The sequence below is a fragment of the Pongo pygmaeus genome, chromosome 12 (assembly GCF_028885625.2).
Source record: "Pongo pygmaeus isolate AG05252 chromosome 12, NHGRI_mPonPyg2-v2.0_pri, whole genome shotgun sequence".
In the NCBI taxonomy this organism is placed as follows: domain Eukaryota; kingdom Metazoa; phylum Chordata; class Mammalia; order Primates; family Hominidae; genus Pongo; species Pongo pygmaeus.
In genome coordinates, this window is record NC_072385.2 from 78,000,868 (window position 1) to 78,061,815 (window position 60,948).

Here is a 60,948-nt window from a genome sequence, read left to right on the forward strand (position 1 = left end):
TTTAGAGTAATATTGTGACACTACATTAAGAATGTTTGGGCTCGGCACAGTATCCTAGCACTGTGGGAGGCCAAGGCAGGAGGATCGCTTGAGCCCAGGAGTCGAAGACCAGTCTGGGCAACAACGTGAGACCCCATCTCTATAAAAAGTATTAAAAAATTAGCTGGGTGTGGTGGCACACACCTGTGGTCCCAGCTACTCAAGAGTCTGAGGCAGGAGAATGGTTTGAGCCTGAGAGGTGGAGGCTTCAGTGAGCCATGATCTTGCCACTGCACTCCAGCCTGAACAAGAGAATGAGACCCTGCTCAAAAAAGAATATTTGCCATAGAGTTGTATTGTTTGGGTTCAAACCTTCGCTCTGCCTCTTTCTAGCTGAATCACCTTGTATAAGTTATTTAATCTCTCTGGGCCTTAAGCTCCCTGCCTTCCTGCTCCGTTGTTGTTGTTGTTGTTACAGAGTCTCAGTCTCACCCAGCCTGGAGTACAGTGGTGTGATCACAGCTCACTGCCTCCCCCACCTCCTGGGCTCAACTGATCCTCCCACCTCAGCCTCCCGAGTAGCTGGGAATGCAGGCACATACCACTATGCCTGGCTAATTTTTGTATTTTTGGTAGAGATGGGTTTCTGCCATGTTGCCCAGGCTGGTCTCAGACTGCTGGGCTCAAGCAGTCCTCCTCAGCCTCCCACAGTGTTAGGATTAACAGGTGTTAGCCATCATGCCTGGCCGACTTTCTTGTTTTAAAAAGGGGTAAGATAGTACCTACTTTATAAGCTTGTTGGGAAGGTTAAATTATTTAACAAATGTAAAATGCTAAGAACACTGCTTGACACCTTCTCAATATATATTAGCTTTTCTTTTTTTTTTTTTAATCAAAGTAATACATGCACTTACTTTCAAAAGTCAAATATTACCAAAAGGCAAGTTTATATTAGAAAAAAATCAGTCCCTCTCTTCCCATCCACAAAGATACCTTTGAACTCTTTTAGCAGTGTCTTCTATTTCTAATAATATGTCAATACTGCATACCTTTTCTATCCTACTTTTATATCCTACTATTCATTTTGTTTTCCTGTTATATTTTCTATTATATTTCCTTGAGTTTTTATTATCCTTCCAGATAATTTACTTATGAATGAGCAAAATTAAATGCAAGCACCAACACCTTTTTCACTCTTCTTGACAGTAACAGATTACAGAATACATCTGTTATACATCCTTTTTAGAGATGGGGATAAAAACAATGTTCTTGGGAAACAGTTGCTCAATCACTGTAGACACAGGATATTGAAATTAAGCAAGATAGGAGTTGACAGAAGTTAAGCACCACTTTAATTTGCTCTCAACCTTCTTAACAAACCATGCCCACATTCCTAAGTGGTGACAGATTCTTTATCACCAATTGCCCTTTGGTTTAGCCAGTTTCACCAACAGTGTTAATTGCTGTAGTTGAAGGCTGGCTAGACATTAGCTACTAATGAATTTAAACAAAACATTTGTTTTTATGATATAAATGTCATAAAGACACAAAATACTTCTTTAGTTGTATAACTGTAAAACATGCATATTTTTACGAGGAAAAATATAAAATCAGAATGAGAAGCCATTTGTGGATACTGAAATAAACACGTCACAGATTCACAGTAGATGAAACCTGTTATTTTGCTTTTTTGTGTAGCAGATTTATCTTGGTGAGCTCTTCATATCAGGACATTAGAGATTTCCTGCATAGAACTTAAAAGTGTGGATATACCTTAATTTATAATTAGCCCCTATCAATGCGATGGGCATTAAAGTTGTTGGCAGCTTTTTGTAGTTATAATCATTGCTGTAATATGTGACCACTTACATATATCGTTTCATATACATGTGTTATTTCTTTATAGAATGTGCATTTATTATAATGTTCTAGGATTACAGGTGTGCGACATCATGGCTGGCTAATTTTTGTATTTTCAGTAGAGATGGGGTTTCACCATGTTGGCCAGGCTCATCAGGAACTCCTGACCTTAAGTGATTCACCCACCTCGGCCTCCCAAAGGGCTTTTTCATAGGTTATTGTTGTCATTTATTTTGATCCTTTCTTTCATATTGGAAACTTTACACAAGTGATGATCTTAGGATTTCCTTTCATAAAAAAAAATAAGGCAGATTTTAGTAAGAGTGCCAAAACAATTTGATGGGGGAAAGAATACTCTCTTTCTTTTTTCTTTTTTCGTTTTTTTTTTTTTTTTTTTTAGACGGAGTCTCGTTCTGTCGCCCAGGCTGGAGTGCAGTGGTGCAATCTTGGCTCACTGCAAGCTCCACCTCCCAGGTTCACACCATTGTCCTACTTCAGCCTCCTGAGTAGCTGGGACTACAGGCGCCCACCACCACACCTGGCTAATTTTTTGTATTTTTAGTAGTGATGGGATTTCACCGTGTTAGCCAGGATGGTCTGGATCTCCTGACCTTATGATCTGCCTGCCTCGGCCTCCCAAAGTGTTGGTATTACAGGCGTGAGCCACCACGCCCGGCCAGAATACCCTTTTCAATAAATGTTACAACTGGATAGCCACATGCAGAAGAATGAAGTTAGATCCCTATCTTACATCATATACAAAACTCCTCTCAAGATGGATGAAAAGATCCAAATGTAAAAGTTAAAAGTCTAAAACTCTTTTTTAAAAAAAGGCATAAATATCTATGACCTTGGATTTAGGCAGTGATTTCTTAGATATGACACAAATAGCTCAAATGACAAAAGAAAAATAATAAATTGGACTCATTCAAAATTCAAAAATTTTGTACTCCAAAGGATACTACCATAAATTGAAAAGACAATCCACAAAATGGGAGGAAATATTTGTAAATGATATATCTAGTAAGTAACTGGTATCCAGAATATATAAAGAACCCTTACACCTCAGCATGACAACCCAGTTTTAAAATGGGCAAAGGATTTTAATAGACATTTCTGCAAAAAAGATACACAAGTGGCCCATATTAGCATGTGGAAAGATGTTTAGCATCATTAGTAAGGGAAATGCAAATCAAAATCACAATATGATAGCATTTCACATCCTCTAGGATAGCTATAATAAAAAAGATGCACAAAAACAAGTGTTGGCAAGAATGTAAATTGTGACATCCATTGCTAGTGAGAATATAAAATAGCACAACAGGCCCGGTGCATAGGCTCATGCCTGTAATCCCAGCACTTTGGGAGGCCGAGGCAGGAGGATCGCTTGAGCCCAGGAGCTCAAGACTAGCCTAGGCAACATGGCAAAAGCCCGTCTACAAAAATTAGCTGGACATGGTGGCACATGCTTGTGGTCCCAGCTATTCGGGAGGCTGAGGTGGGAGGATCACTTGAGCCCAGCAGGCAGAGGTTGCAATGAGCCGAGATCACACCACTGCACTCCATCCTGGGCAACAGAGTCTCTGATACCATGTCTCAAAAAATAAATAAAAATAAATAAAATGGTATAGCAGCTTTGGAGTACAGTCTGGCGGTTCCCCAAAAAGTCACAGTACCATATGACCCAGAGTTACCATATGACCCAGCTACCTCATTTCCTAGGTATATATTTTAAGAAAATTGAAAACATGTGTCCACTGTAAAACTTGTATATGAATGTTAGTAGCGGTATTGTTCATAACAGCCAAAAAGTAAGAATAACGCAAATGTCTCTCAGCTGATGAATGGATACACAAAATGTAGCATATTCATACAGTGGATATTATTTGGCCATAAAAAAGAATGAAGTCTTGATATGCTAAGCATAGATTAACTTTGAAAACATTGTGGTAATTGAAGTAAACCAGTCACACAAGACCACATATTGTATGATTCCATTTATATGAACTGTCCAGAATAAGCAAATCCACGGAAACAAAGTAGGTTAGTGGTTGCCAAGAGCTGGGTGGTGTGGGGTGTGGTGGGGGAATGAGGACTGTTTATGGGGACTTTTTTGGTGGGTGAAATGATGGAAATGTTCTGGAATTAGTGGTGATTACATAACTTGTGAATATACTAAAACCACTGAATTATATGCTCTAAAAGGGTGAGTTTATGGTGTGTGAAAATTATACGCTTTAAAAAGTTGACTTTATGGTGTGGACTTAGAGAGTAGTGCCCTGCTTTTTTTGGGAGGTGTTAGTTGTTTGTAGTTCCCCCTACTCCTTCTGTGAAGCCATCTAATTTTTACATACAAAGCTCGTCTCTTACACCTTGTAAGCATAAGCGTGGTTGTTAGTGTTCTGAGAGCCTACATAGCAAAGCTTGTTGTGGGGTAGGCGTGTCTGCTCAGTATACAAAATTTAAATTTATTCTTTCGTTTTCAGCCTGGCCTTACCCATGCCCTTTACTTTGCCTAAAGTCATGACGTATATGGTCCTTTGCTCTGTAAAGTTCATTACATTCTCTATAGAGTTTATTCTTTATAGAGTCATTTTCTCTGTAGAATTCTCTATAGTTGGTGATGGTGGAGGAACAGAAATCTCCTGGCTGTCAGAGGTGTAGAATCAATGACCCAGTTGTCTGTTTTACAATAATTAAACTGTTTTCCCTGCTTTCCCCAATATTTTGGTGCCTTTACTGCCTAGCTTCTTTCTGGGGTTCTCTTAAGACAAATCAGTTTCTCGTTTCTGTATCCCTCTGCAAATACTTAGTTCTTGGCTTCTTCCTGTTGTATGAGTTGCCTTGCCTCTGATTTCTCTTTTCCAAAAATGCCTTGGCAACTCTAAACTGCTGTTTTCTGTTCTCCTGTTTTCTTTGCTGGTATTTACTTTTTAAATTTCTTACCTAAATACCCTGCAAAAACAACCCAAATGTCCAACCAGAAATTCAGGAATTAAAGTATATGATGAAGCCGAGCATGGTGGCTCATACTTGTAATCCCAACACTTTGGGAGTCTGAGGTGGGCAGATCACTTGAGGCCAGGAGTTCAAGGCCAGCCTGGCCAACATGGTGAAACCCCATCTCTACTAAAAATACAAAAGTTAGCCAGGCATGGTGGTGCGTGCATGTAGTCCAAGTTACTTGGGTGGCTGAGGCACAGGAATCTCTTGCACCCTGGAGACAGAGGTTGCAGTGAACCAAGATTGCACAACTGTACTCTAGCTCAGGCGACAGAGCAAGACTCTTAAAAAAAAAAAAAATATATATATATATATTCATACCATGGAATGCAAGGGTTTAAAACAATGAAATGGAACTTTATGTACTGACATCAAAAGCTTTTTTTATAGGAACGTGATTGTAAAAGAGTAAGTATAATTTCAATCTGCTATTTTAAAACAGTACATTTCTAGAAACATTAAAAGTATGGAATCAGCTTCACAAAGTGCATCTCTAGATTACAGGCCTTTTTACTTCCAACATTTCATATTTTGCATTTTTATTATGTTTATTGTAAACATGTTTTAAATGTATGTTAGTTTGCAGAGATAATATAAGTAAAACTCAAATTGTATAACTGAGTTTTTCAGACAATTTATTAATCTTGGGCAGAAACAATTAAGTGTTAACCATTTGGAATACAAATGTTTGTACGTTATGATATGTAATACTAAGCATAATTAAAACTTTGTAACTTTGCTGTCATCTTTTTGATTATCAGATTGGTGCCTTTTTATACCAGAATTATTTCTTGTTTTTCCTCTCTTCCAATTTGTTTGGCTTAGAAACAAAATAATAGAAAAATGATAGTAGTAATAGCAGCTAATAGCACTTATTGAACACTAACTACATACGAAGCACTGTGCTGAAGTGCTTTAGATGTTTTGTTATCAATTTACTTATTTATTTATTTTTGAGACAGAGTCTTGCTCTTGTTGCCCAGGCTGGAGTGCAGTGGTGCAATCTTGGCTCACTGCAGCCTCCACCTCCCGGGTTCAAGCAATTCTCCTGTCTCAGCCTCTGAAGCAGCTGGGATTACAGGCATGCGCCACCACTCCTGGCTAATTTTTGAATTTGTAGTAGAGACAGGGTTTCACCATGTTGGTCAGGCTGGACTCGAACTCCTGACCTCAGGTGATCCACCCACCTTGGCCTCCCAAAATGCTAGGATTACAGGCATGAGCTGCTGCGCCTGGCCATCAATTTAAATTTCAAAATAGTTCACTGAGGCCTAAATACTACTATACCAATTTTACAGACAAACTGAGGCAGAGATATTAAACCACTTGCCCAAGGTTTTGTGTTTTGTTTTTGTTTTTGTTTTTGTTTTGAGATGGAGTCTTGCTCTGTTGCCCAGGCTGGAGTGCAGTGGTGCAATCTCCACCTCCTGGGTTCAAGAGATTCTCGTCCCTCAGCCTCCCAAGTAGCTGGGACTACAGGTGCCTGCCACCATGCCAGGCTAATTTTTGTATTTTTAGTAGAGATAGGGTTTTGCTATGTTGGCCAGGCTGGTTTTGAACTTATTATCTTTCAGGTGACCCATCCGCCTCGATCTCCCAAAGTGCTGGGATTACAGGCATAAGCCCGGCCCCAAAGTTTTTTGTTGTTTTTTTTGTTGTTGTTGTTGTTTGTTTTTTTACATAAAACGTGGTGTCATTAGAATTTGACATCAGACCTACAGTTAGCCTATTTTTAACAATTTAGCCATATTGCTTCTTGCATATCCAGACTTAAGATGTGTGTGTGATTAAGTTGAGAAACAGATTCTCAGACAGGTATATAAGTCTTTCTGATAACCGTTTCTAGCTGCCCAGAGGCCTTTTTTTGGTTGGTTAATATTATACTGATTTGGTTACATTCTGGTAAACCCCGATACCTCAGTACTTTAGGTATGAAGTATGAGTTACTTCAGTTGTATTTGTTTATCTCCTAGAGGTCTGAAGGGTTTGAACTAAATACAGTGTTTACAGTAGTCTTCTTAACCTATAGAACATAAGTTTTCATGGGATTGGCTCAAAATGAATGAAACCCTGTGGGTGTGTAATTTTCTTGCGAGTACCCAGAGTTTTTCTAGGATTTTCACAGAGGTCTGTTACTCGTCAAAGGCCAAGACCACGAATTACCTCATCCTTACTGTTCTTTTGGTCAGCAAGCTAGCCCTAAATGTTTTACTTTATTATTTTATAGGAATCATTTCATGTGTTTATCTCCAGCCATTTAAGCTGTACTTCAAAAGCACAATGAAAACGATGTGTACTTAGTGATGAAATATACACAAGATGAACAAAGACTACAAGGGGCTTTCTTGTGGTAATGAAATTAGAGAAATGTACCAGTTCATCTCCAAATGTTATTGTTATCCCTACTGTTTGGAAAAGTAGTCATTTTCCCACAGTAAAATTTTGCGGAATTGAGTTTTGAAGTATCATTAATAATCCAAGAACCAGATAGAAAAGTTAAGGGTTACTGCAAGTGCTACCAATTAGTACTCAAACGTTCATAATTTCAAGCAGTTCCTTTATCAAATTCAAATGTTAATTTCTGATACGATTTAGAAAAACGATTTCTGATATTTTTACAAGTGATTGTATTTGTACTAAAAGCTCTTTTTTGTTATATATGTTTAAAGAAAAAATTTTTAAATTCTTCAATAGGGAAGTTTGGTTGGCTTAGTGGATTATCCAGATGATGAAGAGGAAGATGAAGAAGAAGAAACGTCCCCCAGGAAAAGACCTCGTCTTGGCTCATAAAATATTTATTAGGGGACCCTCGACATGTGGTCTTACAATGCTGCAACTGTTCAGTGAGCTGAAAATCTGAATCAGAAAGCTTTCTCAATTGAACTTATAAAATATACAAGGAGTAGCAAAAGACAGTATATCAGCTAAGAGAGTTTAGTTCTAATAAAAATCAGGCTTCCCAGGAACTTGATTGCTTGCTAGTAATTAAGGGGTTTGCCTTTTAGGCTGTCGAAACAAATGTTAGTAACCAGAACCTGGGAGACAGCTTCTCAGCAAGGAAAAGTCACAGGTTTGGGGACAGTTTAGGGGAGGGGAAGAGGTTGATATAATAATGCAGGGTTGCTCCTCGGGGTGTCGATCTAGAAACAATTTTACAGAACTTCAGTTGTAAACTCAATAACATTACTTGTATAATGGTGCTGGCCATGTTGTTGTTTTAATCAGTTGCCTCTTTTTAAAAGAAATTTTTATGGAAAACACATTCAACTATCATTAAAAAAATGAAGTTAAGCTGTTGGGACCATTTCTTTAAGATTTAACAAAAGTTCAGCCTTTTAGGTAGTTGAAGGGAAGTACACCCCGTATTCAGCACATGTTGAGTTTTCTACACCAGGAATTTTCAATATGTATATTGATGAAAACAAGCTCAATTCAAACTGGACAGTTTTAAGATAATGTTAAAATCAGCACGTTTAGAGACAACGAAGGCCAAGAATCAGTACAGTAGTATTCCAAAATGATTTTCTCTAGAAATTTGAAAGTGGATGGAACAGAATGTTTTCAACCGCCTACCAGTACAATCTTTTGTGGAAGATACTTTGAAATCACTTTCTACTTTGTTAGTAAAGTTCTCTCTTTCCAGAGCTGCAAGTTTTAAAGTGTTACTTATACAGACCAACAAAGAATAGTGCTGAATTAAGTGGCATTTAGTATCTAGAAGCCATTTTGATCCAAGAAGCTACTTAAGTGTCAAAGTCAGCATGCAGCACATGTAGCTTTTCTGTAAACAAGGGTGTGATATGAAAGCTGCTTTTTAAAGAAGCGTAAAAGCACATTCCATGTACGTAAGTGAATTTTAAAAATAAATTGAGGCAAACAGTTAAGAAGTTTTATTTTTAGAGCAACAAGTTAACTGTAAATATTTTAATGTTAGTTTGCTCATCGATGATCTGAGATCATGCCGAAGTGAGAAAAATGTCCCCAAAATACAATTTAATGCATTGGGAAAAAAAAAATTTTAACAGTAATTCCAGCCACAATCTTTAGATCACCCTTATAATGTGTTACGGGTCCATTTTTCCTGGAATAGTTTAATCTGAAGCAGTTTCCCCTGTTTTGGAGATTTTGTAGTTAATTTTGATTTTGGCTATTGTTTGGAAAAGATGAGCTGTGTAGATATGAAGTATAGTTTTTCCATAAAACAGATGTTTATTTTGTATTAAAAATACCACTGTACTTGTTTTACACCATTTGTATACATGTGGTGATATTAATGCTAAACTGTAAAATTCAGGAATTAAAATGTGACCCTGTAATTCCATAATTGATGTTTGTGTTTGGTTTGTTGTAAATATAAATTAAGTCCATTCTGAGATTTGTCAATTTTACAGTATCTTTTAAAAGCCAATAAAATTATCCATAAATATTTATTATAAACTGCTAGGTCATACCCCAATTTTAATGAAATAATTCTAAACAAATGCGGGTCAATGGCACTTTATCAGTGACTACTTATAGAAGGTAAGCCTTGGGGAAATCATAGCATCACAGTATGGAGCTTTTCTCACCTCTTCAATTAAAGGTGTAAATATAATAAGAAAGAAAGACCTTCCACCTCATAAGGCAGCTGACTCAGGATATTTTAAACTAAGATCAGTAAAGTTCCCATCCACTTTCTTTGAATCAGCAAGTTTTATCGAGACCCATCTCTCAGCTTTTAGTAAATTTATTCTTATAATAAGCCCACATGTAAAACACTTTCCTAGTTACTTTTTGTTTGTTTGTTTGAGTCTCGCTGTGTTGCCCAGGCTGGAGCGTAGTTGCACGATTTTGGCTTATTGCAACCTCTGCCACCTGGGTTCAAGCAATTCTCTGCCTCAGCCTCCTGAGTAGCTGGGATTACAGGTGCCCGTCACCATGCCAGGCTAATTTTTATATTTTCAGTAGAGACGGGGTTTCACCATCTTGGCCAGGCTGGTCTTAAACTCCTGACCTCACGATCCACCCGCCTCAGCCTCCCTATCTCTGTATCTTATGAAGACTTCCTTTTTCTTTCTGAAGAGCTGCCATAAGTCTTAAACATTTAAATCATCAGAACCTTTTCTTATAGCAGAAATGTGAATGTTTTCTTGAAGTACAGGTTACGGTTCTCATGGTACAAGTGCTTACCTACGACGATAAGAGAACAAGGCTTCAAATATCCCTTAAAAGAACAATTGTGAGAATTCCACGTTAGCAGCTGTCTTTAAATGACTACCCTCAGACAGATCTGGGTTTTTATATCTTTATCTTCATTCAGTGAAGCAAGCCAAGAGCCCACATTTGTATGCCTTAGGTCCTCTTAAAATGGTATCTGTAAACATGTGTCCAATATAAAAACTATTTTTAATAAAAAGTTACATGAAACAGATTTCTGTGTTTTAATCACTAGCATTTCCTCTTACCATCTAGTGATGAAAATATAACAAATGTAAATACGGGTTTTCCTGCAGGGGAAAGTTTGGAATTGTGTAACTGAAATGAGTAAATCTTGTTACACTAATTTTGGTATCCTTTTTTAAAAGTTTATAATGGTAGACTTAAGGAGATAAAATGTGATTATAAGTTAAATCTCAGGAGTATCCTGTACTTAGAAAAGGGTGGACGTGGGATATTACAAGAATGGAAGTTTTTTGTTTGTTTGTTTGTTTTTTGGAGATGGAGCCTTGCTCTGTTGTTGCCCAGGCTGGAGTGCAGTGGCATGATCTCGCTCACTGCAACTTCCACCTCCCAGGTTCAAGCGAGTCTCCTGCCTCAGCCTCCTGAGTAGCTGGCATTACAGGCATGCTCCACCACGCCCAGCTAATTTTTGTATTTTAGTAGAGATGGAGTTTCACCATGTTAGTTAGGCTGGTCTTGAAGTCCTGACCTCAAGTGATCTGCACCCCCTCAGCCTCCCAAAATGTTGGGATTACAGGCATGAGCCACCATGCCTGGCCTTTTTTTTTTTTTAAATGGAGTCTTGCTCTGTCACCCAGGCTGGAGTGCAGTGGCATGAGCTCGGGTTCAATGCAACCCCTGCCTCCCGGGTTCAAGCGATTCTCCTGCTGCAGCCTTCCAAGTAGCTGGGATTACAGTTACCCGCCACTACACCTGGCTAATTTTTGTATTTTTAGTAGAGACGGAGTTTCACCATGTTGGCCAGGCTGGTCTCCTGACCTCAAGTGATCCTCCTGCGTTGGCCTCCGAAAGTGCTGGGATTACAGGCATGAGCCACCACACCCGGCCTGCAAGTTTCTGAAAGAAAGGTCTCCTATTATTGTGGTTTACCTTTAAACAAACTACAGAAAACTATCTTACGGTCACTTCTCTTAAACACCAACACCCAGTGGTGGCATCGCCTTCAACAGGCTCAATCGATTATTTCCTTTGCCTGTGTTTTAGTAATAGTTTGTCTAGAAAGAGTGAGTAATTGAGTATTTTTTACATCCCGCACATCTATTTTCCAAGTCCTATTTGCTCCTGCCTTGTATAAGTGTAAATGATAAATGTAAAATCTACCTTACCACTGCCCAAGGTATCTCTACCCTTGATTGGACTGTCTCATACATGGTACACCCACAACTACTCTACCTTATGCACTAGTTGCCATACAGCAATAAAAATGAAAAATTTGATCATTTAACTTCCCTGCTTTAATTTTTTTTTTTTTTTTTTTTTTTTTTTTTTTGAGACAGGGTCTCACTGTGTCATCCAGGCTGGAGTGGAGTGCTGTGATCATAGCTCACTGCAGCCTTGACCTCCAGGGCTCTGGTGATCCTACCACCTCAGCCTCCCAGGTAACTGGGACTACAGGTGTATGCCACCATGCCTAGCTAATTTTTTGTATTTTTAGTAGAGATGGGGTTTTGCCATGTTGCCCAGGCTGGTCTCAAACTCCTGGGCTCAAGCAATCTGTCCACCTCGGCCTTCCAAAGTGCTGGGATTACAGTGTCTGTCAGCCACCGTGCCTGGCCCCTGCGTTACAATTTTTCAATGACTTGACACTGCTGGTATTACAAAATTTAAAATCCAGAGCTGGGATTGTGCAACTGCACTCCAGCCTGGGCAGCAGAGCAAGATCCTGTCTCTCTCTAAAATAAAAAAAAAATTAAATCCTCACATTCCCTATAAGACTGCACTGTCAGTACCCTACCTGTCTCCAATTTCATATGCTAACCCTCTCCACTCATATATATACTCCAGTTTTTCAGTATATGCTTTATTTCCTGCTGCAGAACCTGAACTGTTCTTACCTATTCTTTGTGTAATTAACCTTCCATTCAGCTTAAAGAGGCTTAGCCAGCCCTGCTCATAGGACACTACACTTTGCCTTTCTAACAGTTTCGTCTTTGGGCCTTCTCCACTAGCCCCATGAAGGCAGTGACCCTGTCAATCTAGTTGACTCCTGTATCCTTAGTGCTTAGCACAATGCCTGGCACAAACAGTAGGTAACCGAGTTTGAATGAATGAACATACTACCAACTAGTTTCTTTCTATACCCTCTTTCCAAAAGGAAAACATCCAGGAATTTGTATTAAACTAATCAGTATGAGTAGCTGCCTTCCCTACTGTCCTTTACCTAAAGTGTTTAAAATAAGATATTTGGATTTACAAAAGTGTTCGAAACTAAAAGGCTCAGTGTAAGGACTAAATAATTTATTTTTAAGACAATTTGAACTTCCATTTTGTTAAATTGTTCTTAATTATTACTTATTAATAACTTCTTCTTTGAGTTTCTCTGCAAGCAATCTCCTCTTTAGTAATGTTTGCTTCTCCTCTGCTGTCATTTCTGGTTTCTCTGTCATTTCCTGAAAAAAAAAGAAAAAATTGGCTACAGTATGAAATAGGGTCATTTGTCTAAAATTCCCAACATACTGCCTCAAATGAACAAAAATCAGGGGCACTTTCTTGTGGGGCGGAGGGAGAGACAGACATAGACTAGGTTTCCTAAATCTCTTCTTCATAAAGTCTCTTCTTGGAGAAGCCCTCTTGGAAGTGGTGGCTGGGGTACTGATGCTGCTCTATGATAAAACATTTCAGAATGCTCAGGTGAAACAGACCACTGACCCCCTGACATACTCAGAGAAGAGCAAGTAAAGAAACAGCATAAGAAAAAAATGTATAATGACACCGCTATATTCTGCCTCAAAAAATCCTTATCACAACAATTTCACTTCCTAGAAAAGACTTAGCAGCTACTGCACTAGGAGGTGATTAATAATGAATGGGTCTGCAAGCAAAATTTATTAGAGGCTTTCTTGCACATATTCTGATTTTGAGAGTTCCACCACCAGATTTGTAAATCTTGACATATTAAGGCTAGCCATACCTCCACCTCCCCAGTGGGTTTTCCTTTCTGCTCCATATTTTGTATCTGTTTAGTCGTCATATCCTTTCTCATGGACATCAACTTATCTCTCTTCTGCTTGAGATAGTGTTCTCGTTGGCGAAGTTCTTCTGTTCCAAGTACTGATAAATTCTGGGTCAAGTAAGAAAAGGAGCTATCTAAATTCAAGTCCATTTAGTAAGTAGCACAGATGCCCACTGAGTGATTCAATTCAAAGTTTGATTTCCCAGTACCTTGTCATTTTGCTTATAGTTCTTAAAAGTGATGTCTTTTACTTACTGCTATTGGTCCTTCAATGCTCGCGTGCTCTAAGCCAGGAATCTTCAGGCCTTTTTGTGGGAGGGAGGAAGTTTCAGATTTTTCCACTTTTCTTCCCAAAGGTTCTATTGACTGATTAGCAAAATGCACTTTAACTTCTGGCAATAAGTAGACAATAAGACCAATTAGAATATTATGAGAAATATTAAGTATTAGGCTAGGTTTGCCAAAATGAGCTAATGTTAATAATACTTGTTTTTCCTCATAGTCATTCAGTCAACATATATTCAGTGCCTATACTGTGCCAGCCACTGGGTAAGAACAGTAAACATCATGTCTCTATCCTTAAGGAGCTTGGAACTACAGTTTCTCACCTACTTCTCAACAAGTACCACGCTTCTGCTGTTTGTACAGTACTATAGCTACAAAAAGGTAAAATCCTTGTCTAAAGATTAGAACTACACTATAATATAATACAAGATTGCCACGTAATCCAAATAAACAGTATACTAATCCCTTACTACAATGTAATTGGTTTCCAAACTTGCTTGCATGTAAAAAGTCACCCTATATTTTCAGAACAATTAATGTAAAAGTATAATTTTTTGTATTGCAAGAGTGCATGCCAGTAATGTCAATAATTTTTGTATATAATTATGTATTGAAGATAACTATAAACCTGCCAGTGCATTATGAAAATGTAAAGATTTCTAAAGCAAGCAGAACTTGGAAGCACATATAAACATGAGCACTAAATACTTTCCAGCCATTTGGTGACTGTGCCAACCAAGAGAGAGAGTTAACATTCTAATTGCTCCTCTGAGCCATTTTTTATTATAAGGTGATTGTTTTTAAAAAGATAAAACATTTTCAGTGTAAATACATGGGCTATGAAAGAAAGCACACTGAGACAAGCAAAGACATTAAAATGATGCTAAGATCTAAAAGCATGATGGGAAAACATGGCACACATGTCTCTAAATGATTAAAATTTTTGCCACACCTGGTTGATCCTGCCAGTTAAAAAATAATAATAATACCTTGCCAGCATACATACTAAAACAGAAAACAGAATTTTGTCTGTGCAAGAAACTTGACAACAGACCACTCCTCTAGCAGTGACCAGACTGACTACAGTGCCAGAGAGGGTGAAGGAGGAAAAGCTCTCCAGACCCTTGGACAATAAGGGAAATCTCCATGGAAGAGAGAAGCTGGAACCAGCACTCCAAACCAACCTAGACAGGGAGCTACATAACTAACAGAAATAAAGATAGAGGTAAAACACCGCTGTTGTTACTGAGTGACGTTAGCAGAGGTAGGCTTAGCCCTCAGTGGACTCACAGAACTGGAGAAGGAACAGTTCAAATAATTCCTGAGGAGCGGGGAACCCATACATATAAGCATTTATATTCCACTCATGTTCTTTCTCTGAATAGTTCTTGCCTTGGGTTTGTTAATTAAGTACATATGTATATTCTCAGGCCTAGAAAGGAAAGTACTTGAAGCCAAATACTTAGCTTCTCTAATTTCTAGGAAGGGAAGATCAGAAAGCCAGAAAACCTAAAGACAGATCATCTCATCTCTGGCAAATCTGCATCAATCTGAGAAAAGATACTATCCATTGCTGGCAGGAATGAGGGAAAGACAGGCAAAAGGACAAAACAGAAGCTCAAACAACTTCATGATTCTTCCAAACTCAGGTCTTCATACTGGGCTTCCATCACTTTGTATGAAGTGATTCTCTGAAATATCAGATATGTGCATTTGAAAAAAATAATTTTAAAAATTGAAATCATTACTTTTGAAATCTACCATTTATGCTGTACCATTAATGTGTACAACTGAATTATATGTGGTTTGAGATCAAGTTTTCTATAGCTTCACTTAGATAAGAAAGCAGACAAAGCAAATTTATTCAATTTATGTTAGACACAAGATTTAAATAGTATATGTACTTAGGTGTATATAAAACAAAGTTAATTTGGGTCAGCAAACTAGAGCACAGACAAACCTAAAGCAGGAGCTTTCATATATATCATTAAAATGAGGCTATTTCTACTTACAATCTGTAGCATATATATAAAAAAGAAATGGTTTGACTTGGTACTAAGAAAGAAGCAAGGTAACTTCACAAATCTGCTTCTGGTTCAATATACTCCTGTTCTTTTCTCAAATAAGAATCTAACTCCTTAAAATTAATGGGTGCTCTCAGTAAACTAGGAATAGAGAGGAACTTCCTCAACTTCATAAAGAGTGTCTACGAAAAACTCTAAAACTTAACACAATACTTAATGGTGAGAAATTAGAAGGTTTCTCACTAAGATCAGAAACAAGGCAAAAATGTCCCCTCTCACCTTTCTGATTCAACATCATACTAGAAGTCCTACCTAATCCACTAGGACAAGAAAAGGAAATAAAAGGTACACTGATTGGGAAGGAATAAATAAAAATGTCTTTATTTGCAGAACACATGATCATCTATGTAGAAAATGCAAAAGAATTGACAGAAAAACTGAAATGAATAATTATATAGCAAGGTTACAGGATACAAATTAATAACAGTTTATCACTTTCCTTTATACCAGTAATGAATAAATGGAATTTAAAATTTAAAATACCATTTACATTAGCACAGCGCCCCTAAAAATGAAATACTTAGATATAAAATAAAATATACACAAGATCTATATGAGGAAAACTACAAAATTCTAATGAAAGGAATCAAAGAACTCAATAAATGGAGAAATATTCCATGGTTTTTATTTTATTTTATTTTGAGATGAAGTTTCGCTCTTGTTGCCCCAGCTGGAGTGCAATGGCACGATCTTGGCTCACTGCAACCTCTTCCTCCCGGGTTCAAGCGATTCTCCTGCCTCAGCTCCTGAGTCGCTAGCATTACAGGAACTTGCCACGATGCCCAGCTAATTTTTTGTATTTTTTGTAGAGATGGAGTTTCACCATGTTGGCCAGGCTGGTCGCAAACTCCTGACCTCAAGTGATCCACCAACTCGGCCTCCCAAATTGCTGGGATTACAGATGTGAGCCACTACTCCTGGCCTTTTTTAAATTTTTTTATTTTTTTATTTTTTTTTCTTTGAGACAGGGTCTCACTCTGTCACCTAGGCTGGAGTGCAATGATGCAATCTCAACTCACTGCAACATCCACCTCCTGGGCTCAAGCAATTCTCCTGCCTCAGCCTCCCTAGAAGCTGGGACTACAGGCGTGCACCACCATGCCTGGCTAATTTTTGTATTTTTTTTGTAGAGACAGGGTTTCGCCAAATTGCCCAGGCTGGTTTTGAACTCCTGAGTCAAACAGTTTTCCCGCCTTGGCCTCCCAAAATGCTAGGATTACAGGCATGAGCCACCATGCCCGCCTATTCCATGTTTATGGACAGGAAAACTCAATGTCAAGATGTCAGTTCTTCCCAACATGATCTACAGATTCAATACAATATCAATCAAAATTTCAGCAAGTTATTTTGTGGATACTGACAAACAGATTCTAACATTTATATGGAGAGGCAAAACACCCAGAATAGCCAACACAATATTGAAGAACAAAATTGGAGGACTGACACTACCCAACTTGAAGACTTCAAACTACAGTAATCAAGACAGTGTGGTATTTGCAAAAGAATGGAGAAATAGATCAACAGAACATAATAGAGAGCCCAGAAATAAACTCACATAAATATGATCAATTTATCTTTGACAAAGGAGCAAAGGCAATACAATGAGGAAAGGAAAATGGACATCTGAAAGAAAAATATGAATCTAGACACAAATTTTACACCCTTCACAAAAAATAATTCAAAATAGATCACAGACCTAAATGTAAAATGTAAAACTATAAAAATCCTAGAAGATAACATAGGAGGAAATTTAGGTGACCTTGGGTATGGTGATGACTTTTTTGATACAACACCAAAGGCACACCCTATGAAAGACATAATTAGTAAGCTGAACTTCATTAAAATTTCTGCTACGTAAAAGACAGTATCAAGAGGATGAGAAGACAAGCCACAGACTGGAAGAAAATATTTTCAGAAGACACATCTGATAAAGGACTATTATTCAAAATATACAAAGATCACTTAAAATTCAACAATAAGAAAATGAACCCAATTAACAAAAAGAAAACAAACAACCCAACAAATATAATGGGTCAAAGACCTTAACAGACTCATCACCAAAGAAGATACATAGATGACAAGCATATGAAAAGATGCTCCACATCATGTCATCAGGGAAATGCAAATAAAACAACAATGAGATCACTACACACCTACTAGAATAGTCCAAATCCAGAACACTGACAACACCAAATGCTGGCAAGGATGCAACAAGTACGCTCATTCACTGCTGTAGAAATGCAAAATGGTATAGCCGCTTTAGAAGACAGTTTGGCACTTTCTTACAAAACTAAACATACTCTTACTGTAAGATATAACAATCATGCTCATTGGTATTTACCCAAAGGAGCTGAAAGCTATGTCCAAACAAAAACCTGCACATGGATGTTTATAGCAGCTTTATTCATAATTGTCAAAACTTGGAAGCAACCAAGATTTTCTTCAGCAGATAAATGAATAAACAAACCGTGGCATATCCAGACAATGGAATATTATTCAACACTAAAAAGAAATGAGCTACGAAGCCATGACAAGACATGGAGAAATCTTAAATGGATTATTACTAAGTGAAAGAAGCCAATCTGAAAAGGCTACGTACTACTGTATGATTTCAACTATATGACATTCTAGAAAAGGCGAAACTGTGGAAACAGTAAAAGATCAGTGGTTGCCATGGGTTAGGAGGTGGGAAGGATGAACAGGCAGAGCACAAAGAATTTTTAGGGCAGTGAAACTGTATACTACATGATACTATAATGGTGAATGCATGTCATCATACGTTTGTCAAAATCCACAGAATATACAATACCAAGAGTGAACCCTAATGTAAACTATGCTCTTTGGTTGGTAATGTTGTGTCAAGGAAGGTTCACCAACGTAACAAATGTACTACTTTTGAGGGGGTCGATAATGGGAGAGGCTAGGCATTTACTAGGGCAGGGACTATATGGGGGAAATCTCTGTACCTTCTGCTCAATTTTACTGTGAACCTAAAACAGCTTAAATTAGGCATATTAAAGAAAGTTGTTCTCCAACTTACATTAAAAAATTAATGGGTAAACATCACACTAATCTCAATTATAGAAGTTCTTCTAAACTAAGGTTTAGAATATTTAGTGTCAGAAGACCAAGGTAAGTCATAATTTCACCATTGAAGAGTTCGGTGATCTTGGACAAGTCGCTCAGCTTCCTTGAATTTCTTTAAAAAAAAAAAAAAAACGGATGGGTACAGTGGCTCATGCCTATAATCCCAGTGCTTTGGGAGGCTGAGGCAGGAGGATCACTTGAGGCCAGGAGTTTGAGACCCAGCCTGGGCAACACAGCAACACCCGACTCAACAAAAATAATTTTTTTAAAAAAGATAAGAGTAGCCAGGCACAGTGGCTCATGCCTGTAATCCCAGCACTTTGGGAGGCCAAGGCAAGCAGATCACCTAAGGTTGGGAGTTCGAGACCAGCCTGACCAACATGTAGAAACCCCATCTCTACTAAAAATATATAATTAGCTGGGCGTGGTGGTGCCTGCCTGTAATCCCAGCTACTCAGGAGGCTAAGGCAGGAGAATCACTTAAACCCGGGAAGTGGAGGTTGTGGTGAGCCGAGATCACACCATTGCACTCTAGCCTGGGCAACAACAGCAAAACTCTGACTCAAAACAAAAACAAAGATAAAAGAAAAACAAGGATTATAATATCTACCTCACAGAGTATATTTTTTTAATTGAGAAAAGGACATTTATTTAAAACCACAGGAATCCATAATAAAATGAACTGAATTCATGACCCTAATTTCTGTTTCAGAATTACTTGTTTCTTTATATAGAAAATCAGTTCATATTGAGAATAGATTTGCCACATGTTGAAAAGGTCATCCACTAGCATTTCCTACAAGGATTCCTATGAATTTTGATTTCAAAGATATGATTTCTGACCAAATATCTGGACAAAATGGCTACCTCTTATTTTCTAGCTGTACTTAATTCATTGGAAAAGAAATTTAATATTATCTTTCCAAGTTCAGCTTCTCACTCACAAATACCATACAACTGTAAGCATGGAAGAGAATACCAAATGTTATGTGAACCTCTCTTGTAAGCTGCAGCCGTGCACAAAGGCTAGTTACTCCCTCAAGGAGTTTTGCTCTCTACTGTGGGTTCCAGGCTTTACATAGAAACTTGAGGACTATACGCTCTCTTTCAGGTCAGTATCTCGTCTGCAACCTCTTTAACCAAATTCACAAAGAACGTTAAATACCAAAGACATTCAATACTCCCTCCCAGGGCTTTTGAAGTTAAATAAGTGTGAGAAAGTGGCACATTCTATATGGTGTTTGTGTATTCATATTATTAGAGACAGTTCAGTACACCTCAATCTTACCTGAGGGTGGGTGTGCAAAATGTTCACCATCCCCTTGGGAATTATTCATTATTGCAGCTTCACTGGAATGCACTGTGGGCTCTTCTGTTTTAGCCTCTGATAACTTCAGGATTCCATAATACAGTTTTTAAAAAAACACACAATTTAGATTCATTTTAACTAATTCACCACCTAAAGGATCCAAAGGTATTATAGTTTTCTTTTTTTTTTCTTTTGAGCCAGAGTCTCACTCTGTCACCCAGACTGGAGTGCAGTAGTGCGATCTTGGCTCACTGCAACCTCCGGCTCCTGAATTTAAACAGTTCTCATGCCTGAGCCACCTGAGTAGCTGGGATTACAGGTGTGCACTACCACGCTCAGCTAATTGTTGTATTTTTAGTAGAGATGGGGTTTTGCCATGTTGCTGATCTCAAATTCCTGGCCTCAAGTGATCCACCCACCTCGGCCTCTCAAAGTGCTGGGATTACAGGAGTGAGCCACCATGTCTGGCCTCTTTAAAAGAAAGTATAAAGTATACACTCTTATAAAAAGGTATATACTTTTGGCCGGGCACAGTGGCTCATGTCTGTAATCCCAACATTTTGGGAGGCCAAGGCCAGCAGATCACCTGAGGTCAGGAGTTCGAGACTGGCCTGGCCAACATGGTGAAATCCTGTCTCTACTAAAAGTACAAAAATTAGCCAGGAGTGGTGGCAGGCACCTATAATCCCAGCTACTGGGGAGGCTGAGGCACGAGAATCGCTTGAGCCTGGGAGGCAGAGGTTGCAGTGAGCCAAGATCACGCCACTGCACTCTAGCCTGGGCAATACAACAAGACTCAGTCTCAAAAAAAAAAAAAAAAAAAAAAAAAAAAGCATATACTTTCTATATTAAGAAGTATAAAAAGTTGGCCAGGCACAGTGGCTCACGCCTATAGTCCCAGCACTTTGGGAGGCTGAGGCAGGTGGATCACATGAGGTCAGGAATTCAAGAGCAGCTTGGCCAACATCCTGAAACCCTGTCTACTGAAAATACAAAAAATTAGCTGGGCGTGGTGGTACACGCCTGTAATCCCACCTACTTGGGAGGCTGAGGCAGGAGAATCACTTGAACCTGGGAGGCAGAGTTTGCGGTGAGCTGAGATTGCGCCACTGCACTCCAGCCCAGGTGACAGAGTGAGACTGTCTGCAAAAAAATAAATAAATAAAAGTGTATAAAAGGTTGTTCTGGCCGGGTGTGGTGGCTCATGCCTGTAATCCCAGCACTTTGGGAGGCCGAGGCGGGCAGATCACGAGGTCAGGAGTTTAAGACCAGCCTGACCAACGTGGTGAAACCCCATCTCTACTAAAAATACAAAAATTAACCAGGCGTGATGGCGCACACTTGTAATCCCGGCTACTCTGGAGGCTGAGGCAGGAGAATCGCTTGAACCCGGGAGGCAGAGGTTGCAGTGAGCCAAGATCACACCACTGCACTCCAGCCTGGGTGACAGAATAAGACTCCATCTCAAAAAAAAAAAAAAAAAAATGTTGTTCTGTGAGTTACCAGGACAAAAATAAAGAAGGGGAAAAAAGTATAAAAAGTTAAAAACAGATGCTTAAACTTGCCAAAAAAAATGACTACTCTTGCTTATATGCATGTCCTGTAAGATTAATTAGTACTGTGTGGTCTTTGTACTATATACAGTTAAGTATATATAGTACTATATAATATGGTGGCCAGCAGTAATGCACGACATACATAGAATTATTGATATATTAATATTATTGGTCAATATTTACATTGTACTTAAAATTATGTAGTTCCACATAAGTATAAATTTTAATAGTAAGATCTAGGTGTACACTTAATAAGAGATAACAGCAATAAAATACTTCTGTTATATGTTCTGTAGGCACCTGTTTTTTCCTCTTCCTTTCTTCTTCCTGGTCATATTCCTCTTTTGATTTTCTGAAATATACAAAAATAAGGTAAAAAGATAAATTTCCTTTTTTGGTCAAAGAACAAATATTCAACTAAGCAACATGCTAACCTAAGCTTACAATAAAAGGCACATTAGACACAAAGATGGAAGATAATCAAGCCTTGCTCTAAAGTGGCTTACAGTCAACTGGGAAAGACATACATAGGCATACAGCATAATACAGTTAGTAACATAAAATACAGATCTATCCATTTCTTCTAGAACTCTGAATGAACCCTAGCTGAATAAAGATCAACAGATTTGAAATCCTGAACCCAAATTTGAATGGCAAATCCCATTAATAAGGACTTCAATCACCCTCTTTAGAGTGATCAATTACACCCCTCTTGATAAAATGTCATTGTTCCAATGGCATCTGAGCTATCATCAAGCACTTGTGATACCACTGTGCCAAAGCCCATCAACTTTTGTAAACTGCTCACTGAGACAGTCTGCTTTTGGAAAGTAACCAAGGTCAACTGTTATACACGTTCATAACTAAGTTCTATTACTTACACAGTAGTATATCCCCTCAAAAGCTCTTGGAAAATAAAATCTAAAAATACAGTGCTGACCAGTTTTCAGGCCACCAATCAACCAACACAACCAGTCCAAATCAAAACTTTACCAGTCCTCTGAACCAAACACCCTTACCTCTCAAACCTGTAAACTCAAAGCATTCTGTGTTGTCTCAGGCTCCCATTTGCCCCTGCCATCCAAAGAGGGATGTGGCAAGAAAGGGTTGAGTTCACCTGCATATCTGCTACCCTCTCCATAATCACTCAAACCCCCTGAAATTAAGCACTGCATCCTGGAGCTACTGCCGTAGTTTCCCACCAGGCCCATCCTCTGATCCTCTCTTCTGCTTTGGAGGTGGGACAAAGTCCCTAAGTCGGGGGAACTGTAGGATGCTAGAAGATGGTCATGTGTGGTAGTATAGTTGGAGAAGAAGTGACCCCAAAGGCCAAGGCCACAGTCTGCAAGTGACACTGTGATTATAGGCATCCTTTTGCCCTAAACCTAATATATTCTCACAGGAGATTTAAAAATTAGGAGCTACTACTGCCCCTTCCTTCCAAAATTCCCGTAAAGGTCAGGGCACAACAGGCCCAAAAGAAACAGAAATGTCCATTAACATTTCTTAGTTCTGTGTGGACCCCATTAGTGGTCTGCACATTCCTTGCCAGGCATTTGGCTGAGAATCATGTAACTGGGGAAACAAGGAGACCGGCAAGATACTCAACTGGGATAGACACCTCTCTGTCATCCCTCCCTTGAAGGTTACTATCAACAAGTCAGCTATTCAATCTGTGGAATCTGGATGCCCAGCCTCCTACTATGTGACACCTAGAATATGCCACCTCCATAGTGAGATCCAGAAGCCATGGAGTAAGCTGTTTAGCTCAAGTCATTATACCTCTCTCCAGAGATCAGGCTAGGTCTACTGCAACTTTTTCCCATTGGTGACTACTTTCCTATTCCTATGATGGGGGTGTAAAAAGACCTTCTCATTTGGACTGATCTGGTATGTTACCTGAAAATAACTTTTTCTGTCACTAAGAAATATATTCACAGTCATAAAATGATAAATCATTTTGATGGTCTTCAGTAGAGAATTTAGCAATTTTATTAGTTCATATTTGTTGGGCAAAAAGCATATGTACAGATCATATAATATTAATAATGATTCATTTAAAAAACAATTAAAGAGTGGTACCTAAGAACTTCCCTCAGGATTTTCATCTCTTCCTGTTCAAGGTCACTGACCACATCAGAGCCATCGGTTAAGCAGTCAGGTAATACACCTGTTGAAAACCAAAGACCACATGAAATAGTATCAACTCAATTAAAAACATATATTTCTCACTGTTCTAGTTCCTTAAGTACAAGTTACCTTCAGATCTATCACTGTAACATCCTAAGCTATTATCTTTTTAACTATCATCTTTTATTTTATATATATATATAAATATTTTTGAGACAGAGTCTCTTTCTGTCACCCAGGCTGGAGTGCAGTGGCACGATCTGGGCTCACTGCAACCTCTGCCTCCTGGCTTCAAGTGATTCTCCTGCCTCAGCCTCCAGAGTAGCTGGGATTAGAGCTGCCCACCACCACACCCAGTTAATTTTTAGTAGAGATGGGGTTTCACCATGTCGGCAGGCTGGTCTCGAACTCCTGACCTCAAGTCATCTGCCCCCCTCAGCCTACCAAAGTGCCGGGATTACAGACGTGAGCCACCACTCCCGGCCATTTTTAACTATCTTCTTTTAAGCCTTTTCCTATTTTACAGAATAAGCCCCACCAAAAACCCCACACTTTTAACTACAAATATCTCTTAATAATTATTTTATTGGCAATTAAAAATAACAATGTGTGGCAACAAAAATTTGTTAATATGTTTTTCTCTTCCATAATCATATAGTGTCTAAGAATATAGTATGGAAATCATTGAGTTAGGCTTAATAATGAAACTGCTCTCAAAGGTGTCCCTTAAATGAGAAGAGTCACAAAACAAAATATAATTTTGCTAATTGAAATAGCATTAAAAGTCTTCATTTATATTATCACAGATGCTATTGAAAAGGGCGCTGCTTACTATGTGTAATAAAACCATGGTGTTAAGCACTTTGGGGGGATACAAAGATGAATAAAACGATCTCTGCCCTTGAAGCTTCTATTCAGATGTTGGTCTAATAATTATAAACCAGGGAAGTAGCAACTTCAGCCCAAGAAAATAAAAAGTAACTTAAAATATTGGTTTAATTTACTTTATTACTTTTATCTTCCTGTGAAGCAGGTGGACTGGTAATAATTGTTCTGTTTGCATCTATAATTATTACATTCCACAACATTAGCAGAATGCTTCTTCATTTTTACCTTCCATTTCTTTATCCACATATGACTGTAGGATTTTGGATCTACTCTTAAATAGCTTTATTACTCTAATCCTCCTGATGTTTATATACTTTTTTTTAAATTAAATGTTTTATTTTGAGGTAAGTGCAATTGTAAGAAATAATGCAGAAAGCTGCTATATACTCTTTACCCAGTTTCCCCAAGTGGTAACATCTTACAAAACTATAGTAGTACAATATCACAACCAGAAAACTGACATCTAACTAATCCATTAATCTTAAGTGCATTTTTGCTCAGTCCAAAGATATAAAATTATTATTCTCCTAATAATCTTTCTGAGGAAAACTGTAAGTATAAGAATAACACAACAGTATGAAGTACTTAAAAACCATCAAAATAATACTCTCATTTGCAATTTCTCTAAATTCTTTAATAAGACACCAAAAAGATAAAAAAGAATCCAGAGAGCCTTTGAATTTTTCTCATCATTAAGAACTATTTTCAAGTAGTCTGCAGTTTTGAGTATAATCAACATTAATCTAAGGTATTCACCCCTGGATCTTAGTCAGGCAACATTCTTTCTTTTCTTTTTCTTTTTTTTTTTTTTTTAATTTTGAGACAGGGTCTTGCTCTGTTGCCCAGGCTGGCATGCAGTGGCGCTATCATAGCTCACTGCAGCCTCAAACTTCTGGGCTTAAGCGATCCTCCTGCCTCAGCCTCTGAAAGCACTGGGACCATAGGCATGAGCCACTGTGCCCAGCCAGCAAAACTCCTAAGTACATGTATTAGAAATTCTGTAGCAGAAACTAAGTATTAGCTTATGTTTAAATGTAAGTAAAATGCCCCATGCTGTGGCCTGACAATAGTCATTATTCTACATCATTCCCCTCCTCCTCCCTTGCTAATAGAAGCCAGCTTTTGCAGAATTATCAGGCAGCTAACTACTTAGAGGCAGGGCCCTCCCCAATCCCAGGAGAGTAACTCCTAATTGGTTCAAGCCAATCATAATGATCTCATTCCCCTTGCCAGATGGTTTAAGAAAGGCAAGTGACCCCAATCCTAATCAATAGGATTTGAGGGAAAAACTGGAGGGTTTCCATGAAATTGTTGTCTTGCTAACAAAAGAGATGTACAGGAGGAAATATTCCATTTCTTCATAAGACATTGTTGAGTCTGCATTCAATGCAGCCAGAGTACAATCATGAGAGAAGATCCTGAGAATGGCAGAGTATAAAGATGCAAAGTGTCGGGGTCCTTGATTAGATCACTGAGCCACTAAATTAACCAACCCCGAACCTGTCTTCCTTCTCTCCCTTCCTCTGGACTTCTTGTTCTGGGAGATCTTTTCTTCACTGGAGTGTTCTGTTACTGACAGCCTAAGGCATCCACATGATACAAGATATGTATTTATTCCGTTTTTATTAAAATCTAAATGAGTTTCCAATTAAATTCCAAACTGAAAACTAAAGACTGCCATTGTCAAGTTCACTATTTCTTTTCCTGATCCCCTAAAAAATTTGTTTACTAACATACTTATTAAAATTCTCTAACCCATAAGTCAGAATAAAGCATAGTTTCAGGAAAATACAGAGGAAAGGATTTTATAAAGCAAACCACAGTAGAAAGAGACTATTTTCCAGACTTATTCACATCAAAGTAATAGCACTGTGTCATGCATTCTTCAGGGTTAGGGTGGTGTTTTCCCCCTACCCACAGACAACAGCGCTATTAGCTGCTGGGGAAAGCATCCTGCGATTGTAGTAGATGATTATGATGGTGGCTGGCTCTAAGAGTCTCTACTCACATCAGTCAAATGAGGAGGAAACTCCCCAGTAAGGGCCATGCAAAATTCTGATGTTTGCCATGCAACAACGGAAGCCCTATTGTTGCATGTTCCAGGCCCTTAAGAGCCAACAATACAACTGAACTATAGATCTCATATCTTCAAGAAACAATCAAAGGAAAGGTCCTGCTGCCAAGCCATTAAAGAGGTTATGGGCCATGGTAAAAAAATATCATGGCAATCTGTTGAGCTAACGAAGACACAGAAATTAAGGTGAGGTTACCACAGCAAGAAATTTGAAACACAGATGATAATCTGGGTTAGAAAGGAGATGGTACAATAACAAGTAGCATGGTTAGAAACTCGGCTGTTTTAAGTCAGGATGTTAAACGTAGTTCAGGTACACAAGAAGGGAACAAGAGCAGGAAGAGCTAGAGAGAAAGTGAACTTAAGCACAGAGTCAGGGGAAAGATAAAGCCAATGAGGGTTAATAGGGCTTTGAGTTCCATTTTCTCTTCCACATGATGCTGGTACAAGCTTATCTGTCTCTGCCCAGTGCCCTAGAACAGTGGGTGTTAGTGTGGTCCCAGGACTAGCAGCATCAGCATCACCTGGGAACTTGTTTGTGTTAGTCCATTTTCATGCTGCCGACAAAGACATACCCGAGACTGGGCAATTTACACAGGAAAGAGGTTTAATCGGACTTATGTTTCCACATGGCTGGGGAAGCCTCACAATCATGGCGGAAGACAAACAGGAGCAATCACGTCTTACATGGATGGCAGCAGGCAAAGAGAGAGCTTGTGCAGGAAGACTCCCGTTTCCCAAAACCATCAGATCTCATGAGACTTATTCACTATCACAAGAACAGCATGTGGAAGACCTGCCCCCAAAATTCAATTACCTCCCACTGGGTCCCTCCCACAACACATGGGAATTCAAGATGAGATTTGGGTGGGGACACAGCCAAACCATATCATTGTTAAAAATGCAAATTATCGGTACCCCAGACCTATTAAATCAGAAACTGGGAGGCAGCCATATGTGCTTCAGCAAGCCCTCCAACCATTTCCAATACTTGCTAACGCTTAAGAACCACTCTTCCGGCCACTTTGGGAGGCCCAGGCGGGCGGATCATGAGGTCAGGAGATCAAGACCATCCTGGCTAACATGGTGAAACCCCATCTCTACTAAAAATACAAAAAATTAGCCAGGAATGGTGGCGGGTGCCTGTAGTCCCAGCTACTTGGGAGGCTGAGGCAGGAGAATGGTGTAAACCCGCGAGGCAGAGCATGCAGTGAGCCGAGATCATGCCACTGCACTGCAGCCTGAGCAACAGAGCGAGACTCTGTCTCAAAAAAAAAAAAAGAACCACTGCTTCCTACAAAGGTCTTAACAATCTTAAGCCAGAAAAAGGATGGACACCTCTCACCAGTAACTACAACTATGACCATTCAAAAATACTCAACTTCATAAACATAATGGCTGGGCAGAAAATTGAACTCTGTGAAATCCAAAGTATCATTGAATTCTGGTCTCCTTTTTTTGAGATGTCAAATACAAATCAGGAAGTTTATACTCTTTTTTGAGACAGGGTCTCACTCTGTCACCCAGGCTGGAGTGCAGTGGCGCGATCTCAGCTCACTGCAAGCTCCACCTCCCAGGTTCACACCATTCTCCTGCCTCAGCCTCCCAAGTAGCTGGGATTATAGGTGCCCGCCACCATGCCCAGCTAATTTTTTTGTATTTTTAGTAGAGACGGGGTTTCACTGTGTTAGCTGGGATGGTCTCGATCTCCTGACCTCGTGGTCTGCCCGCCTCAGCCTCCCAAAATGCTGGGATTACAGGTGTGAGCCACTGCACCCAGCCATATACTCTAAAATCTCAAGTCAGCTGAAGTCTTTCAAACTTGAAATAAATGTATACGAGACAGCTACATTTAAGACCATATTAGAATTAGAATAGTCAAAACTGTAAAAAAAAAAAAAAAAAACGCATTTAGTACTTAGATTTCTAACTTCAACATTTTACCATTTCTCTCTTGAATTATTCGAATGGCTTGCAGCTGCATTTCAATGTTTTTCTGGACCATCATTGCTTTAAAGATAGTAAAATCTTCTGCTGCCAACACAGGTTGCAAAATGGCCTGTGGAAAGAAATCTCAAGTGAAATGAAGATGCAAGTTTTAAAACTATTACCCACACATTCGAACCATTTCTACTGCAAAACAGTAGATTAATTCAAGAATGCTACATTGTTATTTATGATTAGATGTCCCAAAAGGACAATTTTAAAATTTATTTTAATAGCCTTTAAAACAGGGTTCTCAGCCGGGCACGGTGGCTCACACCTGTAAACCCAACACTTTGGGCGGCTGAGGCAGGCAGAACACTTGAGGTCAGGAGTTTAAGATTAGCCTGGCCAACATGGTGAAACCCCGTCTCTACTAAAAAAAATTTAAAAATTAGCCAGGTGCGGTGGTGCATACCTGTAGTCCCAGCTACTCAGGAGGCTGAGACTGGAGAATCATTTGAACCAGGAGACAGAGGTTGCAGTGAGCCAAGATCGTACCTCTGCACTCCAGCCTGGGTGACAGAGCAAGACTCCGTCTCAAAAAAAAAAAAAAAAAGTTTTCAAAAGGATCAGTATTGTGATATGCAAATTATATCTCAATAAAGTTGTTTAAAAAAAAAGAAAGCTGGAGTAGCTTAATTTAATTTCAGATAAAGTAGACCTCAGAACAAGAAAGATGATCAGGAATAAAGAGGGGCATTTGTTTATAATTCTATAAAATATAATACTTTATGATTATTCTATGATTTCATATTTTATATATAATATAATTATATAATTCCTTAAAATTCTATAAAACAAAAATTGTGGCCAGGCGCAGTGGCTCATGTCTGTAATCCCAGCACTTTGGGAAGCTGAGATGGGCAGATTACCTGAGGTCAGCAGTTTGAGACCAGCCTGGCCAACATGGCAGAAGGTATGTACCACAATGCCCTGCTAATTTTTTTGTATTTTGTAGAGATGGAGTTTCACCATGTTGCCCAGGCTTGTCTCGAACTCCTGAGCTCAAGCAATCTGCCCACCTTGGCTTCCCAAAGTGCTGGAATTATAGGCATGAGCCACCATGCCTGGCCCACATGTGTTTTTTAAAGTGTGTTGTTTAATCTCCAAGTGTTTTGTTTTTTTCCAACTATCTTTTGTTATTTATTTCCAGTTTAATTATGTTGTGCTCTGAGAGCAGACCGTGTATGATCTCTCTTCTTTTAAATTTGTTAAGGTATGTTTTATGGCCCATAATGTAGTCTGTCTTGATGAACATTCTGTGTGATCTTGAGAAGAATGTGTATTTTTGATTATTGGATGAAGTGGTGTATGTCAAATAAATTCAGTTGAATGAAGGTGCTGTTGTTTGTTTATTTATTTATTTATTTATTTTGAGATGCAGTCTTGCTCTGTCGCCCAGGCTGGAGTGCAGTGGCGCAATCTCGGCTCACCTCAACCTCTACCTCCCAGGTTCAAGTGATTCTCCTGCCTCAGCCTCCTGAGTAGCTGGGATTACAGGTGCCCGCTACCACACCCGGCTAATTTTTGTATTTTTAGTAGAGATGGGTTTCACCATGTTGGCCGGGCTGGTCTCGAACTCCAGACCTCAAGTGATCCACCCACCTCAGCCTCCCAAAGTTCTGGGATTACAGGCATGAGCCACCGTGCCTGGCCTGAAGGTGCTGTTTAGTTCAACTATGTCTTTACTGATTTTCTAACTACTGGATCTGTCCAATACTGATAGAGGGTGTTGAAGTCTCCAACTATATTCATGTATTCATCCATTTCTCTTTGCAATTCCGTTTCTGCCTCACACATTTTGTTGCTTTGTTATTAGGTACATACACATTAAAGATTGTTATGTCTTCTTGGAAATTGCCAGATTTTTTCACATTAATGTGGGCATGCCAATAACATTTAAATTATTTTATTATTATTATTATTTTAGAGACAGGGTCTCACTCTGCAGCCCAGGCTGGAGTACAGTGGTACAGTCATAGCTCACTGCAGCCTCAAATTCTTGGGCTCAAGCAATCCTCCCACTTCAGCTTCCCAAGTAGCTAGGACTACAGCAGCGTGTCACCATGCCCAGCTAATTCTTGTATTTTTATTTTTTGTAGAGATGGGGTCTTGCATTGTGGCCTAGGCTAGTATTGAGCCCCTGGCCTAAAGTAATCCTCCTGCCTCAGCCTCCCAAAGCACTGGGATTACAGGTATGAGCTATCACACCCAGCCAAAATATAGTGGCTCGTACCTGTAACCCCAGAGCTTTGGGAGGCTGAGGCAGGAGGATTGCTTGATGCCAGGACCTCAAGACCAGCCTGGACAACACAGCATGACCCCCTCTCTACAAAACAACTGAAAAATTAGCCAGGCATAATGGTGCACACTATAGTCCTAGCTACTCAGGAGGCTGAGGCAGGAGATTCACTTGAACCCAGGAGTTAGAGGTTGCATAGAACTATGACTGCACAACTGCAGTCCAGCCAGGGTGGCAGAGAAAGACCCTGTCTCAAAAACAAAAACAAACAAACAAAAAAGATTTTCTATTCCTAGAATTAAAGGTGATCATCAAATGAAAAGTTGTGCAAAAGAGGAAGTGCTGGATTAAAAAGTAGTCAAGGCAACCTCTTCTAGGCCATCATAACAAGATAATTTAAATTAATAAACATTTATTGAGAACTATGTACTAGCAACTAAGTTTTCATCTCTGTTCTACCAGCAGGGAATGCAAAGATATTAAACACAGCTCAAAGGACTTACAATTTAGTAGGGAAAGAGACTTGTAGGAAACTATAATTCAAGGCAGAGTAACAAAAATATCAATTTAAAATTGGCCTAGTTAAGTAGAATGAATTCTGGTCAGACTTTAGAATAAGCAGCAAAGCTGCTATAACAAGTAGCATTTCAACCAGGCCCTGATAATGAGGATTTCTCCACATTATGAAAGGAAAGATGGAGTGGTCTGGGGAGGGGACCATACATTCCAGGTTAAGGGACAGCATGAGCAAAGGTAGGTGTACAGATGCTTATAAGAGCAAGTGGCAGCAGGGCGTGGTGGCTCACGCCTGTAATCCCAGCACTTTGGGAGGCCAAGGCGGGTGGATCGCCTGAGGTCAGGTGTTCGAGACCAGCTTGGCCAACATAGTGAAACCCTGCCTCTACTAAAAATACAAAAACTTAGCCGGGCATGGTGGTGGGAGCCTGTAATCCCAGCTACTTGGGAGGCTGAGGCAGGAGAATCACTTGAACCTAGGAGGTGGAGGTTGCAGTGAGCCGAGATTGCGCCATTGCACTCCAGCCTGAGCAACAAGAGTGAAACTCCGTCTCAAAAGAAAAAAAAAAAGAGCAAGTTACCTGGAATGGCAGTAGAACATAATATATTGGAGAACTATAGCAAGGGATCATGGCTAAAAATATAATCTGGAGTCTCATTTTAAACAATTCTTACCATATCTTGCTAAGAAATTACAGTTTATTTAGTAGAAGATGAGATGCCAAAGCCAGTGTTTTGTTTTTTGGGGTTGGGTCTTAATCTGTTGCCCAGGCTGGAGTACAGTGGCATGATCTTGTCTTACTGCAGCTTCAAACTCCTAGGCTCAAGTGATGCTCCTACTTCAGCCTCCTGAGTAGGGGTGCTCTGGGGAGAACACCACTACAACCTACAACAAGCTAACTTTTATATTTTTTTAAAGATGGGGTCTCACTATGTTGTCCAGGCTGGTTTCGAACCCCTGGCTTCAAGCAATCCTCCTGTCTTGGTCTCCCAAAGTGCTGGGATTATAGGCATGAGCCACGTCCTGGCCTTCAGTTTTTGAGCAAAACGCTACTTGGGTAGTAGCAACATATCCCAATCCTCACCCTCTGAGCAAGGGCACACAGTTGGCTTGCCTGGGCTGGGGATACTGGCTCTACTACTTATTTAGCTGTGGACTTTGGACTATTTGCTTAATATCTCTGTGCTTTGGTTTCCTCATTTCTTTTTTGTTTTTTTTTTTAGACAGTTTTGTTCTTGTTGCCCAGGCTGGAGTGCAATGGCACAATCTTGGCTCATCACAACCTCTGCCTCCTGGGTTCAAGTGATTCTCCTGCTTCAGCCTCCCAAGTAGCTGGGATTACAGGCATGCGCCACCATGCCCAGCTAATTTTGTATTTTTAGTAGAGATGGGGTTTCTCCATGTTGGTCAGGCTGGTCTCGAACTCCCGACCTCAGGTGATCTGCCCGCCTCGGCCTCCCAAAGTACTGGGATTACAGGCGTAAGCCACCACTCCCGGCCTGGTTTCCTCATTTCTAAATGGAAGTTATATAGTAGCAGTTTCTTAAGAGGTGTCAGGAAGATTAAATGAGATAAAACATGTCAAGTGCCTAAAATATCAATTAGCACAAGCCGTCAATAAACATTAGTTTATAGGCTGGGTGTGGTGGCTCATGACTATAATCCTAGCACTTTGGGAGGCCAAGATGGGCAAATCCCTTGAGTCCAGCATTCAAGACCAGCCTGGACAACAGAGCAAGACCCTGTCTCTACAAAAAAAAAAAAAAAAAATTAGCCAGGTGTGCTGGTGTGGCACCTGTAGTCCCAGCTACTAGGAAGGTTGAGGTGGGAGGATTACCTGAGCCCAGGGATGTTGAGCCTATAATGAGCTGCATTCGCACCACTAAACTCCAGCCTGAGCAACAGAGTGAGACCCCATATCAAAAAAACAACAAAAACAAACATTAGTTTATAAACATACGTATTACTACTTCAGCCTAGCACTACACAACCAGTAAGATAATACAAGCAGTTCCAAGAGAAGGAAGCCGCAGGAACTACTGACTGTGGATCTGCTAAAATTATAAAAGGAGCAACTGCAGAATTATTGGAGATCTATGTAAATAAAACAGTAGTTTGTATAAACCCTGTGATCTTATTCTAGTTCTGAGTTTAGAAAGGTCACTTTGAGTTGTATCAGTTCATTAATGCCTCAAATTATCATTTTTCAGGGTTGCTCTCAAAAAGAACTCATATATGATGAATTATCTTTCTACCTCTCACAATGTCTAAAATATTACACTTTGTCAATCAAACATTCAAATTTAAGTGAAACCCTGGGCATTTGTTAAAACTGTATGTTAGCAGAATAACACAAAGCAAAAACCTGTGATGTATGGGTCTTTGCAAGAGGAGAAGTGCATGCTTCTTGAAATTGATCTTCATTAATTCCAATTTCTTTGAGGTAACCTTCTAACAGCTTTTCAACCTAAAAAAACAAAGTTTAACTTTTATAATTACATAGAAAATTTCTACATGACAGTTTGCTTATTAAGTATTGAGTTTAGAAAAGTATCATCAAATTTTTTGCAAATATTAATCTACATAATATTACATGACAGTGACATTGTCTTTCACCATACACAAATTAAAAGTTAATATTTTTGCTGAAAATCACATGAAATTGTATTTCTTCTAATAGAAATAGTTGAAGTCAGGATTATGAAGTTCAGTGTGGCACAACTCTTCTGCTACCCAGAGGCATTTTTTTTCTTCTTTTCTTTTCTTTCTTTTTTGAGATGGAGTCTCACTCTGTCACCTAGGCCGGAGTGCAGTGGTACCATCTCGGCTCACTGCAACCTCTGCCTCCCAGGCTCAAGCAATTCTCCTGCCTCAGCCTCCTGAGTAGCTGGGACTACAGGCGCCTGCCACAATGCCCGACTAATTTTTTTTTTTTTTTTTTTTTAAGTAGAGACGGCGTTTCACCATGTTGGTCAGGCTGGTCTCGAATTCCTGACCTCAGGTGATCCGCCTGCCTTGGCCTCCCAAAGTGCTGGGATTACAGGCATGAGCCACCATGCCTGGCCTTTTCTTTTTTTTTTTTTTTTTTTGAGACAGGGTCTTACTCTGTTGTCCAGACTGGAGTACAGTGGCATAGTAATGGCTCACTGCAGCCTTGACCCTCTGGGCTCAAGAGATCATCCTCCCACTTCAGCCTCCCAAGCAGCTGGGACTACAGGCACATGCCATCATGACTGACTAATTTTTGTAATTTTTATAAAGATGGAGTTTCACCATGTTGCCCAGGCTGGTCTCGAACTCCTTGGCTGAAGCAATCCACCTGCCTTGGCCTCCAAAGTGCTGGGATTACAGGTGTGAGCCACTGCGCCCCACTGCCAGAGGCATTTTTTAAAATCACAAGACAGGCTGGGCAGTGGCTCATGCCTGTAATCCCAACACTTTGGGAGGCCCAGGTAGGTGGATCGCTTGAGTTCTGGAGTTCGACACCAGCCTGGGAAACAAAGAAACCCCATCTCTACAAAATAAAAAAAAATTAGCAGGGCATGGTGGTGCACACCTGTAGTCCCAGCTACTCAGGTGGCTGAGATGGGAGGATCGCTTGAGCCTGGGGAGGTTGAGGCTGCAATGAGCTGTGATAGTGCCACTGCACTCCAGCCTGGGTGACAGAGCAAGACCCTGTCTCAAAAATAAAAAATAAAAAAATCACATGACAACCATGACGAAGTGAATAATTAATATGTCCCTGGATGCATCAACAAAATAAGAATAAGATATAAAGAATACATGCAAGAACCCATAAAGAGTTGTAAAACCATTCCTTAGAGTAGAGGAGATAAGTCATCCAAATGAGATACTCAGAGCACCTGTGGAGACAGATATAACTGGCACTATTGTTAAGGTAGACTGGATTTTTGTAAAATTAAGGATTTTTAATGTAAAAATATTTTTCTTCATTTAGAAAAGCTATAAGTAGTATTAGCCTAATTAACTTTAAAAATCAGTGAAATAAAATACTCACTAGTTCTTTGTATTCCTGATGAATCTCTGTATAGGTCAATTTGCTTTCTTCTTCATCATCAAAAACTAAATTTAAAAGAAAATATTACATAGTGTAAAAACCAAATCATTTTATTAATGCAAATTTAAAAATCCACTCCTTCCAAATAGAACTGTCAAGCTAGCTCTTCAGCTTTGAATTCTTAGGGTTTATCTTTAAAAAATATATAAATGAATATATCTAAAAATATATACTAGTGGCCGAGCACTGTGGCTCATGCCTGTAATCCCAGCACCTTCAGAGGCCAAGGTGGGTGGATCACCTAAGATCAGGAGTTCGAGACCAGCCTGGCCGATGTGGTGAAATCCCGTCTCTACTAAAAATACAAAAATTAGCCAGGCGTGGTTGCGCGCGCCTGTAGACCCAGCTACTCCGGAGGCTGAGGCAAGAGAATTGCTTGAACCCAGGAGGCGGAGGTTGCAGTGAGCCGAGATTGCGCCACTGCACTCCAGCCTGGGCGACAGAGTGAGACTCCATCTCAAAAAAAAAAAAAAGACAAAAATATATATACACCCACACACATACACATATATACTATTCATATATACTATTAATTGTAAACAAGCTTTTTTGCCTACTTGAGAAAATATTTAAAATGAATACTACCTCATATTTAAGACAAAAACACATTTCAATCAATAGGCAATAATTTCTTCATAACTTTTAATGGAATATTATTGTTAATGGTTAAATCCTTTTACAGTAGGTTCCATATTATTTTATTGTACTGGAATTTTGCTGATGTAAATGTTACTGAAAGTGACCAGGCCATTTTTGTTACCACAGATAAATAATGAAGTTAAATAAAATCAAAACAAGTGTTTACTGAATGATCATATGTATAAAACAATGCAGTGAGCCAAGATCACGCCACCGCACTCCAGCCTGGGCAACAGAGCGACACTCTGTCTCCCAGAAAAAAAAAAAAGGAGTACAAATACAAGTTATTTTGTTTTTGAACATTGTTAAAAAATTACCTGTAAAAACAACACTTTAATAACTACGATTTGAATTTTGATTATAGCAATGAAAATGTAATGAAAAGATTCAGTGGTCAAACTGAATTTCATCTTTACCAGATTCATGATATCTTGGAATTTAAAGAAGTCTTAAAAGGTCATCCAGGATAACCGACCATTTGATAGCTGAATAGTTGAATCCCTCTAACCCTATTAAGTCGCTATCAGATCCATTCAAACACTGCTGGAGCCGGGAAGCTCATTACCTTCTGAGGCTGGCTAACTCATCTTGGATACATTCTGTCATGAAACACTTCCTTCACTGAAATTTGTTTCCCTGTAGCTTGTACCAACTGACCCTAGCTCTATTCCACTGAACCTTACAACAAAAAGCAGATGTTCAAATAATTGATGAATATTACTACCCTCAAAGTCTTGCCCGATTAAACAACCACAATAACTCTTGGGCACTCATTTATATGACGTGGTTTCTGGTTCCTTTTCTGCGAATGGGCTGCAAATAGTCTCCACGAACTGAATGCAGAACTCCAAGCATGAAGAACTGCTCAGAACCCGGAGGTGCCTGTCCTTCACAGGGAATATTATGCCATATCTATACGCCTCATTTGTTCCAAGAATGGTTCCCGGCCCCACCTCGCCTATTTTTGGTATAGCCAAGAGTAGAGAGCTCACCAAGGGGAATACAGGCCACCAAAATCATCGGCTCTGGGCTTCCTGGAGTTATCACATGCCCTCCTTTGCAGTTAACTGTTGGTTTGGTGTGAAATCATTTCTCATTTCCTAAGCTGACTACACCGGACGAAATGCTAGGGATCATAAGGAACTCAGGTAAACCGATGCTTCTCCTCTCAAGTCTGGCTAAGCTGTTGAAGAAGCCCAGCCAAACAGTCCACCTGCCGAGGGCAGAAACGTTCGGGACAGGTTGAGAGACCGAATTTACGATTCAAGTCTAATGTTCTTCGGACGTGCGCTTGGGCCCCACAGAAGGGGAGTCTCGGTCCCCATTTTCAGGTCTGCGAAGGAACACATCGGCAGGGTGAAAGGAATTCCTCCCACATAACCAGCTCTAAACCTGACGACGCGGGTGGAGAAGGTGATGAGGGGAACGAGACCTTGCGACAGGGGTGGAGACAGGGGGTGGGGGAGACGAGAGATGACTTGTGGTTACCAACCCCCTACCCGCCGCTGGTGTGAGAGAGAAGAAAAGGATTGTCGGTTCGGGCTCTGGTTTTTACCTTCACATTTCTGTTCCACAAAGTCCAAGATGGGGATGGACCAGTCTGGGCCTCGCAGGAACCCCGCGATGCTCTCCACCACCCACTCCACCTCGTCCTCTTCTTCCGCAGCCATCCCGCCCCAAAGGGGCAACGGGGAAGATTCCTAGGCCAGACCGCCGGACCCCGGTTAGGCCTTTGGGCCACAAGGAGCCGAGAAGGAATAAGGGAAGAGCTGGCCCGCAGTCGCTCAGCCCCTAGGATAGAAGCTACCAACCAGTTAACGCAAAATAGTCGCTATGGCAACACACGTAGCCGCCCTAGACCGCGGCCCGGAAGTGAAGACAACTTTCCAGGAGCCTGCGCACTTAGCGGGGAGGACAAACGTTTGAAAAACGTTTCTGATTGGTTAAAAAAGAACAGTGGACGAGGGCTGAGAAAAGAAGTGTAGCCATTGGCTGGAAGTCATAGACAGATTATCTGCGCTCTCTCTTCTGATAAATGCGTAGGAGCCAAGGTTTGGAAAACGTGCAGTAGCCGGGCGCGGTGGCTCACGCCTGTAATCCCAGCACTTTGGGAGGCCGAGGCTTGCGGATCGCCTGAGGTCAGGAGGTCGAGACCAGCTTGGCCAACATGATGAAACCTCGTCTCTACCAAAAATACAAAAATTAGCCTGGCGTGGTGGCGCCACCTGTAATCCCAGCTACTCGGGAGGCTGAGGCAGGAGAATCGCTTGAACTCGGGAAGCCGAGGTTGCAGTGAGCCACTGCACTGCAGCCTGGGAGACTGCGTCTCAAAAGAAAAAAAAGAAGAAAGAAAGAAAAGAAAAAAGAAAAGGCTCAGTGAGGGTCTGAGGTAACCGGGTCTCCACCTGACATGGCTTCAGCGGCTGCACTTCATCATTGTATCCCCAGCACCTCAGTCCCAACCATTTTCAGACCATTGGCCCAGAGGCGTTTGTAATTAAAGGGTTGTCTGAAAATACAAAGCCGAGCTGTCCGCTGATTGTCTTACAGTCAGTTTGCATCTGTATCTTCAGGCGGGTCTTTAACCTCTTACGCTTGGATAAAGATAACTAGAATTAGGAGCTTTTCAAGGGCAAGAGCAAAGTTAATACTCACTTAAATGAATGCCTTGGTAACCAAATCTTATTATAACTCCAACTCAGCATTTAGTTGGAGTCCATTGTGGAATGGGGTCTTCAGTGGTCATTGTGAAGGTGTTTGGAGTCCCAAAATATCTTCAGACAACCATATATATATTTTTTTACATAAATAGGATTATATGTACAGTTATGAATTTTTTTCTTATATCTTTATCTTTTAAAAATATAAATTTGTGCTTTCTTTGCAACTGCATAGTATTCCATAAACCATCCTTTAGTCTATTTTTATTTTGTGAATGTGCACATGGTATCTTACCTGAATGCATAAAGATGATCATTATGTGCCTTTTTTTTTTTTTTTTTTTTTTTTGAGACGGAGTCTCGCTCTGTCGTCCAGGCTGGAGTGCAGTGGCGTGACCTCGGCTCACTGCAACCTTAGCCTCCTGGATTCAAGCGATTCTCCTGTGCCTCAGCCTCCCGAGTAGCTGGGATTACAGGCATGTGCCACCACACCCAGCTAATTTTTGTAGTTTTAGTAGGGACAGGGTTTCGCCATGTTAGCCAGGCTGGCCTCGAACTCCTGACCTCAGGTGATCCGTCTGCCTCGGCCTCCCAAAGAGTTAGGATTACAGGCGTGAGGCACCGTGCCTGCCCATGTGCAATTTTTTTCTTTTTCCTCCTCCGTGCTGTGGATTTGCCATTTTTTGCTTTCACAAACTGCTGTTATAAATGTTGCATCCTAAGAACTGTTGGTTTTATTTACTATTCCAAGGGATAGATTCCAGCAGAATTGCTACATGAAAGAATATATATCTTGGTTAATTTGACCAAACCTCAACTGCTACATTAAATTACTTGAATTTTTTAAACCCATAAACAATTGTGTAATGAATATACTTGCACATATGTTTTTGAACCCTAGTCTCATTATTTCCCTCGAACAAATTCTCATGGGAAAATTACTGAACTAATTATTTTAATTATTATTATTATTATTTTTTTGAGACAGTCTCGCTCTGTCGCCCAGGCTGGAGTGCAGTGGCGCAATCTCGGCTCACTGCAAGCTCCGCCTCCCGGGTTCGTGCCATTCTCCTGCCTCAGCCTCCCGAGTAGCCGGGACCACAGGCGCCCGCCACCACGCCTGGCTAATTTTTTGTATTTTCAGTAGAGGCGGGGTTTCACCATGTTAGCCAGGATGGTCTCGATCTCCTGAGCTCGTGATCTGCCCGCCTCGGCCTCTCTTTTAAATATTTTTTTAAAATAATCTTTGCCAATCTACTAGGTTAAAATGATAGCCCCCCCCACCTCCCTTTTTTTTTTTTTTTCTCGAGACAGAGTCTCGCTCTGTCACCCACGCTGGAGTGCAGTGGTGACATCTTCGCTCACGGCAACCTCCACCTCCCGGGTTCAAGTGATTCTCCTGCCTCAGCCTTCCAAGGAGCTGGGATTACAGGCGCCCGCCACCAAGTCTGGCTAATTTTTGTATTTTTAGTACAGGCAGGGTTTCACTATGTTGGCCAGGCTAGGCTGGTCTCAAACTCCTGACCTCAAGTGATCTGCCTACCTCGGCTTCCCAAAGCGCTGGGATTACAGGCATGAGCCACCACGCCCGGCCTCAGCCACACTCATTGTTCAGCATTAGAGTCTTTCTTTGTCTTCAGTCTCTTCCAAATGCTTCTCAATTCCACTGGAAGCAGATAACTATGATGTAGGAGTTTTCCTTTCTTTTATTCTCTTAGCCTTGTTTCTAAATCTCTAAATCTAAATGGGCAATGTGGATTCCTTCAGGCCTGCAAGTCTCTCATTTGTTTCAAAATATTTTATTATTTCATTTTCTCCTTAAAACATAAGGCTTTTCTTTTTATTCATTGCTTGAGATTCTTATAAGCAGGATGCTTACACAGATTTGAGATAATGTATTCAATACGCTTATCATAAAATAAACAAACTCAGAAGAACAGCTTGCACACTGTTAGAGCAATGCATATGGATGCACTGGGGCAAGAGTAAGAAGATGGCATGGGTGTGTGTTACGCATAGGTCATTTAGCAGTGTTTTCAGTGTTTCACAGTAATGCAAAGCACGGTCATCTCTTGGAAAATCACAACTTATTTTGGCAATTTTATTACTCTTTTTACTGTTCCTACCACATGGGAACAAATTTTCATGTTAAAGATATGTATAACAGGCCAGGCGCGGTGGTTCATGCCTGTAATCCCAGCACTTTGGGAGGCCAAGGTGGGTGGATCACTTGAGGTCAGGAGTTTGAGACTAGCCTTCACAACATGGCAAAACCTCGTCTCTACTAAAAATTAGCTCGGCGTGGTGACGGGCACCTGTACTCTCAGCTAACTGGGAGGCTGAGGCAGGAGAATCGCTTGAACCCGGGAGACAGAGGTTGCAGTGAGCCGAGATTGCACCACTGTACTCCACCCTGGGCGACAGAGTAAGACCCTGTCTCCAAAAAAAAAAAAAAAAGATACATGTAACAAAACTAAAATAGATGCACACACATAAATAAATAAACATATATATATACACAGTACACTACACACATACACACACCAAGCACTTTTACCATGGGGTTGATAAAGGCTAGGATTACAGGCGTGAGCCACCGTGCCTGGCCGAGAACACATATTAAAAGTACTTGGGATTATGCTAGGTGCTTAGTAAATGCTTAATACATATTATATATTGTTATTATATGTAGTTTAGGTATCTGTTTGCTTAAAAATTTGCAGCATGAATGTAAGGAACTATTCATTTTATTTTGCCTCTTCTTTCAATGACAAATCATTTGTGTTTTTTGCTGCAGCCCTAGGAAATCTCTTGCTTCTCCCCATCCCCTGTACTGATACTGAGTGTCTGCCCTACTAAAGGAATATAAAATTCAAATCGTAACAACATGACTGCATTTTCAAGGACCTTGTGAATAACAATTATTCACACTTATGTAGTACTTTACAGTTTACAAAGAGATTACATCTATTTGACTTACAGCAAACTTGTGAGCTAAATAAAGATGATATTAAGATTTTCTCCCTCTTCTAGATGGTGTATTAGTTTGCTAGGACTGCTGTAACAAATTACCACAGACTGGGTGGCTTGAGCAGCAGACATTTATTTTCTGAAAGTTCTGAAGTCTATAAGTATCTGATCAAGTTGTTGACAGGGTTGGTTTCCTTTGAGGCTTCTCGTCTTGGCTTGCAGACGGCTGTCTTCTCCCTGTGTCTATACCTGGTCTTACCCCTGTACAGCCTATGTACTAATCTCCTTTTCTTATGAGGATATCAGTCATATTGGATTAAGGCCCCCTAATAACCTCATTTTAACTTAATTACCTCTTTAAAAACCATATCTCCAAATATCGCATTCTGAGGCACTGTGGAGTAGCACTTCAGCATATGAATTTGAGGGTAACACAAATTCCACACATTAACAGATGGAAGAACTGAGTCTGTGAGGTCAAGTGTCTTGCCCAGGCTCAGAGCACAGTCAGGACTTGTTTCTGTACTAAACACCTAAGCAACAAGGAAACTTCTAATTTTCACTTTCTAATATATCATGGAATTTTTTCCACATTAATGAAGACACTTCTGCATAATCCTTTTTAATATTACCTGTTTCCCATTGTGTGAACATAATTTATGTAAGCAATCCTGCATTGATCTAAGATGTTTCTTGCACTTTTTTAAAAAATATGCCTGGGAAACATAGCGAGACCCTGCCTCTGTAAAAGAAAAAAAAATTATCCAGGAGTGGTGGCGAGCACCTGTAGTCTCAGCTACTCAGGAGGCTGAGTTGGGAAGATTGCTTGAACTCAGGAGTTCAAGGCTGCAGTGAACTCTGATTACACCACTGTGCTCCAGCCTGGGCGACAGGGTGAGACCCTGTCTTAAAATAATAATAATAACAACAATAATCCTAATTCTACTATGAGCATCCTTGTAATTAAATATTTGCCACTAACCTTTATCATTTTGTGAAGATGAATTCCTAAAAGTAGAATTGTTGAATCACACATTATGCGGCTTTTAAAGATACTTCTACTTACTTTTTTTAAGAGTAAGTATTGCACCTCCTACAATAATCATGGTTAAATGTTAAGTAGTTATCTTTTTTATAGTAATGTTTTACATTCATGAGTCTACACATCCGTACACATGCACGGATATATCTCAGATAGTTTGGATATTGCAAAATTAATCAAGGAAGGACTAGAGAAATTATTGTGAATTCTGGAGGAGGCTGACTCATTAATTTCACGAGTGGATCTCCAACTCCAACACAATGTTTGGCACTGAGAAACCCTCATTGAATATTTGATGAATATCTGAATGATAATCTAAGAATATAGTGCCTTACATTTGCCTAAAAATAATCTATTTATCTTTGCTGCCCCTGGGAGAGATGGTAAAGTTGTAACTACTGGCAAAACAGGATTTCATTTTGTTTTAACACTAACAAAACATGCTTACGTTCTAGATCAGAGGGCTTAAAGTAACTGTTAGCAATAGGCTTAAAAATACCCACACAATGGAAGTGTTATTTTAAAAAATAATTTATAGACTGTATAGAACATCACTAATGAATTCAGCTTTCAAGAGCAGGAAAAAGGTCACTGCTTTAATCCTGTTAATTGCCTTTATTCTGGCTCTAGAAATTTTAGAAGTTCTAAATTATAAGTTCATTGCAAATATTCTTATTTGATTATTTGGCTCATCTAACGGCAAAGGAATAGAGGAGGTTTCCATGGGTTGGCAAATAAATAATTACCTGTCATATTTTCAGATTCTCCCAATGAATTGTTACCATTTTCATTGCATTTGCAAATGTAGCATCACAAAATTTCCATTGTTTTTTCAATTTTTTTGTTTTCTATTTCTCATAATCTATAAAATATTCAGCAGCTCAATTTAAAATAGAGAAATAACAAAAACACATTAAGCTTTAAAATTGCAGCTAAACACATTAATTTGGTGTAAAATGCTATAACCTAAAATCCTTTCTTTCTTTACTCATTGAGTGCATACTATGCTTGAAGCATTATGCTAAAAACACAGAACTACAGATGTGTTACGTTCTAAATTCCAACTGTTTGACAATTTGCTTTTTTTTAGCATAGAATTGGTTTCTTCATCTCTAAATGTTTTGTGGGATTATTACTGCTTTTTAACTTCCCTTTCTTTATTCATTAAGGTTTTCCCCACTGTTTTATTATTTGATTTGTGTATAGGTAAATAATCATTCTACCCGTTTTACTTTCTTTTCTTCTGTTCTACCTTTTATTACTTACTGAGTTGACTGTTTCATGTGTCTTCCATTGTGTTTTCTCACCTATTTTCCTGATTTTTTTTCCTTTTAAGTACTGTATTAGTGACTTTGGGGAGGACAACTAACTCATGGAAAATGTTTATGTCTACCTTAGCTCTAATTCAAGTTCTCTTGAAGGCAGCTTTGACCTAAATTAATGGACTCTAAACTCTTTTGATCAGATACTCCATCAGTAAAAAAATGTTTGAACACTCCCCCTAATATATGAGTATATATTTATGTACAAATGATATACATGTAATATACATTTATGAATATAAATAATTATATAATGTATGATTTAAAAACAAAAGTTGACAATGGAAATTAACAAAGGATGAGATTAAAATATATATATTGATGTTCGAATACTTTTTCTCTGAGCATCAATGGATCATCTTGTGCACCCACTGTGGAGGCCACTAGCTTGGGCTTTACCCTTGTCAGACAAGTAAGGAAGTTACTGAGTGTCCTATTTGCTCTAGTCCCTTTTAGAATATTCTTGGGAAAATGATGACGATAACTTCGAGATTCATATTTGGAACCCAGAACATTGGGCTTAACAGTAATATATGTGCCTTGAAAAAATCAAACATTACAGAACTATACAATGAAGAAAGTGAAAGTCTCCCATTTTTCCTACTATCTAAAGAAAACCATTGTAATTGTTTGGTTATTGGCCTCCAAATTTTTTTTTTATGAATTTTTTAAAATGAACATATTAACATATATTATTATCTTCTTTAACCAAAATGTGGTCATTCTCATTTATACAAGTTGTTTCATTACTTAATTTTCCAAGGATATCTTCTGTGTTGATAAAAAGAGACTGTTGTTTTAAAAGGATGCATGGACCAGATGCAGTGGCTCATGCCTGTAATTCCAGCATTTTGTGAGGCCAAGGCAGGCAGATCTTTCAAGCCCAGGAGTTCAAGACCAGCCTGGCAACATGGTGAAACCACCATCTCTACAAAAAATACAATAATTTGCCGGGATTGTTGGCTCCTGCCTGTAGTCCCAGCTACTTGGGAGGCTAAGGTGGGATGTTTGCTTCAGCCTGGGAGATCAAGGCTGCAGTGATCCATGACTGCACCAGTACACTCCGGCCTGGGTGACAGAGTGAGATCTTGTCTCTAAAAAATAATAAATAAATAAATAAATAAAAGATGCATGTATTCCATTATATGATGTATCTTATTTAATAAGTACTTATTCATACTCATTCCCAATGTTTTACTCTCATAAACAATGGTACAATAAACATTCATGTACGTATATTTTTGCATTCTTCCCTGAGTGTTTTCGTAAGATAAAAGTGGAATTCTGGGTGTAAGGATATGAAATGTTTTTGGAACAATAAAATTTTCCATTGATATTACTTAATTGCCCTCCAAAAGATAGCAGTAATATCCTCCCCAAAAGATTGGCTGCTTATTTTCCGACATCCTCTTTAGCACTAAAAGCTATTAGTGTTTCAATGTTCTTTTTGGTCTGGAATGAAAAAACAAATTTTACTTGTTTTAATTTGCCTTTGTTTAATTGTTAATGTGACTGAGGATTCTTTTATATATTGGTCACATATTTACGGGAGCAATAATTTTTTGTTGTTTCTATTTTTAACTTTTCATTATGGAAATTTGCAGGCATACACAAAAGAAACATCATGCTTTAAAAATTGTCAGCGTTTTTTGCCAAACCAAGATGTCATATTATTTTATATAGGAAGTAGGATTGGAAGATGTCATTTAATGCCCTTTTGACCTGGGCACTCACTCCTAATTCCTTGGCTTTCCATAACAAGTTGTGAACTGTCTTGCTGCAGTGAAAACGTAGTTGCTGATTTAGATCACCAGAGGGCAGACCATGGGAAAAAAGGAAAGGAAATCAACATCAACCGAGATCCTGCTTCAGTGTGACCCAGAGGTCTTAGGGAGCTTGCTCTCCCATTAATATTGGAGAGGAGGGGAGATTAATCAGAGGCATTGTTTTAAACCATAGTAATGCATTTAATTATCTGATAGTAATATATTTAATTATCTGAGAGTAATGTATTTTATTATCAGATAAAATATCTATGTTTTCTCATGAATTTCTAATCATTCTTTTATGGCCTCCAAAAATAATGTTTTAATTAGAATTGCATCAAATCTGTAAGACAGTTTGAAAAAAAAAAGGTCCTTATGATATTTATTTTTCCTGTTGAAGAATATGGTGTTTTCCCTATTTAAGTCTTCATTTGTATCTCTCAATCAGCATTGTAGTTTTCCTTATAAAGATCATGCATATCACTCATTTTGCTTGGGTGAGTTTATTTTACATATATTCTAATTGGGTTTTGATGATTTTACAGAAATATACTGATTTTAGCAGCATTAACATTTAATATCTTTTTTTTTTTTTTTTTTTTGAGACAGAATCTCGCTCTGTCTCACAGGCTGGAGAGCAGTGGCAATATCTCGGCTCACTGCAAGCTCCATCTCCCAGGTTCATGCCATTCTCCTGCCTCAGCCTCCCAAGTAGCTGGGACTACAGGCACCCGCCACCACGCCCGGCTAATTTTTTGTATTTTTTAGTAGAGACGGGGTTTCACCGTGTTAGCCAGGATGGTTTTCACCGTGTTAGCCAGGATGGTCTCAATCTCCCGACCTCGTGATCCGCCTGCCTTGGCCTCCCAAAGTCCTAGGATTACAGGCATGAGCCACCGTGCCTGGCCAATATCTGTGTTCTTTTGTTAATTATAGTAGTTATGAGTTGATTCTTCTTAATTTTCTTGCTATGCAATCATATATTCTAAATAATATTTTTTTTTGTTTTTGCCTTTCCACTGTTTCTCTTTTTTCTGTTTTGTATTTTATTACAGTCACTAAAGATGATAAACAATGTGAAATGTTTAATAATGATGATAAAGAATGAATCTTTAGGCCAGGCACAGTGGCTCACACCCTATAATCCCAGCACTTTGGGAGGCCAAGGTGGGAGGATTGCTTCAGCCCAGGAGTTTCAGACCAGCCTGGGAAACATTTTGAGATCCTGTTCCTACAGAACATACAAATAAAATCAGCCGTGCGTGGTGTGCATCTGTGGCCCCAGTTACTGGGGAGGCCGAGGTAGGTGGATCCCTTGAGCCCAGGAGGTGGAGGCTGCAGTGAACTGTGATTGCACCAGGGCACTCCAGCCTGGGTGTCAAAGGGAGACTCTGTTTCAAAAAAAAAAAAAAAAAAAAGACAAAAGAATACATCTTTACCAGGTATAACTGACTTTTTAAAATTTGTAAGAAAGGCTGGGCATGGTGGCTCACGCCTGTAATCCCAGCACTTTGGGAAGCTGAGGCAGGCGGATCACCTGAGGTCAGGAGTTCAAGACAAGCCTGGCCAACATGGTGAAATCCCGTATCTACTAAAAATAAAAAAATTAGCTAGGTGTGATGGTGCAAGCCTGTAATCCCAGCTACTCAGGAGGCTGAGGCAGGAGGATCACTTGAACCTGGGAGGTGAAGGATGCAGTGAGCCGAGATCATGCCACTGCATTCCAGCCTGGGTGACAAGAGCAAAACTTCGTCTCAAAAAAAAAAAAAAATTGTAAGAAATACTCTTCATTATGCTTATTTTAATTTTTTTTTTTTCACCCAGCCTGGGCAACAGAGCAAGTCTCTTTGTCTCAAAACAAAGACAAAAAAAGTTTTTGTAGAGATGGGGGTCTCACTGTGTTACCCAGGGTGGTCTTGAAGTCCTGTGCTCAAGCAGTTCTCCCACTTTGGCCTCCCGAAGTGCTGGGATTACAGACATAAGCCACCTTGCCCAGCCCAGGTTAAGGTTTTAATGTATTTTTGAACTGTTCGCTGGCATTTTAACTATTTTATATCTAATATTTATAGTAGGATTTGTCTTACTAAAATTTTTTGGTGTATCACATCTTTATTGAATTATAGTGTCAGAGCTATGTTTAGCTCATAAGAGAACTAGATAATATACAATTATTTTCTCTTTTGTTCCAGAAAAATATATAATGATTTTTATCCATGTCAGTATTATTTATATATTCCTAAGGCATTTCTGAAAAGAATGCTGTTTTTAAAATTTAAAAGTGGTAAATAAATAAATGTTTATATCACAGTAGAGACATTTTATAATTCAAAACCCTTAACTGTTAATGGAGGTTTTTTTTTCTACCCCAACATGTTAAAGAAGTGCCTACCAAACCCATTATAAAAGATTATTTCTGTCTGGGTGTGCTATGGGTTATACTATTGTAGAAAGCAGACAAAATCCTTTATTTTCCTCAGCTGTTCTGCTCAGTCATGGAAAGAATAAAATGATGCCTAGTGATTCACTATCTGAAATGTTATACCAAGTCAAAAGTTGCTGCATATTTACTTTTCACAAGAAGCTATTGCATTTCTTAGGTGCTGGAAGATAATAGCCACAATAAGCCATTACATTTCTTACTAGCTTATAGATAATAAAATTCCAAGGAAGTCTTTCTTGGAAGAAAAAAGGCAGTAAAGAATTTGACCCTTGTTTTATCTAGTTGTATATCTTGCCTCTAAAAGTAACTTTTCAAGCCAGCAAGGGTGTGTAAGTAAAGAAAAAGAAAAGAAAAATAGAAGTAACTCATAGCATGGATAATTAAAAAGTAGTTGTGATAAACTTCCAGGTAAGTAATATTGATAAAGCTTAATTATGACCCTTTCACTCAAAACTGGTCATACTCCATGACAGCATCAACAGAACTTTGTACCATGATGAAAATGTTCTATTTCTGTGTGTCCAATGTGTCTCTGTGTCCAGTGTGGCTCTTGAGAGCTTGAAATATGGCTTGTACAACTGAGAAACTGAGTTTTCTTTTAATTTAATTTAATTTATTTATTTATTTTGAAATGGGGTCTCGCTCTGTTGCCCAGGCTGGAGTGCAATGGCACAGTCTCAGCTCACTGCAACTTCTGCCTTCTGGGTTCAAGCGATTCTCCTACCTCAGCCTCCCGAGTAGCTGGGATTACAGGTGTGCGCCACCACGCCCGGCTAATTTTTGTATTTTTAATAGAGACAGGATTTCACCATGTTGTCCAGGCTGGTCTCGAACTCCTGACCTCAGGTAATCCACCCACCTCGGCCTCTCAAATTGCTGGGATTATAGGTGTGAGGCACCGTCCCGGCCTATTTAATTTTAATTAATTTGAATTTAAGTAGTCACACGTGGCTAGTAGCTACCATATTGGACAGTGCAGCTTCAAAGTATGAAATTTACTCAGTATGATGAGTACATTAAAAACTCAGAATGTTTCACCACTAAACCTGTCCTTACTATGCATAAATAATTTTCATTTCCAATATTTTGACAATTGAGAATCAGTATCAGTCTCTGCTCATGTCTCCAAAATTATTTATACTGGCACTTTAACAATTTGGTTTGACACTTACTTCCTATCTGAGCCTCTTTATTTTGCCATTCTGAGAAGGATCTGTTTTTCCCACCTTTGGCATTTTGTTGCTGCTGTTTCCCTTTGTTAACATGCTTTTAGCTCTGTCTGTACTTTTGCATCTAATCCTGCTGAATTTTTGCTATTTTTTTAATAGGTGATTTGGTTTAAATACTGGACATGAACATTTTGCCATGTATAAATTATAGATAATTATATCAAAAAATGATCTTGGGTAAGCAGGTGAATCGCTTGAACCCAGGAGGCGGAGGTTGCAGTGAGCCGAGATCATGCCACCGCACTCCAGCATGGCGATAGAGCGAGACTCAGTCTCAAAAAAAAAACAAAAGAGAGAAAAAAAAAGAGTTTACCAGGCCAGGCATCCCAGCACTTTGGGAGAGTGCCAGTTATATCCATCTCCACGGGTTCCCTGAACATATCATTCTTATGACTAGTTATCTCCTCCACTCTAGAATCTAAGGAATGGTTTACAACTATTTATGGGTTCTTGTGTCTAATCTTTAAATTGTATTCTTATTTTGTTGAGCATCCAGGGACATATTAGTTAATCATTTAGTCCTGGCTGTCTTGTGATTTTTAAAAATGCCTTTGACGGTCGGGTGCAGTGGATCAAGCCTGTAATCCCAGCACTTTGGGAAGCTGAGGTGGGCAGATCACTTGAGCCCAAGAGTTTGGGACCCTCCCGGGCAACACGGGGAAACCCTGCCTCTACAAAAAATACAAAAATTAGCTGAGCGTGGTGGCATGCACCTATACTCCCAGCTACTTGGGAAGCTGAGGCAGGAGAATCACTTGAACCCAGGTGGTGGAGGGCGCAGTGAGCCAAGATTGAGCCACCGCCCTCCAGCCTGGGCGATAGAGCGAGAACTTGTCTCAAAAAAGAAAAAAAAAAAGGTTTACAAAAAAAATTTTAATGAGAACTGTAAGAATAGAACCAACACTTTAGTACTGAAATTACACCCATATCATTGAACTACTTTTCAAAGATGAATCCATTGTACTAATCCATTACCATAATTACACTTTTTTAAAAACTCACTAAAACTATGCACTTCAGTAAACACCAGTTTTCCATGTAGTATCCACAACCATATCCATTATTACTGAAACTTTAAGATTTGGTGTTTATACTATTGTAAGAATCCTGTGTATGTTGCTTCTTGTATTTCTATAGGAGTATAAATGTATATTTAAAACACATTGTGGTTACTTGTTAGCTCGCAAGTAGGGAAAAATACAAATTTTAAAAAGCCTTGCAGGCCAGGCATAGTGGCTCATGCATGCAATCCCAACACTTTGGGAGGCTGAGGCAGGAGGGCAGGAGGATGGCTTGAGACCAGGAGTTTGAGACCAGCCTGGGTAACATAGCAAGTCAGACCTCCCTCAGCCCCCACCACCGCTCGTCTCTACAAAAAAAATTATTTAAATATGTGCTTGGAGTGGTGGCATACACCTGTAGTCCCAGCTCCACAGGAGGCTGAGGAGGAAGGAAGGCCTGAGCTCAGAAGTTCAAGGCTGCAATGAGCACAGTGAGCCATGATCCATGATGGCGCCACTGCTTTCCACTCCAGGCAACAGAGCAAGAGCCTGTCTCAAAAAAAAAAAAAAAAAAAAAAAAAAAGGATTTTGGTTTCAAATGACCTAATAGGATAAAGGAATTATTTCAATGAGTTATCTTTTGATTAACAGATCTCAAAGTACCATTTTTAGAGAGGTTGGAGAGAGGCTGGACCAACCATTCATTTGATGCTGAAACTTCATCATTTAATAAATGAATTCATCCTTTAAGTCATTATCTTCAGTAGTTAGGAATAATGGTAGCTGCCTAAATATAAAAAACCAAAAGCTAAGCTAATTTTAAATGAAATTATATGTGACTGCAATCCAGCTATTGAAAACGTTGAAATATTGGACTGGCTGAATATGTAATAGTTCAAACTCAAGTTTTAAAATATATTTTTCTATCATGGAGAAAATTGCCTATTTAGATTTTTTTTTTTTTTTTGAGATAGGATCTTGCTCTGTTGTCCAGGCTAGAGTGCAGTGGTGTGATCTCAGCCCACTGCAGTCTCCTTCTCCTGGGTTCAAGCAATTGTCATGCCTCAGCCTCCCGAGTAGCTGAGATTACAGGCATGCACCACCACACCCAGCCAATTTTTTGTATTTTTAGTAGAGACAGGGTTTTGCCATGTTGGCCAGGCTGGTCTCTAACTCCTGACCTCAAGTGATCCGCCCACCTCGGCCTCCCAAAGTGCTGGGATTACAAGCATGAGCCACCATGCCTGGTCCCAATTCTTGATAAAATATAATCTTACTACCTTAATGCTCCTCTTTTATTTATGTATATGTTTATTTATTTATTTTTACTACGCTACTCATGGCATCTGAAACTCACCAATTTATAATTTATGATATAAAATTTCTGCTTGCATTTTTCATAGAAAAATATTTTGTTAAAATAATAATGTGAACACAAAAAATAATATAAAACATGAGATAATCCTTGTTATTTTTGTATGTATTTTTTAAATTAACGTAGCCAGGAGTAGTGACTCATGCCTGTAATCTCAGCACTTTGGGAGACCAAGGCGGGAGGATCACTGGACTCCAGGAATTTGAGACCAGCCTGGGAAACAGGGCAATACCATGTCTCTACAAAAAATACAAAACATTAGCTGGGCCTGGTGGCACGTGCCTGTAGGTGCATGCCTGTACTCCCAGCTACTCAGGAGGCTGAGATGGGAGGATCATCTGAGCTGGGGAGTTCAAGGCTGCAGTGAGCCGTGAATGTGCCACTGCACTCCAGCCTGGGTGACAAAATGAGACCCTGTCTCAAAAAAAAAAAGTTAATGTAATGTTAAATCATTTTTTATGATAGCTGGGGATATTAGCTATTCTTACCTGTTTATTCTTTTTGATAAATTTCAGAATTATTTTGTCAAGTTCTCCCAAATTATTTTTTATTGGGATTTTTCTCTATGCATATTAATTCATTGGTGGGAGAACGACATTATTAAAATAGTAGTCTTCTAAAAATATGATATTGCTTTTCTTGTACTTTATACTTTTCAGAACAATCTCTGGCTTTCTTCATATTGGTGATATATTTTCTCTCAAAGTTCATTAACTTATTCACGTCTGCTGCTATTGTAAATTAGGATTCCTTTTTAATTACTTATTTCAAACTGAGTATTTTTGGTACCTGTGAATGGCATTTAATTTATACATTAATATTTTATAGGTACTCTATATATTTTATTTATGTTTTTTCCTTATTTATGTTTATTATCTTATTTCCAAACATTTTACTAAGCTTTTTAGTCTCCCACAAAATGGAAATTTTGTTTATTGTCCATTTGCTTAATCAAAAGTTATACCGACTTTTGGACTTTGGGGACTCAAGGGAAACGGTTGGAGGCGATGAGGAAAAGACTGCAAACTGAGTACAGTGGCATAGTGCTTAGGTGATGGGTGCACCAAAATCTCAGAAATCACCACTAAAAAACTTATTCATGTAACCAAACACCACCTGTTCCCCAAAAACCTATGGAAATAAAAAATAAAGAGTTATACCTACTTTTTATGCTATGTTCATTAAAGTTTGAAACTCACTGGAGTTGTGAGCACTGGGGTTATCACATATAGACAAAGGGCTCCTGCCTGCAGAGTTAGAAGAACAGTAGGAAAACATTCCAGAAAATCTGTAAATCAATTAAGAAACAGTAATTTATGAATCTCTTAATTGATTTACAGATCAGTTAAGAAATACATAATCAATTAAGAAAGACATAATTTCTGTAAGTGTATGTGCACAGAGATTTAAGGGTGTATAGAGATTTTGTTACAGGAAGTTACCTTAAGAGTGTTCAATATGTATTGACATAAACTTCTGAAACTTTTAAAAATTTTTGTATATTTTTAATTATTGTTTTAGAGATGGGGTCTCACTATGTTGCCCAGGCTGGTCTTGAACTCCAGGGCTCAAGCAGTCCTGCTACCTTGTCCTCCAAAGGGCTGGGATTACAGGCATGAGCCACTGCGCCCCACCCAAATTCTGAAACTTTTGAAGAGGTTATTGGTATGTTGATGTTTGGGGAATAAATTAGGCATTTAATATTAATTGAATGAATGAAGAATTCAATGAATGAATATATGTAGCACTTTGCTATGCCCAGAGGGTACAATGATAAGCGAAAACAGATCTGACAGAGAGAGAGACGTTAAGTAAAGACCAAGGTAAATGCATCATCTGGTCCTGGAGAAAAGAATTTGAGGAGCCCAGAAATTTTGGCAGCCACAGGCACCCTCCCCAATGTAGCCTTAACCACCCAGAGGAAATCTAACCCTAATGGACACTATTCGCTTTGGGGTTTCCCATCCAAGTCCCTGGTTTGTGAAACAAAAGCCAGAAATACTCCTACTGGACACAGTTGTCAAACAGATGACGACCTGGGTAGGAGAGTGCCTACACCACCACTCCACCTTCAGTTAGGTGCCTAAACCTTCTATTGCCTGGCCAATTTCCTTCCTCACTTGCAAGTCGCTAAATATTCCCAACGACTTTTCAAGGAACCAGCAGAGCCTGAGACCTCAGTCAGGTATCCCTGAACAGCGGGTGAACCTAGCTATTCGTACTGCCCAAAAGCCAAGGAAGTCCACTGTTGCCTATAGCCACTTTCCAGGGTGCCCAAACCACACACTGGCTATGCCTTGTGCACCCCTGAAGCAGGAGGCAAACTCCATGATCCATTGCATTTGTGTGGAGCCTCAAGTGTTTAGGACTGAGAACTGCATAAAATTTGCTTGATAACAGTTTGGAGGGAAGACTGGTTTCCAGAAAAGCATTACACTATTTTCACTTATAAACACCTTGGTTTCCCAAAGCTTTGGTAGTTTTCTGAATACTCTGGTCTATAATCAGCCAGTCAGTCCCAATCAGGAAAACAAAAAACACTGTACATAATTCAAACACAAAGGGATTTAATTCTGGGAAATGGTTGCAAAGGCATTGGAAAGGCTAAAGGAGAAAGGGGGAGAAAGGAACGAATGCTGCCCAGAGATGAGAGAGCTGCTACCACTCTTAGGCTGGAGCCCTCTAGCTGCATTTGCTGCTGGAGGTTACGGTGTGGCCAGTGCCAATTCTCCACCTTCACAGAAGAGGCCCTATGTGACCAGAGCTGAATTGGCCACTGAGACACCTCCACCACTGGTGCCAGATCAGAATGGCGTCTTTCCTCCCACCAGTAACTCTCATTGGCCAAACTTGACTAGAAGCCAGTCGGTAAAGGATTCTGGGAAATGGAGTATACAGGCTTCCAGGCCCTGCAGTTATAAAACAGAGTGCAGAAAGGGAATGTGACATTGAGCCAAGAAATGTAACTGGCACAATAATATCAATCAGGCTGGGCATGGTGGCTTATGCCTGTAATTCCGGCACTTTGGGAGGGTGAGTCGGGCAGATCACTTAAGGCCCAGAGATCGAGACCAGCCTGGCCAACATAGTCTCTACTAAAAGTAAAAAAATTAGCTCGGCGTGGTAGTGCATGCCTGTAATTCCAGCTACTAGGGAGACCGAGGCAGGAGAATTGCTCAAACCCAGGAAGCAGAGGTTGCAGTGAGCTGAGATTGTGCCACTGCACCCCAGCCTGGGCAACAGAGCAAGACTCCATCTCAAAAAAAAAAATTAATTAAAAGAATGTTAAATAATTTTTAATCAGTTACATTTGATAGGAAATTCTGAATGACTGAACAAATATAAAACATTAATCACTTCCCAATCATTTCTTGGGAAATCTTACTGTTGAGGTTTATTAGGATGGCAGTAATACACCTACTATGTGCCCACAAAAATTAAAAATTTTTTAAAAAAAGGATGGCAGTAACACAAGACCAAGATAGGTAGTTAAGGATGGATGAGAAAAGGAAAAATGATGAAAAGCAGCCTGGATTTTGAAAAAGACTCCATTTTTTCCAATTAGAAAGCATTTTGTCTTCAAAATTGAGGATGGGGATAGAGGAGCAACAACTGAAACCTTTCCTTTTGTCTAAGTGGCAAAAGCCAATGAGATTCCTAAGAAAAAAAAATCTAGCTTACTAATTATATGTAAAGTCTCCTTTATAATGGAAGAAGAGCAAGTCACCAAAAATACAAAAGCTAGATTAAATTAGCATCCTTCAATGTCTTTAGACAACTGAGCAAAACAGCATAATAGAGTTATGTCCCAAGATTAACTTCCTTTTCATATACCACTCAGGCAGATCCACAAGCATTTGTAAAAGGCTCACATTACCATCATTTGATACCTGATGTGGAATTTTTTAAAGCTTCTTTTTATTTCCTCCACCCTCACTCTGATTCATAAAGTGCTTCGTTAGAGTTCACTGAGGTTTTGTGGCCAGAATTAAATGATTCGAAAATGAGTTAATTCCTATTTTGTTAGTTAGCATCAAAAGCATTCAATGAGCAATGCTGAGCAGAAGGATTGCACTAATGGTAAACATGCATAGATCGTTTCAAAGATTGTTTTGAAAATTCTACTGTATAGTAGAGCACATTTAATTTTAAAAGAACTTAAAACACTAGTTTTTAAAATAAGCTTTTCTCATTTCCAGGGCATATGTGTATGTGCACAGACATCCTATATCTATAAGTATATTTTGTGAGATGCTATTCTGAAATGCTGTTCCAGAGACTTTTTCCAGAATTATGAAACAGTTTAGAATTATAAAAGTTGGGATGGCTTTCTGGAACCTTTTTATTTTTTAAAAGCTGTCACTTGCTGTCATCATAAAACGCCTAATATTACCAATGGAAATTAATATTGATATAGGTATTAAAATGAGCTCGTCTATACATTTACATTTTTCACTTGTGATAAAAAGAAGAACATTTCTGTTATATACTTTTCTTAAGTTTGTGCACAATTCTCTCTTAGTTCTCCTGGGTCCGAGGTAGTCAACCCATTTCACAGTTAAACCTTCTAGGAAAATACCAGAGATGTGAAAGCAATGGATTGAGTTATATTTGTGAAGCGTAAACTTTCCCCTCTCTCCTCTTAGAAGGGATAGGGCAAACATTCAAGACACATTCATGGAATGCTGCAATGGAGACTCCAAATGGGTGATTTCACAGGTGACCTGTTTTCAGTTCCACTCTGGCAGGATGCACAGGTGTGGCTGTGCTGATTGTTCAGATAATGAAACTTTTCCATACCCATTGTGACAGGCAGAATCATGGCCTCCAAAAATGCCCATTCCCTAATCCTCTGGAATCTGTGAAAATGTTCCTTTACATGGCGAAAGGGACTTTGCAAATGGGGTTAAGATTAAGGATCTTGAAATGGAGAGAGTACTCTGGATTATCCAGGTGGGCCCAATCTAATTACATGGATCCTTCAAAGTGGAGGACCTTTCCCAGCTGCAGTCAGAGGGAGTGATGTGACTATGGGAAAAGGATCAGAGGGAGATGCAATGTTGCTGGCTTTGAAGACGGAGGGAATGGACCATGAATCAAAGAATGTGGGCAACTTCTAGAAGCTGAACAAGGCAAGGAAACCTATTCTTCTTTAGTGCACCTGAAAAGTAATACAGCCATGTCAACACCTTCATTTTAGATCAGTGAGACCTGTGCCTGACTTCTGACTTAAAGAACCGTAAGATAATAAATTAATGTTATTTTAAAGCACTAAGTTTGTGGTAATTTGTTACTGCAGCAATAGAAAACTGATACACCCATAAAGTCACTGCACCAACTCCCCCTAGTCCTCGGCCATCCTGACCCTTCCCTTAGGGCCCTCAGTCTAGCATAAAAGGAGTAACCCCTGGCATAGCAGGATTCCAGTATTGCAGCCAGCTTTCATTCTGACTGGGCTATGACTAAGCATTACCAGTTGTGAAATATTTTGAGCATCACTTGATCACAAGGGGCAAAGTCAGCAACTTTCAAACTTTTTTTTTTCCCTTCTCCACCTACAGTAAAATATACATTTTAATCTCAACCCAGGACACACACATATTATAGAAATAAGACTAATATTTCATGAAACAGTACTTACCTACATGTACTGCACAATGATATTTTCAAATTCTACTCTTTTCTATTTTTTTTCTTACAGGGGCCATGCTAATCTTCGCTGTATCATTCCAATTTTAGTATATGTGCTGCCAAAGGGAGCACCTTTTCTATTTTTTAATGTAAATTATAACCCGTTAAACTGATTTTATGATTTACCAGTAGGTTTCTATCCTGAAATGAAAAACACTGACCTAGATCGTGACAAGTCTATGGTGAAGATGTACAGTGTCTGATACAGAATATTTTCCATTTTATTTTTTACAGAAGCATAAACATTTGTTCAGAATGTAAATTATTTCTATATATAACCATAATTCATTGTTGTTAAATATTATTTATTAATGTGCCAAATATGTATTTGCTTTCTCTCAGTGAATATCAAACCCATGGCAGTTTGGAAATCAAGCCTAATTGTAAGAGAGTGGGACCACAGCAGGGAGATGGAATGCTCTAGAAACCATTTTTAAACAAATAGATATAGTCATTGGCTACATGTATTTTATGTTCTGTTTTCTATTACCCAATTGTTTATTTCTGCTTTTGTTTTTAATATTTCCCTTTTTCTCACTTGCCTTTAAGAAATTACCCGTTTTCTAGCCAAGCGCGGTGGCTCACACCCGTAATCCCAGCATTTGGGAGGCCAAGGTGGGTGGATCACTTGAGGTCAGGAGTTTGAGACCAGCCTGGCCAACATGGTGAAACCCCATCTCTACTAAAAATACAAAATTTAGCTGGGCGTGGTGGCACCCACCTGTAATCCCAGCTACTCAGGAGGCTGAGGCAGGAGAATCGCTTGAATCTGGGAGGTGGAGTTTGCAGTGAGCTGAGATCATGCCATTGCACTCCAGCCTGGGCAACAGAGTGAGACTCCGTCTCAAAAAAAAAAAAAAAAAAATTATCCATTTTCTTTTGTAGATTTTTAAAGTTTCATTTATTGCATTTCTCTTTCTTATTACTATTTATAGCTGCAGCATCATTTCAAGAACTTACACTTTGTTTCAGTATCCCCTTCGTTTAGTGGTCCTGGATATTTCCCTTACTTTCTTGGGAGTTTATGCATTTATAATTATGTTTGCTATAATGATAATGGAACTAGCTTTTCTGAGAGTTGGTAGCAAAAGGGTTTTAAGCTTATGCTATATAATAGTTAGCTTTCAGTAGGTTATGTTGCGGAACAACAACAACAAAAAATCACAGTGGCTTGACAATAACAAAGGTTAATTACTCATTCACTATACACACAGTGGTTATAGCTCTGTTCTAGGATCTTTATTCCAGGAGCAACCTTGATGCGGCACACGCAGACCTCACGTCTGAACCACCAGATGTCTCTTAAAGCTTCTGCTTAGATGTGGGGCATACATCACTTCTGCATACATTCCATAGGCAAAGCAAGTCATAAGGTTAACGTTTATGAAAATGGGTAAACATAATCCTTTTATACGGAGGACAGCAAATAATAGGGAAAAATAACATACTCTATCCCATGTTATCCCCCATAATGCTGCAACCAGAAAGGTTTATCCTTGCATCTCTGTCAAATCAAAACTCTGTTGTTGGATTATATTTGAGATTTACCTACCATTATAGCATTTATGTGTTCACTTGTAAATGTATCTTTAATCATGGTATAATGCTACTTATCTTCCTAAATGCTTTTTTGCTACAAAATCAACTGTGCTTATCATGTTTTTATAGGCCACACCAGGCTGTGGCTACTATAGGTTATAATAACATTAAGGGGACAGTATTTTTCTAGTTTCACCTATACCCACAGCAATGCAAAACCTCGTCTTTCCCTCAAAATTAATTACATGTGCTTCTGCAAAGAGTGCCCTGGTGCCCAGGATTCTTCTTGGTACATATCCAGACTGGGGCCCTAGTCTGTTAGGACCACAGCAGTGTTCCCTGTCACCTCCAGACCTCTACAGAACAGTGTTGCTTTGTACATCTCACTTTTAGAGAATCCAGGGATTTCACTCTTTCTAAAGTAATGGCTGTTTCTCTTTAGGGATTTGGCCCAAGGCCCTAGTTGCTAGGACACAGTTGGATTAAAAATATGATAAATATACATTGTACCATACTGAAAATTACTTCTGACAACCAAATTTTATATTTGAATATACCCATTACCCTCTCCCTCTTCCTCCCTCCTCTGCTGTTCATGCCCATAGATCTTCTAATAACCAATCCCACCCAGGAACTTCTGTGAAAACTGATAAAATTTAAACTCCAGGCATAATGAATTGTAAGTAATTCCCCTTTCTTTATTAAAATTTTCTTATCTTAAAACATTTTATCACAATAATTACATACATGAAAAAAACAATAATGTAATAGGGCTTGTAATGAAAAATAAAAAAGGTGTTCTACTGCCCCACCCTCTCCCACCCCTAACTGAACTTCTCAGAGGAAACCACTTTTAACTGTTGCTATTTCATGGCTTTCTTGTTCTCATTTTTTTGTTTGTTTGTTTTGTTTTTTGTTTTTTAAACAGACGGAATCTTGCTGTATTGCCCAGGTTGGAGTGCAGTGGCCATTCACGGGCACCATCATGGCTCACTGCAGCCTTGAACTCCTGGACTGAAGCAATCCTCCTGCCTCAGGCTTCCCAGTAGTTGGGACTACAAGTATCTGCCATCAGACCTTCCTACCAAGGCTTTCTGATGGTTACTTCTCTAATTCTAAATAATGGGCCTTTACTGCTATTTCTTGATTTACTGGTAAACACTGTAGTAGATGAGATTAATTCCCATCTTTTCATGTTCTCCCTCTTCCTCCTGCTATCTGTGCTTATACTGTTATTTTCACATTACAAAGGTTGACATAACCACATTTAAGTTTTTTCTGTTTTGTTTTTAGGCTACTGCTAAAAATTGAGGCTGGGCGCGGTGGCGCACGCCTGTAATCCCAGCACTTTGGGAGGCTGAGGTGGGCGGATCACAGGGTCAGGAGATCGAGACCATCCTGACTAATATGGTGAAACCCCTTCTGTACTAAAATTACAAAAAATTAGCCGGGCATAGTGGCGGGCACCTGTAGTCCCAGCTACTTGGGAGGCTGAGGCAGGAGAATGGTGTGAACCCAGGAGGCGGAGCTTGCAGCGAGCTGAGATCGTGCCACTGCACTCCAGCCTGGGCGACAGGGCAAGACTCCATCTCAAAAAAAAAAAAAAAAAAAAAAAAAATGGAAAACCACTAACAATCATTCACACGTTATAACTATGTAAATATTATTGACAGAAAAATTAAATACTAGGATTTTATTCTCCTCTCCACAGGGAGTCTACAGGTACTCTAAAACACTATTCAAGTTTAAGATTACAGAGTTTTAAATTTACAAGAAAAAAACGAACCACCCCTTCAAGAAGTGG

At 39.4% G+C, this 60,948-nt stretch overlaps 2 protein-coding genes and 1 non-coding gene across 20 annotated transcripts in view; 1 reads left to right on the top strand and 2 right to left on the bottom strand.

The window, feature by feature from the left end:
- Positions 1 to 9,166, top strand: part of PPP4R3B (protein phosphatase 4 regulatory subunit 3B) — a 69,762-nt gene extending 60,596 nt beyond the window's left edge. For all 18 annotated transcript variants that reach the window (XM_054473869.2, XM_054473874.2, XM_054473891.2 and 15 more), the window contains one exon: positions 7,537 to 9,166. In XM_054473869.2, coding sequence (XP_054329844.1) covers positions 7,537 to 7,632 — 96 coding nt within the window. In that variant the 3' untranslated portion in view covers positions 7,633 to 9,166. The remainder of the gene's footprint in view (positions 1 to 7,536) is intronic.
- Positions 9,167 to 12,504: 3,338 nt separating this feature from the next.
- On the bottom strand, positions 12,505 to 38,004 carry CFAP36 (cilia and flagella associated protein 36). The gene is made up of 10 exons (XM_054473899.2): positions 37,665 to 38,004; positions 35,411 to 35,475; positions 33,758 to 33,859; positions 28,592 to 28,706; positions 23,638 to 23,725; positions 21,856 to 21,907; positions 19,979 to 20,081; positions 13,490 to 13,626; positions 13,193 to 13,342; positions 12,505 to 12,671 (listed from the first exon to the last, which is right to left on the bottom strand). Exons 1-10 carry the CDS (start codon positions 37,777 to 37,779, stop codon positions 12,570 to 12,572), a joined length of 1,029 nt encoding a protein of 342 aa, XP_054329874.1. The 5' UTR covers positions 37,780 to 38,004; the 3' UTR covers positions 12,505 to 12,569.
- A 19,566-nt stretch (positions 38,005 to 57,570) lies between these two features.
- Positions 57,571 to 57,677, bottom strand: LOC129030931 (U6 spliceosomal RNA). Its single transcript, XR_008500826.1, has one exon. It is a non-coding gene; the product is annotated as a U6 spliceosomal RNA (small nuclear RNA).
- Between the last annotated feature and the right edge of the window lie 3,271 nt (positions 57,678 to 60,948).

Excerpts from the sequence above, each read along its gene's own strand:
- CFAP36 (XM_054473899.2), bottom strand. The coding sequence starts at position 37,779 with ATGGCTGCGGAAGAAGAGGACGAGGTGGAGTGGGTGGTGGAGAGCATC. Across the intron at positions 35,476-37,664 it reads TGTGGAACAGAAATGTGAAG|TTTTTGATGATGAAGAAGAA; the intron begins GTAAAAACCAGA and ends TTTTAAATTTAG. Across the intron at positions 28,707-33,757 it reads CAAAGACCCATACATCACAG|GCCATTTTGCAACCTGTGTT; the intron begins GTTTTTGCTTTG and ends TTCTTTCCACAG.